We start from the raw sequence: 69,564 nt of genomic DNA, 5'->3' as shown, positions 1-69,564 counted from the left end.
GGGAAACAAGTATACCTTCGACTTGATGATTTCCATTCCTTTGGATATATTCCCAGCAGTGGGATAGCTCGGTCGTATGGTAGATCTATCTTCAGCTGTTTGAGGAACCTCCAAACCATTTTCCATAGGGGTGCTAGCAACATTTTCTAAAGGAATGAGTGAGTCAGTGAGTGAGTGCGGCCAAGCAGGGACAGAAGGTCCAGCTGCTGCACAGTCCTGACCCTGTAAATGCTGCTGGTTGGTGACTGGGCATCCAAACAGGAGAATGTGGGTAGTTTGGGTTGGTCAGACTTGTCTACCTGAGACACCACTCAGCAGGCAAGCCTGCAAAATGCCAACGAAGGGTACCAAATATATGTTCACGGGAAGCACTGAAAACACCGAGTAATTGTGGGCAGTGGTGATTTGGTTATCCAGTGGTTCAGGCAGCATTTTCTCAGAAAAGGACTTGTGCAAGAGGACCTATAAGAACAGAGCCCTGTGGCCAAATTTGTTTGGTAATACCACACATTTCTCTCCTTCTTACAGACCACAGTGTCCCCAGCATGTTAGATTCTCAGAGTTATCCTGCAAAGACAACAGTTTAACCTAATGTGTGTAAGCCTATTTTCTGTTGCTTATAACAGAGTACCTGAAACTGAGCCACTTGTAAAGAAAAGAAATGTATTCTTACAATTTTGGAGACTGGAAAGTCCAAGCAGTGCATCTGGTGATGGCCTTCTTCCTGGTGGGGACCGTCTGCAGAGTCCCCATGTGGTGCAGAGCATCACAAAGTGAGGAGACAAGAGCATATCCTCTCCTTATAAAGCCACCAGTCTATGCCCATGAAAACCCATTAATCCACAAATGGACAATCCATTCATGAGGGCATAGAACTCATGATGTGATCACCTCTTAAAGGCCCCACCTTTCAAATGCCATATTGGGATTAAGCTTTAACATGAACTTTGGAGGGGACACACATTCAACCCACAGCACAGTGCTTCCCACACTTATTTGACAATGTTTTTGTTTTAGTTTTTGTTTGTTTGTTTTTGTTTTAGTAAAACCTATTTATCATCCCAAAGAACTAGTGTTTCACTGGTCACACTTAGAAAATGGGAGGAGCTGGTTATTCAGACATTCTGGCTCTCAAAGAGGTAATTTATGACAGTCTGAGGGGCCTTCCCTTCATCTTCTCTCGGCTCTCCTTCTGTCAAAAAGTATCTATATTTCATAGAAACCACAGCCTTAAGGTGAAAGGACAAAATTCCAATGGTGGACTTTTCGGCACTGGCTGGTAATGTGGAAGGGGAAGGAACACAGCCATGACATCTTCTTTGCCCTGTGTCATTTACTAAAGATATGACCTTCAGCAACCTTTCTTGGCCCCAGGTTTCTGTTATGTAATTGGTTGTGAGGATCAAATGCGTTACCGGACAACCAAGACTTAGACCAGCACCTGGACAATTCGTAGCATCCTAATAAACTTCTTTATTGTTAACAGCTCTTATTATCTGTGTTAATCCATTTTCTGTTGCTGATAACAAAATACCTGAAACTTGGTAATTTATAAAGAAACACAATTTATTTCTTACAGTGTCGAAGGCTGGGAAGTCCACGTTCTGGGGGTGCATCTGTTGAGGGCCTTTTTCTGAGTGGGAACTCTCTACAGGGTCCCGTCATGATGCAGGCAATCACATGGCAAGGATGGCAAGAGCCCTTTAACATGCTCACTCGCTCTCCTTACAAAGCCACAAGTGCTTCTTCCATGACAACCTACTAAACCATTCATCCATTACTCAAGGAATGTATTAATCCATTCACGAGGGCATAGTCATCACGATCCAATCACCTCTTAAAGGCCCCACTTCTCAACACTGCCATAGTGTGATTTCCCACTCTCTTAATGGTGTTACATTAAGCTTTGATGAGCTTTGGGAGTGACATTCAATCTGCAGCATTATCTGATACAATAAAAATTTAGTGATTTCCTTTTCCACTCATATGGTCAGCTTGATGGACTTATAACCTAGGTAATATAGCCCTTAATGTGACATAATTATGGAGCAATACGAATATGTACTAAAGGACAAAAGAGAGACAATAGGTACCAGGAAAATTTAGGAATGGAAGGACTCGTGTGCTGCAGATGATTCAGAAAGGCTTCCTGCAAGAGTGGAAAGGGGATCTGGGCTTGGCATGAGCAGAGAGGATGGCTTAGGCAGTCCTGGGGACGGAGAGCATCAGGCAGCAAAGGCCTGCAGGTGCCAGTGAGCATAGCCTGGGCCTCAGAAACTCAGCTCACTCCGAGAAGGTTGCCACCAATGAGAGACCAAACCAACCTCTAGGAGTTGGCAGATTTGTTGATGCTTTGCCGAGGAATAGAGTCATCTCCCGGTCCTGGAGGTAACAAGAAGTGACAGATGGTCTGTTGAGCAGAATGGAACATTTGCTTCCCCAGCCTGCGACATTTGCTTCCCTGGCAGATCTGTGAGGGCCCCTCCACCAGACCCCCTCCAGCACCAGGCTGGTTGGGAATTGCATCTTTGCAAGAGACAGAAATCCACCAAAGCTCACTCAAGAGTCAAGGTGGATGTTGGGAAGATTTGAGGGTATCTCAGAGAAGGCAAGGGCAGGAAGGTGAGCTGGACCCTGGGAAAAATGGAAAAATACAAAGTGCCAGGGAAGGGTCTCTGTTTCTGTCTCTGACTTTTTCTCTGTCAGTATCTTCTGTCTCTTTGAATCAATTTCTCTTTTTTTCTTTCTCTCTGATCTCTATTCCAGTCTCTCTCTCCCTCTGTGTTTCTGTGTGTGTCTCTCTATGCTTAAATCTCCTTGTCTCTGTCTCTTCGTGTATGTGTTTTCTCTCTCTTTCTCTTTCTCTCTGTCTCACTCTCTGATTTTATTCCAATCTCTTTCTCCATGTCTCTGTTTCTCTCTCTTTCCTATCTTCCTCTCTGTGTATGTTTGTCTGTGTGTTTCTCTCTATGACTTTCTTCCAATCTCTTTCTCCATGTCTCTGTTTCTCTCTCTTTCCTATCTTCCTCTCTGTGTATGTGTGTTTGTCTGTGTGTTTCTCTCTATGACTTTCTGTCTCTGTGTGTGTGTCTTCATCTTTCCATATATGTGTCCTTCTGTGTGTGTGTGTCTCCCTTTGTGTGTCTCTCTGCGTCTTTCTCTCTCTGAATGTGTGTGTGTCCATCTGTCCGTCTCCCTATCTCTCTCCCTCTCTCTCTTTGGACAGTCTTCCACATCTGCTCTGCTTCCCTCCACAGGTCACCTCTCTGCCTGCTCCCCAGCATACATGGTCAAAAAACTGCCACCTCGGGGCTGGCCTGTGGCTCACTCGGGAGAGTGCAGTGCTGATAACACCAAGGCCCCGGGTTCGGATCCCATATAGGGATGGCCGGTTAGCTCGCTGGCTGAGCGTGGTGCTGACAACACCAAGTCAAGGGTTAAGATCCCCTTACCGGTCATCTTTTAAAAAAAAACAAAAAACTGCCACCTCAACCCTGAAGTCTCTTAGCTCCAGTGCCCAACAATAACTCTCTTTCAAGAAAAAATCTTTCTGGCCCAACTCAGAGGTCAGATGACCACTCCTGGTCCAATCAGTCTTAGCCAGGGAGAGTCATGTGACACCCAGATAGCTTCAAGGGTCCTTTCCTTCCACTAATAAGACATCACCCTAAAATGTGACTTTGACAGCAGCACAGAACTGCAGGGTAGAAAGAGCACTCAATCAGAAGTCAGACGATTGGGTCTCATATCAGCGCCAATGCAACAGCTGTGTGACTTGGGGCAAGGCACTCCCTTCTCTGGGTCTCAAATACTCCATATATAAAATGAGGAGTTGGACCAGGTGTTCTGTTAAGAACACTTTTAGCCACCAAATTCTATGATGTTTTATTTACAAAACAGGGATAGAGAATGGGAAAAAATAGAGAAGAACATCAAAAGTGAAAAAGGAGCAGAATACTGAAAAAAGAGAAAAACATATGTCCTGTGAGAAACAGTAGATAGAACTCTCTCCAGGGAGGGGAAGGGGGGGGACTGTTATAAGCAGGATGTCACATAAGTGGATCAATGGTTCCCAAAGTTCAGTGTGCCTCATTTAGGGGGGCTGTTTTAAATGCAGATTACCAGGCCAGGCCCAGATGGTCTGATTCAGCAAGTCACCTCCAGTAACTAACATAAGTGGTCTCAGAACCGCCCTCTAGAAATGCTGAGTGGGACTTTTCAGAGTTAGAGCTGCCTTGCAGGGAACTGGGCTTCCTATGGAAGGCAGTGATCTCCCCGCCATTGGGGGCATTCAAGAAAGATAGGGCTGCCCTGGACAATATAAACTATCCCTTCTCACCCTCTACATCTCCAATACTCTGAAGTTCGAATGAAATCAAGACTGCACTGGGAGCTCAAGACCCAAGCAAGGAAAGGTCTCAGTCTCTACCTTTTCCTCTGGGCCTCACTCTTTAAACTAGCAGCCAGAGATCTTACCTCTAGACAAGGAAAGGCAGGATGCCAGGGCAACCGATCCTCTCCTGTCTCTGCCATTACTGCTCCTGGGCTTTTGTTCGTTTTGGTAGCTGGCCAGTATGGGGATCTGAACCCTTGACCTTGGTGTCATAACATCATGCTCTAACCAACTGAGCTGACCAGCCAGCCCTCCTGGACTTTTAAAGGCTGGATTCAGGATCGATGGCAGTGCCTCTGAGATCCTTTCTGGACTGGAAGTACTACCTCCTCATCGAAGCCTTTTGAATTACACCAGCCCTTCATGCAGCTCCCTGCTGGGGTTCCGTGTGGCTTGGGAAGAATCCAGACACATCTAGAAATTTAATATTTTAATAGAGAGCTCAAGAATTCACAAAGCACCTTCACACCAGTCATCCATTTAATCATCTCATTAATCTCCTGGAGCTGACTGGTTGTGAATCAGATGGGGAAACTAAGGTTCAGAGAGGCTGAGCTGGAAGAGGGCAGAGATGGAGGAGAATCTCCCTCCCTCTTCCTTGCATATCCCCATTCCTCCAGGAAAGCTCCGGCTTGGAGAGGTGGAGGGGGTGGGTCGTCATGGTAGCAAATGGCCGGAGCAGTGCGCTTGTTAAGCAGATGGCACTGTCTCTGGAGGAAGGGGAGAGGAGATCCGCTGAGATAGAAACTTTGGAGAAAGAGGAGGCAGCCAGGAAGAAGGGGGACAGTGTGGATTTAGGTGTCAGGAAACCTGGAACATACATAGGTGACCTGGAGCAAGTCTCTGCTTCCCTGCAGACCTCAGTTTCCCCATCTGTACATTGGGGGAGTTAGACTCCATGGTCTGCAATATCTCTTCCTACTCTGGCATTTGGGGCTTCTCCGTCACTGGCTGCCTCCCTGAGTCTCCACCCAGCCACTAGCCACAGAGGGCTGAATAATAAGCACCAGTGAGACTCAGAGACCACAGCAATTCTCCGGCCTTTCAGGACAACTCTGGTATGGCTCCACCCCACTTCCAACCCTCCACCTCTGGATTCCCTGATAGTCACAAAGGATGGTAACACTGCAAAAAGATGCAGTAATCAGTACTGACCAGAAGATGGAGCCAAATGCCCCAGAATCCTAAACAGTTTTTATTTCTAGAGTTTTTACTTCCAGGGCTACAGGTGCAGAAACTATGCCACAAAGACAGTAAGAGATGTGCTCAAGGTCTCCCATCTGCTCAGCGCAGGGCTGGGAACAAGACCCCATCTTCCCAGTGGACCAGCCAGTATCTCTCTACCCCCTCACCCCCACCCTGCTTGTACCACAGGATTCTAGTCAAGCTGAGTTTGTTCCCAGATGCTTGATCTAGTTATAATTCATTCGTGTTTGATTGATGGGAACTGGGGAGTCACTGGTCAGAGGAGCTAGGTTAGCCAGTGAGAACACCTGGGTTCCTGTAACCAGCTTCCCACGCCCCAAGTCCCTCCTTGGCCCTTTATCTGCAGCTCTGAGACGACAGCTCAAGATCACCTGCCTGCTTTGGATGGCCCTGAGCCAGACACACTGAACCTGTAAGTGAACGGGCTCAGCGCTTTCATGAGTTTGAGGAGGGAATTTCCTGTAACCAGCTTCCCACGCCCCAAGTCCCTCCTTGGCCCTTTATCTGCAGCTCTGAGATGACAGCTCAAGATCACCTGCCTGCTGTGGATGGCCCTGAGCCAGACACACTGAACCTGTAAGTGAACGGGCTCAGCGCTTTCATGAGTTTGAGGAGGGAATGTGGACAGGCAGCATGGTCAGACACCTGTGAGGCTCTCCCTTCCCCTCGGTCACCCCCATGGCTATACTGACTGGGTAAGTCTCTTGACCTCTCTAAACCTGTTGGCTCATCTGTCTGTACTCTAAAGTGATGATGCTATGGACCTATTGGGTTGTTTTGAGGGTTGCATTAAATAATTGAAAATAAAGCTCTAAACATTGTGGCCATTGTATAGTAGATGGTCAATAAATATTAGAGTTTCATTGTTGTGTAACACATGTCAAAAATGATCTAAATGAAATGATAATGATGAACACAAAGGCTTGACTCACATAACTGGACAGTTGTGTAGTGTAACTGTTCCTCCTTCACTCCTTCCCCTGACTGCCCCTTCTCCAGTCCCTCCTATGCTCCAGCAACTGGTTTGGTCAGCCAGTTACTTCAGTTACTTGAAGCATTTCTTCTCCTTCTTTGTGATCACATCCTGTTTCTGTGTGACAAGAAAAGTCAGACCTTGCCAAGGAGATGAGGCAGAAGGAAATGTGCAGAGGCTGCCGGGCCAGGACTTGAACACAGGGGATCCCCCAGGGCATTGTGAGGGTCCTGATCTCCGGCTCGGCTTCTTCACTCCCTGAATGTCACCAGAATTCAGTTTTCATTCCCGCCATCCCTCAGTGCCTCTGACCCTCTCCTGCAGACACTTTGGGACCCAGCTTCAGTTCCCAGACAGAGAACTTTCCGTTTCCCTGCAGCCCACACCATCCCTGCCTTCCCACACTTGATTGTCTGTTTTGCACGTTTAGATGTTTCTCTATAGAGACGCAAAACTTTCTTTAGGAGACAGAGGTTCTGGTACAAGGTCGGGAACTGTGGCTGCTTAGGGCAGTGGAGGGAACACTTGCTGGGAGTCAAAAGGGACCCGGGTCTAAGGTCTGATTCTCCTCTGATGCCCCATGAGACATTGGGCACTCCATCCATCCACTGTGGGGTGACAACAGACTTTTAGCCAGAGCTCATCCTATGCCTCCCTGTTCAGTTTACTTCTGCCCTGGGGCCCAACCCAGCTCTGTTCCAACTCCTTGCATGACCCTGGCAAGTTCCTTTGCCCTTCAGGACTCAGTTTCCCAGTGTGCTGAGTCCAAAACCACAATCGGTACCTCTTACCAGCACTCCAGAGGGCTCCTCGTCACTGCTCTGTCACTCTCACTGCTTTTGTTCCCCTGCCAGGGAGACACCACAAGAGGGCCCTGGGGCTGGGCCGGGGCCTCTCACAGCATCTGGAACCCTCACTGAACTCAGAGGGCCGTCCCCTCTGCAGACCTTCAGCTAGGGCACCAAACAAGAAGATAAGGCATTATGGGGAATTGTGCTGAGGGGCAGTGAAAAGAAATATGACCTGGGGTGGTGAAGAGCACCTTGCAGTGGGGAGACAGAGATGTTAGTCCACACTCTGGCACTAGCTTCTAGAAGTCTATGACCTTTAACTCATCCTAATGCGTAAAGGGCTGCTCTCAGAGTGTGGGAAACATGGAAGGAGGGAGACAGTCCCCGGCACTGAGGAGCTAAAAGAGGAGGGAGGAGGAGGAGGAAGCGACCAGAGACAGGCGGTGGGGGTAGGGGGCAACCTGACTTTTCTGACTTTAGGGTGTCTCCTGAGCGGCCCAAAGCAAAGGCAGTGACATAGATTAATCTGCTTCTTCTCAAGCTTCAAAGAGACGTGTTACTGGAAGGAACATTTCTAAGGTGAAGGAGAATGCGATTTGGGAATGCCACTGCTTAGACACAGCACATAGATAAATGACTCTTTGATGGAGCTGGGACTGTTTCCCCAACCAGCCAAAGTGAAGCTGGAGCAGAATCAGGAGCAGAGTTCCTCAACTCTGGGGACAGGACAGTGTCCTGCAAGTCACCATTGCCCTACAAAGCCCAGAGTTTATTTTCCCAGGTCTCTCAGACCTACTCAATTTCTGTAGGTGGGTTTTGAATCCACCCAGATAGCCATTTAACATTGATTGGTCCATTCACAAAGCACCAAAAGTGACTTCACAGTTGGCAACGGTATTGTTCCTGGGTCCTCTTGTCCCTGAACAGAGCCAGCTCCTCCTCTTCCCAGGACATCTGCCTACCAGGATCAGCTGAAGCTGGACAGCCCAGTCACTCCAGAGAGAGAGTGATCATGTATGGACTGGTGGCTGTGACTCCAGCCAGCCTCACTTCTGACTGTTCTGACCCAGAGGGGTCCAGGGGCCTCGCCATGTGCTGCACCTTCTCTGCTGCTCCTCACATGGCTTGCTCTCCAGCTCCCTTTCTCTTTCTGCTTCTCCTTCTTGACATCATCTTTGCTAAACCCTGGAGGGGGTGGTAAAAAGAAAATAGGCTGGAGAGAGAGGCTGGCTTGATGGTGTGACCTGAACTGCCAGGGTCTTCTTCCTTTTCGTCCTCCTCCCTTCTCCACCCCCCTCCCTCTTGAACATCCCTGCTTTTTTCAGCTTTCTCAAAGCACTCTCACATCTGTTATTCTACTTGAGCCTTACTGCCACATTTCAAGATGGGTAGGGAAGGGATTATGGACCCATTTTACAAAGGAAGAAACTGAGGTCCAGAGAAGGCAAGTGACATCCCCAAAAACATACGAGGAAATCGGTGACAAGGTGGGACTGGAATCTCGAATTTACTCAAGAATATCTTTTAACATTTTAGTCCTTATGGGTCTTTTTCTCCTTAAAGTGCTTCCATACACATCTTAAGAGATGCACAAGATGTCACAAGGCAAACAGAGGTAGATATTATTTTCCCCATCTTATGGGTGAGGAAACTGAGGCTCAGAAAGGAAAGCTAAAGGACTAAAGCAAGAAGCCCAATTGTTCCACTCTCAGCCTCCATGAGATCCATTAAGACAGAAACAAATCTGGCTGGCAGAATATCTTCTCCCTCCTTACAGTTGTAATCATCAGGTGGTACCAGGACTTGAACTGAGGCTGTCTGGCTGCAGAGCTCAGCCTCACTCTTAAACATGCTGTTGTTCTGCCTCTTGAGGGGAAATGAGCAGGGAAGACTTGCCAGCTCAAGTGGATTTTAAGTGTCCACTGACAGCTGATGGATCAACCTACACTAGGTGGCAATGGTCCCTCACCCCAATTCCATTTGAGTGGCCATACCAAGCCCAAAAGTATAGAAGAAGCAAGAACCACTCAAAATGTCTTTCTTAAGTCCCAAGGAACTACGAGATACAGAAAGAAAAAAACCTCAGCAATATTAATTTGTTTTTGTTTGATTGTTTGTGCTAGTTTACATTCTCTCTCCTCTCACTTTGGGCCTTGGCATCTCTTTTTACCTTCCACCTTTAGAACATCTTGTCCTGGTTTTCTTTGTAGGGTTTCTTAAAAACACCAGTTTCTTTTCCAAGTGGGCTCTTTGAGAACTTGAACTAGCACATAGATGTTTTATCTTCCCTCTGCCTGCATTTTAGGTAATCAAAACAGACAGGCTTAACATGCATTAAACCAACAGGACTCTTTAGAGACCTTAACCTCTATTGGAGAGAAAGGGCTTATTTTTTACTTTAAATCAGGATATAACAGGAAGTTCTAAGTCAGTCACATCCCTTCAAAGGGTGACATATAATTCCATTACCCTCTCTGTGCTGGCTGCCTCTACCCCTCAACTTGCCCAAGGTTATCTTCTTCCTTGTAGATCAAGGTTGGCTATTCCTAAATTATTATTTTACTGCAGCCTGTTAAGTTCAGGTCAGAATTAGCTAATTGTCTTGGCATCCATTCAAGCCATGGAGAATCCAAACCCCCTGGCCCAATCTCCTCTTTTTATGGCTGAGAACTGAGAAGTTAGTGCAGTGGTTAGGAACACAGGCAGATTAGGGGTCGAATCAGCCCTACCACCCTCATACCACATGACTTCAATGTCTTAACCTCTGCAGGCCACAAGTGTCCTCATCTGTAGATAGAGGTAAGAACAGTTCTGGCTTTGCAGGGCTGTTGTAGAGATAAATGGGATAATGTATTTAAAACCTTCAGCACAGTGGCCTGGCACATGGTAACTATTCAGTTAATATTAGCTATTATGATTAAGACTAATAAATTGAAAGTGTCTCAGTACAGATCCTGGGAGGTAGAGGCCAAGCCAGAATTAGAACCCAGCTGTTCTGGGTAGCTGCTATCAGAACTTTTGTTTATATATGGCTTTCATTTGTAGAGCTTCCTTCACCTGTTTGATATGGCTTTAATGATGCTGGAAACAATTCCCTAAGCATGTTTTGCACTAAATAGGTAGATTTCAATGAAGAATGATGGATCAGAATCCCCCAGGAAACCTTCCCAAACTACTCCTGCACTCCTCTCATCCCACTTTGAAACCTGCCACAAAAGTACCTGCTTATTGAGAGAAGCCAGATCAAGCTACACTTGCCAACATGCCTGCTTCTGAGTGCCTATAATAGGGATGTTCAGGGACATTCACACAGGCAAGAGGATCCGCTGGGTCTTTGGCGCCATTCCCAAGGAGTGGGCAACATTTCTTGATTCTTTGGCTCTCTTGGCCCAAAGCCCTCCTCCCTTTTTTTTTTTTTCCAATTGAAATACTTATTGAGATAATTGTAGATTCACATGGAGTTATTTGAAACAGAGAGATCCTGTGTACCCTTTACCCAATTTCTTCCCAATGGTAACGTCTTGCAAAATTAAAGTACAATTTCACTACCAGAACATGGACATGGATACAATCCACCAAACTTAATTCAAATTCCTGTTTTCCTTGTATTCATTTGTATGTTCTGTGTGTGTGTGCATTTAGTTCTATACACTTTACATGTGTAAGTTCATGTTTCTACCACCACAGTCAAGATACAATTGTTGCCTTGTTAAAACTACTCTTACATCCTTCTCTCCCTCACCTCTATCCCTAACCCCTGGCAACTATTAATCTGTTCTCCATTTCTATAATGTTGTCATTTTAATGCCAAATAAATGTTATTATGCAGTAGGTAGGTAGCCTTTTGGCATTAGAATTTTTCACTCAGCTAGTTCCCTTGAGAGTCACCCAAGTTCTTGGATCGTTCTCCATTTCTATAATGTTGTCATTTTAATGCCAAATAAATGTTATTATGCAGTAGGTAGCCTTTTGGCATTAGAATTTTTCACTCAGCTAGTTCCCTTGAGAGTCACCCAAGTTCTTGGATGCATCAATAGTTTGTTCCTTTAAATTGCTGAGAGCAATCCATGGTATTGATGTATCACAGCTTGTTTAACCATTCACCTGTTGAAGGACATCTGGGTTGTTTCCAGTTTGGGGCTACTACAAATCAAACTGCTATGAACATTCGTGTACTTCTCTCTCCTTTCTGGTCACTAATTGGTACAGATGCTCCTACTTTGCTGAGGTCTTTGTTCCTGCTGTGGCAAATATGACTTGTCACCACAGTGACCTTTCTATGCCAACTTCTAATGGCTCTGGAAAATCTGTCCAGATGCTCCCCTGCAAATATTTATCACCAGGTAGGCACTTCTGAGCCTTTCCTCTTAAAGAAATAAAATAAAACAAACATGAGTTTGGGAACAAGACAACCTAGGCTCACACTGCAGGCAGGGGCTCTGCCGTGTACACTTGTGAAACCTTGAGCAAGTCATTTAACCCTCTGAATCCATTTCATCATGACAAAGTAAGTCATAGTTGTTAAGGTTACTCTATTGGCACTTATGGTGGCAGTGTGATGAAACAGTTAAAAGCAGAGACTCTGGTACCATGCTGCCTGGGTTTGAATACTGGCTCTAACAATTATTGGCCCTGTGACCTCAGGCAAGTTATTTAACCTCTCTGTGCCTCAGTTTTTCCACCTGTAAATAGGTATGTTGATAGTACCTATCTCATGGGGATGTTGAGAGGATTCAATTAATATATGTAATTACTACACATAATAAATGTTCAGAACAGTGAACATTATCTCTTATTATGTGGTAGGCACTGTTCTAAGCACTTTACACAATTATTTAATCCTATAAATAACTTTATAATACAATTGTTGTTATGAGATTGATTTTACAGATAAAGCTGAATTTAAGTAAGTCACTTGCTCATATGAGGGAGCTGAGATTCCTTTTTGAGCTGGTCTTTGTTCCTAACTTCTACACCATACTGGAGCCATAAACTGGGGTGCCATTGCCTGGTCTCACAGAGCAATTTTGAGTATTACAAAGAAAACTGTATTATGTGGCATTTGGTATTCAAACTGTTCCACACATGTTAGTTTCCTCTTTTAACTACTGGTGATCAATGAGCAGTAGATGATTCTATAGTTCTATGCACAGCAGAAATTGGCCCCTTAAGACAAAACAAAAGTAGCAATTTGAGGGTACCAATGGATGCATCCGCAAACATCTGCAATGCTGACCTGACTCAATCACAACCAGAGTTGGGACAAGTCCATCCAACACAGCCACGACTCATTACAACAGAGCAACTGCCTCACTTCTTTTCTCAGAGGACTTTGCAGCTACATTGTAGAGAATGCTCAGACAGTGGCACCAGTGTGAGCTCCTATGGGACAGGAGTCACACATTCTGCATTTTGTTGCCCCAGCACTTAACCCAGTGTCTGGGAGACACTCGGTAAATGTACAGAACCCCAGTGAGATTCTGGCATAACAAAGAGAGCCCCAGGCCAGGGATCAGAAGACCCGGGTTCAGATCCCAGCTGAGTTCCTACCAACTGTGTGACCTCAAGGGAATTGCTTCCTCTTATGAGGCCTCAATGTTCCTAGCTGTGAAATGAGGGGTTTCAACCATATGCACTCTAGAGTCCCTTCCAGCTCTATATTCTCTGCTGGTAGCAATCCCTTTTCTTTCTGGTTTTCTCTTTCTTTTTTCCCTGCCTCTCTCCTTGTCTTCCTTTTTTTATTTTCAATCAGCCAGCAACAATTTCCTACCATGTGCCACACCCTATTCCAGAAGTTAGGAACTCAATGGTGAGCAAGATAAATACAGAAAAAAGGTACTGAAGTGTTTGCTGATTTACAAAATGCTATAAATACATAAGAATATTCAATTCTTATTTTGAAACTTTTGCTTCAACATACAAGCTAATTATGTAGTTTTTATAACTCTCAATGACATGCATGGGAGAGGTAAAGGAAGATCCAGTTGCACTAAACACTTAAGAGAAGTCCTTTGATTCTGACATGAACAGCTACAATTATGTAGACAATTCCGTTTAAACAGGTTTGGCTGAAATTACCTAGGTCATTGCAACAGTTATCCAGGTGAGATTGGCTGGTAGAAACTCGGTGACAAACTATCTCCATTCCAACTTACAAAGATGTTTTAAAAATTAAGCATATTGGTGCATTCACAGTCAAGTTGGGAAAATGACTTCTACTTTAGAACTAGCTTAAGAGCACAGTAATGGCTAGTGTGTACAGAGACAGATGTGGAGATGACAAGTAGCAACAGATGATGGTTTCAATCTGCCGTTTCTGTACCTGTCCCTTACAAAAGTAGACCAGTCAGAAACTTAAATGCCTGGAAAGTTCAACTTTGGTTTGTAAGAGTGAAGTGATCACTGTAACCATCCTTTGCTTGTAACTCAAAGGACAAGTGAGTTGAGAGAATATTTAGATTTTTTTTTTCTAATTTTCCTGAAGAGTGAATTGGGGAAGTAATAGTTAGACATAAAGAGGCTTTGAGATTTGGCCAAAAGATATAACAAAAAGCAAGGATGGGGCCTCAAGTGAAACAGGGAGAAAAGAGTGGACTGGTACTTGAGGAACATCAGGATGTGGTCAGACAGTCACACTAGTGGGCAAGTTATCAAAGTTCTCATATTCGCCAGAAGCCTTAATGTAAACTAAGAGATTTGTTATTTTTAGAACTTCCTCATTCCTCAAATGCCTCATTTAGAGGGACATCATGCTATGTTGTAAAGATGTAATAAAATATTTTAATCTTTGACATTTGTGAAATTTCACAATTACTGAGTGCCCACTGTGGGCACAATTTTATTCTGGGTTTTCCAACCTGAATTCAGAACACATCTAGAAATACAGAAAAATATCTATTTCTCAAATGGTAACATCAATAGCAACTACCTATAAAATATCTCTCCCTCAAATAGGTCTTTAGTTAAAAGACAAGCACAAAAGAGAGGATGCCCATCCAGCAGAAGAAACCCACAAGATCTTGTTTCCTGATTATAAGAACTGGAAAATTCACATTCGTGCATTAGCACTGATTTCAGATTCATGGTAATGCCACCTATGCATTATTACAATTTCACATTTTAGAGGCCTGTCAACCTGGATACCAATACTTTAAAAAAAAAAAAAAAAAACTATCAAAAGAAAATATAAGTTGTCTTTAACACATTTCTAAGGTAATATATAAAGGAAAACAAGAATTAGTTCATGGAAGTTTCCACTTCTTTCAGATCAAATTAATAAAATCTCTTTTAATCACAGCATTTAAAGATATCAAAAGCAGCATTCACCCCAGCAATAATTGAACATTTTACCTATCAAGGTGTTAGTCTTTAACACATTTCTAAGGTAATATATAAAGGAAAACAAGAATTAGTTCATGGAAGTTTCTACTTCTTTCAGATCAAATTAATAAAGTCTCTTTTAATCACAGCATTTAAAGATATCAAAAGCAGCATTCACCCCAGCAATAATTGAACATTTTACCTATCAAGGTGTTAAAGTGAATTGGAAAGGGGAGTGGCACGTATTAGTAATTAGTTATAAATCTTAGACACCAGAAAATTAAGAAAAATAGTGCCAAAATTATAGGCATCATCAAGGAACTACATTGTGTACCCACCCCAAATGGAATAATGAAGCACATACCTTCCAAAACACATCACCATAATCCAATAGGTTTCCAAGTGATCCATGAGTTTACCTAGCCACCTGTCAATGAATGTTTATGTGGTTATTTCTCTATCTCCACTGAATCAAGGAACTTTAATTATTTTTCATTATATTCTATGTCGAAGGTAAGCAATCGTTACTCAGATTTGGTCCTTTCATCATTTCACTAGTGGTCCCCAACTCCATTAAAAAAAACATTTGGATGGGTGGGGAAAGCTCATTGGGGAGATGTGGAGGAAAAAAGAGACGGTGAGTCACATCCACCTTCTGTGAGGCCTAATCTAAATCTAGCCAAATTCAGAGCTGAAATCTGGATAAGCACATAAAAAGAGTCACTGCTGTCTCCCCTGTATCTATACCCCACTTGATAGAAAAGCCTTAGAGATGTTTGTAGATTAAAGAGTAAAAGCTGCCAATCTACTTTTGCACAAAAGGCTTAACAGGTAACGTGTCCAGTTTCTAAACTTTGCTCAAGGAGGAAGGGTGTTCACACCCAGCAACTGAGCCTGTGGCAACAATTCAGAACTGGGGACACCAGCTTTATTTACAAGGCAACTGTTTTTCTGAGATTTCAGAATTATTCAAGTTGGGAAGGGTGACATTTTTGTCTCTAAAAAAAAATATTTGAAACTTTCTGGTCATATTAAAACAGAATATAAGCACAGTAACATTTTAGTGCTGTTGGTATAGCTTTTTTGTCCACATCTATTTATTTTCCTCTTGCTTACAAATTGTCCCTTACCCCAAGTTAGAAGATTACATAGAAAGAGTCTTGATATCAATCTATGCTATAGCTTCCCTTTGCTATTTTTTTGGTGTGAGAAAGACACTGGGGCTCATGTTAGAAAAGTAAATGAAAGGATCAACTGACACGATTGTTACATTTTATTTTAAAGGTTTTAGAAGATGAGGGGCAGAGCTCGCAAAAGTTACCTGAATCATTAAATACCACAAATTTGGAGAACTTTTTAAAAAAGAGTGGATTCCAAAATAGCTTTTAGGAAGATGACACCTTAATAGTCTCTTAAATTGTTGAAGAGAGCAAGAGAAGGCTTGAGATCCGGAGCATAAGAGTTATATTTTAAAACATGCTAAAGAATACATTGAAACAAAAAGAATGAGGAAAAAACATATTGTGTCTTAAAGGTTAAATCCTATTATAAATGAACACCATTTCTATGTTACAGTCTACTTCAACAATATTGAAGTGGAACAAACAAAACCCCCATTACTAAAAGAGCTTGAACATTCCTTTGGAGTTGACTGCTAAAAAATTTACCCCGCACATGGGGTACACATGAAAAAACATCATGGAGACTCAGAACATCTGCAGACATAAAACTGTCTTTCTACATTGCACTTATTGGTCTTGAACCCAGTTGAATAAGGCTCAGCTACATCGTGAAGCTTGTCATCCTGGTGTGGGGGAGCAATTTGAAGCCAAAGGGCACTTTGTCATAGCTAATTTATGTGGCTACAAGTGTAATATTCTGCCCAATTCCAAGTATCTACTGAGAATTAAAGAGCAGATAAAACTTCCTAACCATTTCCAAGAATTCATTTGATAAAGGGTAATCATCACAGAGTTTATATAGGCTTAGTTTTCTTAAAGCCACAGATTTCATTCTAGAAGGAGAAAGTATATGGCATTAATAGACCAAGCATGCTGTGAATTCTAGAATGCTAAACTAAGTTCTTTTTCTGTTGCTTAACAACCAATTATATCCATAGGCTGTAAATTACATCCATGACAAAACTGTTAATGTTTTACAACATGTCAAAGAAAGACATAATAAAGCCAATATTTTTGCCTAAGTGTCACACTAACCTTTATCTAGAGCTATTATTCTTGGACTTTCTACAAAAGTTTCTTTTCAAATAATTTATTATTTATAACAACTGGGAAAAAGTGTGAGGACCTGGTAAAGGTAACAAACTTCCTTTTTAAAACTTCTCTAATGCCTAACTTTTTATATACTAAAATAACCCTTCTTCTTTTCTGCAGAAGTACCCAGGGAAAAAGTGACATTTCTCTGTTCTTCAATGTTCTGACAGAGGCTTCTCGCCCTGCAACTCATGTCTGGGTGATTCAGTCTTGTTCTCAATGAGAGAGATCTCTAGCACAGGTAAGAGTAGCTGAAAAGCATCCTGAATGTAGGAAGCACTGTTTGACGCCTGCCAGGAATGGAAAAAACAAGAAAAAGAAAACATCAGTCACTTAAAAGAGAAAATATACTGTAAAACAACAAAAGAACATATTAATTTTTGCAATCTAACTGAATGCCCAGCCTGGCAAATAAGAACACATACTTGGCCTTTTGGGTAAACTTTATTATACAGAGAAGAAGAATCTAGCTCTTAAGATGATACAACAGCACCAAAAGAGAATTTAAGCATTTGTGTCCAACATTACCACCAGAAATGGTAGTTGTTCTTTGGCAACAAGGTCAAACTTGACATTCAAAGCTTCTGTATTCCTTGAGTGGGTAGATTCTGTCATAGTACTGAAGTCAATTACTGAAAGAAGGATTCAAAAGGCTATGAATTCTACACCTATAGCATTTCCAATCCATAGTGATAGCTATTCTCCCATAGACTCAATGCAGTCAGTGAACATGAGACAGCTGCTCACAAACATAAACAAAAACCAGTGCTTCCAAAGATGACAAGCTAGCTGATTAGCTGAATTGGTTAGAGTATGGTACTAATAACACCAAGGTCTAGGGTTTGATCCCTGTACTGGCCAGCAATAAATAAATAAATAAAGGGATGAAAGATAGAAAGATAGATAGATAGATAGATAGATAGATAGATAGATAGATAGATAGATAGATAGACAGACAGATAAAAAGTGACACAGTATAAATATATTTCTATCTCTCACAACAGACATATTTATGAGAAGTGTTATGGAATCATTATGCTCAGTTTGCCAGACCTCATTTATATCTGACAAGTTCTCACATTCCAGAAGAATAACAAGAGAGAATTCATTATATTAAGATAAAAATATATAATTTCAAGGACAAGAGTGTTTCAAATCTGTAAGCAAAAACAACTCAAAATAGCAACAGGAAACCCATATCACATGAGATTACGTAACTTTTTTGAATTTATCAGTGGCAAATACTTATTTGAACTTCAGTGTTACATTTGCTACCAAATTTTCCAGCCAAAAGAGACCTCAGATATCATCTAGTTAAATCTCTTACTTTGCACATGAAAATGAGTCTGCCAAGAAGGTAAATGCCGGGTCCACGGTCATAAAGCAAATTAGGGAAGATTCAGGACATGAACTGGCTCCTGGTTTGCAAAGTTCTTTCAACTATACCACTCTGTCATCTACTAAATCACAAACTTATTTTTTAAAAAAGTGAGAAGCTGGTAAAGGGCCACAAAAATTGATTACACTGTGTAATTCTGAATATACTAATTATCCTGATTTGAGCATCATGTATTGTACACAGGTATTGATATTCAAAACTATACCCCACAGATATGTACAATCAATTATGTTTCAATAAAAATAAATAATTGTTTAAATGATCAAGAGTTTCCCTGACTACTTAAGGAAAACTGTGCAGTTAAGGAATTAAAATCACTTCCTTGATGGTAATTTTAAAAGAATTTTAAACTAGAGAATTAATATTCCAGTAGTCAAAAAAAAAACAATTCATATTAAAACCTATTTATCAAATATATTTACTTTCTCTCCCAGATTTACATAAACATGTTTCTAACAGATCATCAAAAGTCTAAATTGTCTGCACAATTCATTTACAAGACAGAGTTCTTAAAACATGGAATCCAGAATGCATCATGGAGGGAGGTAACAGATTCAGATCATGGCACCCTCTTGCACCCCCTCTTCTATGGAGTTAAACCACCCACCTCCTTAAATCTAATGGACTGATGGGGATTAGGTAAACATAGGCAAAACAAAGCAAGATTTCTTGGCATGGGAATGACAAAATGGGGTTTTGTTTTGTTTTGTTTTATAACAAATCTCTGCATAAACCTTAGTCCTTTAGGTAGCAGTGCTTGCCTGTTTGTAATCTCCAGCCCTTCATGTTTACCAGCTGGTCTCTATAAGGTGTTTCATTACTGAGAATTGTCCATTAAGCTGTCAAGGAGTAGTAGTAAGTAATGACAGCCTACCACTTCTTCCATTGCTCTTTACCCTACAGCTTCAACTTTATGCTTTGTAATTAATGGGCAAGGAATACACATCAAATATACACCATTTTGGTCATATCTGCATCAACATGGTTAACCTACCAATCTGATTTAAAAAAAAAAAAAAGCACAAACTAAAGACTTAAGAAGAGTTAATAAATACATAATACATTAGGACTTGAAAACAATTACTAACCTCTAGAAACACCGCAGTGATTAATGGGTTAAGAACGTCTGCCTTTTCTTTGACCTGGAATAAAGGATACAGTGTATACTGAGCACAGCAGATTAAAAAACAATAAGTAGAGTTATGATCCCACTTTGATACATGCACATACCCACACATAAATATAAGCATAGAAAGTTCGGAATGGCTTGCTGACTAGCTCAGTTGCTTAGAGCTCAGTGCTGGTAACACAAGGTCAAAGGCTCAGATCCCCACACCAGCTAGCTGCCAAAAAAAGTTTGGACTGAGAGCAAAATATCATCTCTGGAAGGTAAAATTTTAAGTGCTTTAAGCTTCCCTCTTTATAACTTTCTGTGCTATCCAAATTGAGAGTGTACCACTTTATAGTTTTTTATTGACTTTAAAAAGTATCCTCATTTTGGAAGAAGGGATGGTAAAGATATACTGACCACAAAACTTCAAAACCATTTTAAAACAAAACATGCGGATAAAACATGTGCTTAAAAAACTCAACGGTTTTTACAATGAGCTGTTTGGAAAAGTCTTCATGGAAATAAATAACGCAAATTTAATACCTGCATGTGTTAGCACCTTATAGTCAATTCACTGGCGTAAAGTATCTTTATGGAATATGTGGAAAGACTTGGCCTCATACATAGAGCTCCTCTTTTAAAGGAAATACTAAGAAAAGAGAAGCTATATCATTAGGATATTCTTTATAGGAATAATCTAAATTCAAATTAAGAAAATTTAACTTGGGCATGGTCTTATTAAAATAAATGTAAGAATCCACAGTAAATCTTGCTGCCACACTGACACTGACATACTTACTATAAAGTGATTTTTATTTGCTTGTTTAAAATGCCCTTGGTTTTATATCCTAACTCATGATTACTGGTTTCTCAATCATATTCCAAAGTTCACACATCTTCAGTAAATTTTTACAATTCCAATTAAAAAAAAAAAAACCTTTAGCTTTAACTGCATTTCTCCCACTGGCTGGCAACTGCATAATATGAGCATTGCCATAGCCTAAAATAAAGAACTGCTCTTTAAAACTGGAGTCAAAATTGGGGGATTTTTATTTTATCAAGGTCTACATTTCCATTATAGGCCTGATAGGACAGCACAAAGAACACTAAAGATTTCATAAAAAGAGAGAAAACAAATGAGTTGCAAAGATCAATTATATATACACAAGCTGATCCTAAAATTCATATGAAAATGCACAGGGCCCCAAATAATCAAAAAATCTTGAAAATAAAAACAAAATTGGAGGACTCACACTTCCTGATTCAAAACCTACTACAAAGGCACAATAATCAAGACAATATGGTATTGGCTTAAAGATAAATTTACAGATCAATGGAACAAAAACAAGAGTCCAGAAATATACCCATCTATCTGTGGTCAACTGATTTTCGACAAAGGGGCCAAGACAATTCAATGGCAGAAAGAAGAGCCTTTCCAATAAATGGTGCTGGGACAACCAGAGAGTCACATGCAAAAGAATAAAACTTGACACCTACCTCACTCCACACACAAAAATTAACTCAAAATGGATCACAGACATAAACGTAAGAGCTAAAACAAAACTCTTAGAAGAAAACACAGGAGTAAATCATGATCTTGGGTTAGAGAATGATTTCTCGGATATAACACCAAAAGCACAAATGATAAAAGAGAATACTGACAAGCTGAATTTTGTCAATATTTTAAAACTTATGTGCAAAGGACACTATCAAGAAAGTAAAACCACAACCTATGGACTGGAAGAAAATACATGCACATCATATATCTTAAGAAACTTATATCCAGAAAATATAGAGAACTCCTACAAGTCAATAATAAAAAGACAAGCAATCCAATTTAAAAAATGGGCCAAGTATTTGAACAGACATCTCTCCAAAGAAGCTATACAAATGGTCAACAAGCACATGAAAAGATGCTCAACATCCTTAACCATAAAGAAAATGTAAATCAAAACCACAATGAGATACCACTTCATATCCACCAAGATGACTAAAATAAAAAAGTGGAGAAACTGGAACCCTCGTACACTGCTGGCAAGAATGTAAAATTAAGCAGCCACTTTGGAAAATAGTTTGGTCATTCCTTTTCATATCCACCAAGATGACTAAAATAAAAAAGTGGAGAAACTGGAACCCTCGTACACTGCTGGAAAGAATGTAAAATTAAGCAGCCACTTTGGAAAATAGTTTGGTCATTCCTTTATTTTTTTTTTAAATAAGATGACCGGTAAGGGGATCTTAACACGTGACTTGGTGTTGTCAGCACCATGCTCATTCAGTGAGCTAACCGGCCATCCCTATATAGGATCTGAACCCGTGGCCTTAGTGTTATCAGCACCACACTCTCCCGAGAGAGCCGGGGGCTGGCCCCTGGTCATTCCTTAATGACCCACATCACCCATATGACTCAACAATTCAACTCCTAGGTATCTACTCAAGAGAGATGAAAACATGTTCACACAAAAAATCATATATGCATGTTCAGAGCACCGTTATTCATTACAGCCAAAAAGTAGAAACAATCCAGATGTCTACCAACTAATGAATAGATAAAATATGATATGTATCCATAAAACAGAATATTATTTGGTAATAAAAAGAAAGTACTGATACATGCTATAATGTGAATGAGCCTCAAAAACATTATGCTAAGTGAATAGAACCAGACACAAAATACCACATATTATATAATGCTATTTATATGAAATATCCAGAATAGGCAAATCTATGGAGACAGAAAGTAAATTAGTGTTACTTAGGACTAGGAAGTGTGGAGGGAAAGGGAATGAGAAGTGACTGCTAAAGGTACAAGTTTTGGGGGGAGATTAAAATGTTCTAAAATCTGATTATGATAATAGTTACATAACTCTGTAAATATACTAAAAGCCTTTGAATTGTATACTTGCAGTGGGTGAATTTTATGGTATGTAAACTGCTAAAAAAAATAAAGCTGCTGAAAAAAAATAGACATTAGTATAAATTCTTACCCCCTCAGTTGTTAGGCAGCTGGTGAACTTTTTAGATAGAGAGGACAACTCTTTACACAACACAACTGTCATCCTAGGAAAGAAAGGAGAAGTCAAGATAGTTTTTTCTTTTTCTCTTTTTTTAAATAAGCTATATTTAACACTGTCAGAAGAAAATAAATCACTTCTGGCACTAAATGTGAAAGAAGAACGCTTTTAAAGAGAGTAAATATTCCTAAATCAGCTACCTAATGTATTTGGTGACCCATCTGAGCAGGCATTCATGCTACAGAAAGAGAGGTTCAGTCCTTAGAAAAACATTTTTCTATAAAATCCTCTAGAAAGCACTATACTTTCAAGATGAACCAAAGGAAATAATTAAAATAATTTTAAGGAGACAATATAGTACTTAAAAGACCCTACATTCCATTTAGAAACACAGTTAAAATATTTATTCATTCATTCAGCAAATGTTTACTTAAAGTCTTCTATATGCCAGGCATGGACCTAAACACTGGAGACATATCAATGAATAAGCAAAGTCCCAGTTTTCACAAATTCTAACTTACCTGCTAAGGGGGAGTCTTTATACAAGGGTGCTTTGAAAAGTTTGTGGAAAGATTCATATTATCTTTTAATCCCATTTTTCCACTAAATTTTTGAATCACCCTCGTATATAAGTAGATATATATATACACACACACACATACATATATATGCATGAGGTGCTGATATGAGCTGAGAAAATAAAGCAGAATAAAGGATTAGAGAATGGTCAGAGATGCTATTTTAGACTGTGTGGTGAAGAAAGGGCTCTCTGAGAAGGTGGCATTTGAGTAGAGACCTGAATTCAGTGAGGGAGTGAGCTACATCTCAAAGAACATTACAAGCAGAAGGAATAGCCACTTCCACAGAACAGGCTGCTTTAAGGGTTTTGAGTCTCTCCTCTTAAAGGGTCTTCAAACTAAGCCCCCCTCATGGAATGCCATGGAGGGGCAGTGATGCTGCAGGTAGAGGTAGTCTGGAGAATATCAACAGCTCCTCCCAATCCTAACACACTGGATACCCTCACACATTTTTTTTCCCCCAATGAACATCCTCATTATTTCAATCAGGAGATTTATTTAGAAACTACTGGGCTTTATTTTTTTTTTTCCCTCCTCTAATTATCTACATTCTACTCTTTTTTAATATTTTTGTTCAAAATTGGCAATATGGTGAGAGAAAAGGATGGGTTTGGAACTTAGTCAGATCTGGGTCTAAATCCCAGCCACACAACCTGGGCAAATAACTTAACTTCTGTGTTTCCTCATTTTTAAAGCTGGACTAATCACTTACTTTTAAGATTACATGCAGAAATGATAAATGTAAATCCCTTAGCATGGTGCCTGACATATAATTAATAACTATTATTAAGAACTGAAGTTCTTAGATCTATTTTCTGTTTTTACGTACACCAAATTCAATGATAAATGTAAATCCCTTAGCATGGTGCCTGACATATAATTAATAACTATTATTAAGAATTGAAGTTCTTAGATCTATTTTCTGTTTTTACGTACACCAAATTACATTCCTATTAAGACTAACAATCTGTGAAGAAATAGTTTTCAGAGCATAAGCTGTTTAATAGAAAAGGCAGATTTATAATGTAGACTAATGGCTCAATGAAAAGAAAAAACACCCAGAATGAACAAACCTCTAATACGTGAATTGGTGCAATGTGAATAGCAACTTGTAGAGCGGAAAGTTTCTAAAACTTAGGAAATAAGCTGAAAAAATTCAGCAATTTGAATCATTTAGAGGGATACTCATCACACTTACTGGGAAAGAGTTCGGCTCCTTTCTATAGCTGTCACTTCCTGCTTCCGGCCATGCAGAACCAACGCTGCTGTTTTGTGGAACAGTTCAATTGAGCAGGCAGTCATTTCCGCTAAACTCCGGATTGCAAACGCATGGATATCCTGGATGGAAAAACAAAACAAAGCGTAACAATATGAAGCATAACAAAACAAAACACTGGTCTTTTTTTAACTTGAGTGCAAATGACATTGCCTTGCTTCTCTCACACTAAAGGATTCAATATTTTGAAAGTAGCAGAGACTAATAGCTGCCCTTCAATAAACATTCTCTTCTTCTTCCATGGCAGTGATATAATTTTATAGCTGGGTTCATAGCTACAAAAGTAAAGGCTCCCCTGAAGTCAGGTGTGACCATGTGACTACATTTTTGCCAAAAGATTTAGATAAAAAGTGCCCGGTGGCAGCTTCTAGGAACCTTCCTCAAGACAGTACATGTGCAACCTTTCTCTTTTTCTTTACTCCTCCTTTAATCTTATAGTCTGGATCTAAAATACTGCAATCTTGGATCACAAGGTTGAAATTATAGATAGTAGTGAAACAAAATAGAAGGAGCCTGGGTCCCTATGACACTCACATCTCAAATCTATTAAAAAAAATAAAGAAGAAGAAAAAAGCTTTAGTTGCTTTGGCTACCTCTATTGAATTTTTATTGGCTTGCTCTGTATTTTCTGCTTCCAACTGTTCTTCTCCTCCTCCTTTCTCTGCTAATGGCTTGGTCAGAGATGTCCTAATCCATTCATAGGCAGTATTTCTTGCCTAAATAAAAAAAAGATTATTATCCATCAACAATTCAACTCACCAAGATTACTGTATACCTACCAGGAACACATTTTCATCCTGGAAGTCATGTTCTTGTTCTCACCTGAACATACCATCTAGTTTTTCAGTCCTTATCCTACTAGACCTCTCAATAGTCCTTAACACTGCTGACCACACATTCCTTTTTGAAATTCTCTAATCCTTTGGCTTTAAAAAAAAAAAAAAAAAAAAAAAAAAAAGGGAAAAAATAAAAAAAAAGGAGGGGACAAAAATTTAAAAAAAAAAAAAAAAACATTTTTAAAAAAAAAAAAAAAAACATTTTTAAAAAAAAAAAAAAAAACATTTTTAAAAAAAAAAAAAAAAACATTTTTAAAAAAAAAAAAAAAAACATTTTTAAAAAAAAAAAAAAAAAAAAAAAAAAAAGAGGTACAACTTACATAAAGTGAAGGGCACAAATATCTAGAGTACAACTCAAGAAACGTTCACATGTGTATATGCTGAAACTATGACCCAGATCAAAATATAGAACATCCCCATCACCCCCAGAAGGTCCCTTCAGGCCCCTTCCTAGTTAATACTGCTCAAACCACATCCCCCTCCTCCTGCCCAAAGACAATCACTCTTTTGTTCAGTATAAATTAATTTTATCTGTTCTTAAAATCCATAAAAATGGAACTATACATTCATTCTAATTTGTGTCTGGCTTCTTACACACAACATAACATCTGCTAGATTTATCCTGTTGTTTCATGTATTAGTAGTTCATTTTTATTAATTATTGTGTAGTACAGTAGTTCCCCTTATCCACGGTTTCACTTCCCATAGTTCGCGTTACCCGCAGTCAACTGTGGTATAAAAATATTAAATGGAAAATTCCAGATATAAACAATTTATAAGTTTTAAATTGCACACCATCCTGAGTAGTGTGAAGAAATCTCACACCATCCCACTCGGGCCATGAATCATCTCTTTGTCCAGGTATCCATGTTGTATATACTACCCACCTGTTAGTCACTTAGTAGCCCTCTTGGTTATCAAATTGAAAAATATAATGTATACAGTTCAGGACTATTTACAGTTTCAGGCATCCTCTGGGGGTCTTGGAACGTATCCCTCATGGATAAGGGAGAACTGCTGTATTTAATTTTATAGATACACCATAATTCATCCATTGTCCCAATAAAGAACCTTTGGGTTGTTTCTAGTTTTATTTGGCTTTTGTAACACAACTATCTTCTGCTTCTCTCCCTACCTTTATGATCATTCCTCCTTAACCTCTTGTATGTATTGGGTCCTACTTGGCCAGTCCCTCAAACATCAGTATTATTTGGAGTTCTAGCCTTGACTCTCCACTTGTCTCACCTTACTCCCTCTCCTTGAGCACCTTCATCCATCCTATTCCAGTGATTTTTAACCTATCCCAGCCTTGCTGCTGACTCTTAGATCCTTGTGTCTAGCCCTGACATCTCCTAAAAACAACTTATTCCAGACACCTGCTGGACACATGTACCATGACATTCTGCAGGTACTGCACACAGAACATGTAAAAACTTTGAACTCATCTTTCTATTGCTACCCCCAAAGTTTTCATCCTCTTTTGTCTCCCAGAGTTGTAGAGGTGCTATCACATAGCAGTCACTTGAACCAAAATAAAAAACCCATCTTAGATTTTTTCCTCTCCACTCAATACCAGTATGCTCTGATTTTACCCAAATCGTCTTCCTCTTCCTACCCCTCTTCTTCCTCCCTGGTATTACCTCTTGAGTTCAGAGCCACTTCATGACTGGTCTCCCTGCTTCTGATCTGACTCACCTTAAATCCTTCTTTCATAATATTACCAGTGCTCAGTGTCAAGCTCAGAGCTGACCATTTCTCTTTCCTTCAATGGCTCCTCATCAACTAGATCATGCTCCTTCACATGATGTAACAAGTCCCCATGACCTACACCCTACGTACTTCTCCAGCCTCATCTCTTAACACTTTCCACTTAATGGTCTGGTAGTAATGACCAATACTGTGCCTGTTCTTTAATAATCCACCCAGACATTGTCTCCTCCAGGTAACTTAAATTTCATACTTACCAAATTTACTGGCCACCTCTTAAATTTAGAACTTACCAAAATATATTGAATTTAACTATGCATCTGTTTCCAAACTAAACTACGTATTATAAGATAGCTGTAGAGTGTTTTAATTGGCTTTGCACACCCAGTGTCTGGCACATTGTAGAGAACATCTACTGTTTCTACCTGGCCAGCATCCATATCTCCTCTTCTCAGTTCATATGGTTTAGATGGGGCTACCTCTATCCCACAAAAAATCTTCAGAACAATCCAGCTCTGATCTTACTTAAATATTAACCTCTCAAATTAACAAAAAAACAAACAAAATGAACTACATAAAGTATTGAAAGGAGGAAAATACAAAGTGTGTTGAGCAAACTGTGAGATATCTAGTAAGACCTGACTACAGGCTACGGGCATTTATGAATTAACGCATTTATTGTAAATATGTACGTATACTGTGCTAGGTGCCGGGGTTTCAGTGGTAAACAATACAAACTGGGGGCCTTCTCTATTCTAGCGAGGAAAGACAATCAACAAGCAAACGAACACACCTGTGAAGAAAATAAAATGGGATGATGGAAAGTGTGGACTGGGCAGGTAGAGGACAGCTTGAGTTTGGGTGGTCAAGAAGGGTCTGTGAGGAGATATTTAAGCTAAAATCTGAAGGACAACAAGGAGATAACCATACAAATATTTAGACAAAGAGAGTTGTAAGCACAAGGAAATGAGCTTGGTGTATTTGAGGAACAAAAGCCAGTATGGGAAGAATACAGAGGATGGGGGAGCAGGATAGGATTGGTAATACTTATAGAAGAGAAAAGTGAGAGATGAGACAGTTGACTAACAGTCCAAACAGTATGTGAAATGGCGATTTATTTGAAGAGATAAAATGAGAGAAAAAAACCAGGGATTGATTTATTTGAGATTAAAAAAGAAAGACAGCTGGCTGATTAGCTCAGTTTTTTAAGAGTGTGGTGTTAAAACAACAAGGTCAAGGGTTTGGATCCCCTTACCTGCCAGCATCAAAAAAAGTAAAATAAATAAAAAAATTAAAAAGAAAGAAAAATGGAGAGTGATAAATCCACATAAAAGAAAACTTTTTATTTATTAAAACATGAATTTAATATACTTGAAGGAGATATTTTAGTAGGCATATTGCATACCCAAAGTAACCTCTCTTGTAATAATACATTAAGTGAAGTCATCATGAACTACTCTGCCAACTCAAGGTAACTATTGCTTTCTAAAATTATTAATGTCACCCACCCCCACGATTCAGTCTGGAACTTGCCATTGGTGAAATCTGGAGACTTAGAAATTAAAAGCACCTTTGAGCTTAGCTTCTCCAACCACTTATTTTTCTTTCAGATAAAAAATAATGAGGCCTGGAGAAGGAATGGGATTTGCCCAAGGTTATACTACATATGTGTGTCAGAATAAGAATCAAGGTTCAGAACCCATACTGGCCACAGAATCATATTCCTACACTCTTTACTTCAGTGCTCTTTCCCCTAGCATCACACAGCCTCCCATATGAGTTCTTTAGGATCAGTGGTTAGGCCTTGATCCTTAGCCATTCTACATCTTAATTCTTAATGCCTAAAGTTTAAACAAGCTGAAGACTGCTTGCAGAGTATGGCTAGAACTACCAGACATATAAGGAGTTACTGGTCTATTAAAAATATTTATTAATGTGACCTCCTTTAGCATGGAAACTATGTCTTTTTCACTATTATTTCCCTAGCACTTAGCAAATTACCTCAAATAATAAAGGCTTATTGAACATATGCATATTTATTGAACACCTGAATGTACAAAACATCAGGTTAACTTCTATGGGGCCATCAACAATGATCATTTATTTACCATGAGCCAGGCACTTTGGCTTTTTTTTTTTGGTGGCTGGCCAGTATGGGGATCTAAACCCTTGACCTTGGTGTTAGCAACACTGCTCTAACCAGCTGAGCTAACTGGCCAGCCTACTTTGTAAGATCTTTGTGTGAATGAATGCATTTAATCCTCACAGGAGCCCTACATTATTCCCACCTCACACATAGAGGAACAGAGGCACAGAGAGGTTAAGCACCTTGCTCAAGGCCACAAAGATAGTAAGAGATAGAAGAGCTGGGATTTTGAGGACCAATTATGCACAGACAATTATGCAATTACGCCTATAAGAAACTTAAGATTTAGGGTGGGAGGTAATATACATGCATTAAAAAGCCTCCATGATAAATTTATGAAAATATATATGCACAGGTTAAGTGAAAAAAGCAGAGTGGTAAAGAACGTATATGAGGGGTCTTCAAAGATTCATATCATCTTTTAATTCCATCTTTCCACGGACTTTTTGAAGTACCCTTCCATAGTTCTGTAGTATGCTAACTTTTCTGTAAGAAGGAGATAAAATATATTTGCTTATCTTTACTAAAAGAAACACAGGAAGGATAAGCGAGAAAACAAGCAAGTTTAATACGTAAAAGGAGAGAGGAAAATGAGTGGAAAGGAATTGGGAGGGAATGACACTTACTTTGAGTATATTTTTTGTACAGTTTGGACTTTTGGAAGCATGTTAATACTCTACATATTCAAAAATTAAATTAAATTAACATAGAGAGACAGCAAATAAACCATAAATTCTTTTTACAGCATTATAGGCAAAGCAATGAAACTATTTCAGATGTATTATGTAATCAAGGAAATGTGCTAATGTTGTTGGGAGGCAAGGTTCCTACTGTGGAAGATGGGAGATAGACACAAATGTGTAATAGGGAAAGGCAAGGAAGAAACCAACAGAGATGGATTAAAATTGAAGTTATGAGTGTGAACTCATAATTTCTAAAATATGTATATGTGTACATGTATGCATATTATGCACCTACATATATATACACATACATGTATACATATGCGTATGCATGTATTTATGGTATCTATATATATGTTATACACATGTGTGTATGTGTACCTGAGTATACGTCCTAGCTCTACAGAGAGGGCCTAGGAGCAAAGACACTCCACCAGCAAGTACTCAGGTCTTGGTCTATAATACTAAAAAGGAACCACAGCTTCTTGAAGAAATGGCTGACTCCAGGTCTGGGGCATAGAAAATATGTTATGACAGAAAATAAAGTACCCCCAAAATGATGGTGGCATGTCACATGTGAGCCAGCTTAAAGGACAATTTGAAGATCAAAATAATTAAGGACAGTGATGAATTACAAACCAACAGTGAAAAAGGAGAAATCCATTAAACCATACTGACAACAAATATACAAAGAAAGAACAAAATGTGGGAGAAGGGAGAGCTCTTGACTACAGTAGAATGCTGAGAACCGACTGGTAAGTGTAGAGGGAATAGTGCTGAGGCTGGAAAAAACCATCATTCTGCAACCTTTACAGTAAATATTGGTACGACAAGAATCATGAATAGATGCTAAATTTAGGAGAGAAATTATGATGAGTAGGATATTTGTATGGTCTTACAGTGTCTCCCCACAGAAAGCTTATTAGTGGCATAGAAAAATAAATCATAACATAATGAGAGAAATCAGACAACACATCACCAATAAGGGGCAGATGGACATCATGTGCCTTCAGATGGGCAGGACAATCACTTATGGAGTATTTTGGTCATAAATGCATAACCTGAGTTTAGTCATGGGAAAACATTAGACAAACCACAAATGAATATACCCTCAATTTTGGTGACATCCCTGCCAGTAATTTAAAATCTTAAGCTCTTTATCCACTAAATTCTTACAAGTAAAATAGTGAAATCACCAAGACATAACAACTTACCCTGGCAAGTTTCTCTGGCTTGGAGGAGACATGCAGCTGTGAAAACAGCTCTGTTATCTCTTTGGTGAAATCTTCATCCCCTATAAAACATATAGAACATATAAAACACTCCAGAAAACCTGCTCAGAATCATGAGGAGGGGGGCGAGGAGGGAGAAGAGTGGCAGTAGCAGCGGCAGTAGCAGTAATAACTAATAGCAGCAGCAGCAGCACTTTAGATGAGCATGGTGCCTCAGTGCTTACAGAATCCTTTTATGTATATTATATCAATGAATGCTTTCAATGGGCTTGTAAAAAATGCCATTATCCCACTGTAGAGATGAAAAAATGAAGGCTTGAAGAGGTTATGTGATTTCCCAAGATTTCACAGCAAAAGTTAGGAGTCAAACCTTGGCCCTCCCCATCCCAGTCCAAATCCTGAGCTCTTTGCATTACAACCCAGAAGCATGAATGGAGAAGTGGTGAAGGCAGAGTGCTAAGCAGGTACTGTGCATGTGCTTCCAAGGAAGCAGAATTTAAGCTGAGACTGAAAACTGAGCACAAGTTAGCCACAAGAACAGGAAGAGTTTCAGGCAGAGAAAACAAGTGCAAATATCCAGAAGTGAAAGAAAGAAAGCATGGCAAGAAGTTTAATATGGTTGATAGTGTCTACGTAAGGGGGAGAAGAGGGGTGAAATGAAGCTAGAAAGGTGACTAAGATCCAAATAAAGGACCTTATAAACCATAGCGAGGAATTCAAACTATAAACTGAATGAGGAACCACTGAATGATTTTAAACAGAGATAGAAATTATCAAATTTAGGGCCGGCCCGGTGGCGCACTGCTACAGTGCGTCGCTTGGGAAGCGCAGCGGCGCTCCTGCCGAGGGTTTGGATCCCACATACAGACCGATTCCCGCTCACTGGCTGAGCGAGCGTCGCTTGGGAAGCGCAGCGGCGCTCCTGCCGAGGGTTCGGATCGCACATACAGACCGATTCCCGCTCACTGGCTGAGCGAGGCGCAGGGAGCAACACCGAGGGTTGCGATCCCGTTGCCGGTCCCGGGCCAGTACGGGCGCGACACTGAGGGTTGCGATCCGTTGCCGGTCATGAAAAAAGACAAAAAGGAAAAAAAAAAAATTCTATTTTAGGTATATTTTAGAATGTAAATAATATATGGCAATACATGTATATAATTTAAAAACACTCAAATATACATATATTACATCTGAGTGCTCAAAAAACTTTTACCGCTAAGAGCTGTGATCAAAAAATGTTTGGAGATCATTGTCACGTACTCTCCCAGAACTGAGTATAAAAAGTAGTTGTTACATTAAAATAAAAGTATATAAGCATGGAAAGGAGACAGGGCTAGTGCTTTGGAGAGACTCTGGAGAGAGAAAGGAGTCTTGCCAAGCACAAAGACACCTGAAAGTAAAAGGATCAGGTGTGTAAGACAGAGGGGCAAAGGCTATGGATGCTGATAGAAAAAGAAAATAACCAGATAGATAAATGAACATCACCAGAACCAGGATCTATGGTTTTCTCTCCCCTCTGCTACAACCAATTTTTAAAACTTTTTTTTATTTTTAAAAAACAGCTTCACCAAGATATAACTAAATACCAAGGTCACTGTTGCATTCTCAACCAAAATCACTGAGGAGGGGTTGGGGCAGGTTGGGAGGTAGGGGAAATCAACTGCGATCTTTTCAATCTCTGATGAACAGGTAGGGGGAAAAAATACCATAAACACAAATCCATCTGTTTAGAAAGTCCTAAGAGTCCTCTGAATGGTACTTAAAGATCAGTATTTCTGATTCTATGCAAAGCCAGATGTTCAAAAATACTGTTAATGGCACCATGTACAAATAAATTAAGTTTATAAATAACTGGGGATTGTCACACCAGGGCTTGATTAGTAACAATGGAGAAACCTAAGCAAATCAAAATTAATTTATAGATTTCCTGCTAAGGGAAACTTTTAAAATGTGGAAATGTGGATTCTTGTTGAATGCTTACTGTGTGCCACACATTAAATATTTTATTAAGTCCTTATAACAACCTGAGAGGAATTAGCATACTCTTCTTACTGATGAGGAAACAGAAGCTCAATATTAAGTAACTTCCCAAAGTTGCACAGCTTAGTAAATGGCAGATCTTGATTTTGAACCCAGGTCTAATTTCCAAACCCATTCTTTTATTCATCATGCTATAATGGCTTCTCAATACCTCAGGATGGAACTTCCCAAAGTTGCACAGCTTAGTAAATGGCAGATCTTGATTTTGAACCCAGGACTAATTTCCAAACCCATTCTTTTATTCATCATGCTATAATGGCTTCTCAATACCTCAGGATGCTTTAAAACCTTATATTCAAGAGCATTTAAAGCTTTATTTAAAACTTTAGAAACTTATGTTCAAGAACCAGTCTAATCATGACCAGTACCTTTACATAGAATAAGATATCATTTAGTGAGATGTTATATAACCAACCAGTCTGACTTATTAGAACACAATGCAGAACACAAATGAAAACAAAATAAGAAAAAGTCCCTTATCTGTGCAGAATCCACACACTCAACTTTACAACCTTCTCTCACAGGAAAGACCCTAAGACCCTCACTCAGAGCTCCTTGCTCTTAATAGACAACTGGAATAAGACTAGTTATGTGGTTTCCCACCCACAGTAGATTAGAAATAGAAAACCAAATGAGATTCAGGGAAGCAAGCTTAGTGATAGTGAAGAGAAGTAAAAGATGTACAGATAAATACACAAATGGAAATAAAGATTTGCAATTCTAAAAAGTAATTGGAGACTTTTAAAAGCACTGAAGTTTAGGATAATTTAATCAAGCAGTTCTCAAATATTATGGTTTCAGGACCTCTTTATATTCCTAAAACTTTTTGAAAATCCCAAAGAACTTGTTTTATGTAAGTTATCAACGGGTAGATATTGATATATATAAATATTTATGTTAAAAATTAAAACTGAAATGTTTAAAGTATTAGTTAACAATCATTAAAAACAATAATAAACACCCTGCTTGTTAACATAAACAGCATACTTTTTAAGAAAAATAACTATATTTTCCAAAAAAGAAAAATTTTAATGAGAACAGTGCCATTGTTTTACATCTTTGTTAAATCTCTTTAATTCTAGCTCAAGAGAAGATAGCTGGATTCTCTTATCTATTTTGGCATGCAGTCTGTTATGATATACTGCTTTGTTTAAGTATATGAGTAAACTCGTTGCTTACAAAGACACATAGCTGAAAAGGGAAGAAATATTTTAATAGTTTTTTCAGATAATTGTGGATATTGTTTAACACTACATCAAAATTCAACAAGTGGTCATTTGTTAGAGGTTAGTTGCAATTAACTACATTGCAATAAACCTAAATGCATATCATAAAATTTTGTACTGTTACATTAAATTAAAATCCATTAGTCTATCTTTTGCCCATGCATAATTTTATAACATCCTGCATTAGTCATTTAGAAAATATTGGTTCTCTGAGTTATGCAGATCTTCCAAATGCTGACACATTTCACTGTAAAATACCCAAAAATGATCACATTTGTTATTATAACCACGGATTTCAACAGAAAAATCTGTAAGCACTGGAAAGGTGCCAAGCTCATCATAGTAGCAAATGTATTTTACAAAATTCTTACTTTCAGTTAGTTTGAATTTTTATCATGAGTCACAAATACAGTTAGTTGTTTTCCTTGCAGTAAAGGATCATTTCATTTTCAAGAAAACGTATACCAAATATCCTGGTCTGAATAGTCTTTAAAAGTTATCCTTTTAGGTAAAAATGGTGTTCCATGAAAAAAAAGTAAGTAGTTCAGCTCACAACTCCAATAAAACAAGTGCTTTTCCTTAAGACAACCATCATACTTTAGTATACTTCAAACAGAATATTAAAAAGAAGTATACTCAAAGGTCAAGATTTAATAAAATAATAATTTTTACTGCTTCATCAAGGACAAGGTTAAATTAAACTGGAACTTTTTTCTTTTTTTTTTACTGTGAGTACATGGCAGTGTAAATACAATGATACTAGTATATTTTGGTGCTACTGTCTTCATCTGTGTTAACATACCAGCAATTTTACCTATCATTGCTTTTCACCATTAGTGCAAATGTTAAAACAGTAAAAAAAAAAAAAAAAAAAAATTTAATTTAGAAAATATAAATAACACCTTGGTATTATTATACAGAGTTTTGATTCAAGGACTCCTTGAAAGGGTCTTGAGGACTCAAGGATCTGCAGACCACACTTTGTGAACCACTGATTTAATCTACCACATGGGTGATTGGCCCTATATGTCTTGATGAAGCCTGAGGACATTTTTCTATTCATTTTTAATCTTTATAACTGATTGTTTCATTAAGAAAGGCAAAATTGTATTAATTAAAATGTACTTTCTGGGCCAAGCCCGTGGCGCACTCGGGAGAATGCGGCGCTGGGAGCGCAGCAGCGCTCCAGCCGCGGGTTCGGATCCTATATAGGGATGACCGGTGCATTCACAGCGCTCACTGGCTGAGCGCGGTGTGGCTGGTCTCAAAAAGGACAAAAAAAAAAAATGTACTTTCTAAAATGTCCAGTTAGTATATATCTTAGAAATGTTTCCAGCTAAAATGTTAAAATAAAACAACCCTTCAAGCTTAAAATTCAGTTGTCCAAAAATTATGCTTTATGTAAAACACCTCATTTCCTGACAATTCTGCAAAAATGAGTAGTTTGCACATTTATATTTTCTGAGAGATGCAGATATTAAAATACAGAATAAAAGAACTTTTGAAAATTAAAAAGATAAACTATCGCCCACATTTTGGGTAACAGCCACCCTGCATGCCTCAATTCAAGATAGGGTCAGGAATCACAGGAGTCAGAGAGGCATGGATGAAGTATCCAGGGATATAAAAGTTCACAGGGAAGAAAAGTCAAACTGAGGCAAGAATCTGACAAAAAGCAGCTCCCTAACTGCAAAAACAGGCAGAAATGTGAGTTGCAAGATTAGGCTGAGAAAAGCTACAAAAAGTTTGGCAGGGAAGAAGTAGGAAGACATGGGCACAGACTGACTGCCCACATCAATGTCTAGTCAGAGGCAAGGCTGCAGAGAACTATGCATAAAAATTCTCACTGAAAAAAGTAAAATTAGGCTAGTATAATTAGAGAGCAAATAATTTATCTCAAGGGCAATGCACTGCATACAAACACTGCATCCTTCCCACTCAGACACTGAATATTCATATTACCTTCTTTCTCTTCTTCCTCTTCCTCACAAAGCTCGCCCAGGGAAAAAGCTTCTTTGAGTTCCTCTAATTCAAGTTTTAGAGTCTCTAATTCTTCTCCACTCAGAGAATTAAGGATAGATTTCACCTGAATGGATATAAGATAATAATAAAAAGTTGTGGGAGTTTGAAAGAAAAGAAATACATTCTCAATTGAAGAGGCTTTAAATCACATTCAAGTCAAAATTATGAGCTCATCAGCCAACACAAACTATTACTTAAGGATCTTAATACAAAGGCCAGTTATTACAGAAAGGCAAGGAGAATTTGTACTTCCAAAAATAATACAAACCAGAAATGTCTGGAAATTATTAGTGTGTAACAATGGCTAAGCAATCATGGGGAAAAGCTGGACAATTAGTTTAGCTGGTTAGAGCATGGTGTTGATAACACCAAGGTCAAAGGTTCAGATCCCTGTACTGGCTACCCACTTTAAAAAAAAAAAAAAAAAAAAAAAAATTGGGGAAATAAAATAGTCTTGAATCAATTCAAAGCTAACAGGTAATTGTATACAAATTAGCAGCTTAAGTCAACAGGTTTCTTGGCGGCTTAAGTCAAAAATTTAAAACCAAGATGAAGGAAAAATAGCAAATGTGCTATTAAGACCTCTTTGTTAATCTGTCTTTTTTTGTTTAAATTTAGAGAAATAACACTTGACTCATTCTATCTCTAGCAATTAGTTCAAATATTAGTTTTGTTTGTTTTGGTGTAGTATTTCCAGAGTCTCAAGCCTCCATAAGAAATACATTTCATCTTCCAACTATACAAAGAGAAATTATGCAGCAGTAGGGAAAGGGAGATAGGGAGGGAGGTCAGGGATAACTGGAGGACATGGGATACAATCACAATTTGTGGTAATGGGCACGCTGCCATTATGGATCTGGACATCATCTCTTGGGCACCAGCGGTGACAATTAGCTTTGTACCATGAATATTCATAACAAAAAAAAAAAGTCTAATTCTCTTCCAAAGAAAGAATATTTCCAGTTAAGATTTTTGGTTTAGAATTACCTTTATTTCACTTTCTCGGGAAAGCATCTCCAAAGCTTCTAGATGTGAAAGGCCTTGAAATTCATCAAAGAGTAGCCCATAATGAGTTTTCTTATCTGTTTCCATAGTAATCTCACTGGAAGTCCATAGCTCTTCTTTTTCCTTAGCCTCTCGCAAAACCTAAAAAGAGATAGGGCATCACACTGAAGTAAGTAATGAGAGCTCAAGGGTGAGTTTTGAGAGTTGAGAAAAGCAAAGCTGAGACGGGTTACAGTACAAAGCACTGCCCTTTCATTCTTGGCATTACAATTCAATCTGATAGGCTCAGGAGCTGCAGGAAAAAAATGATCACACATAATTTGATCCTAGACAGTGTACATAACACCCAAGGAACCAGGTGTTTCTCTGAAAGAGATTTAAACACCAATCTAATAAACAACTCTGACAAGGGTTAGCATCGTGTGCTGCACTGACAGGAGGCTCCTGCAGAAAGGAAAGAGGAGGAAAAAAAAGAGCTGGGCATTTTTCTAAGCATTAAAGCTTTCATTGCCAAAAAAAAAAAAAAGCCTTAGTAAAATAATCATTGAAAATTCTTCAAAAGAAAACACTAACAAGGTCCCAGGTTAACAGATGCAAAAATACAAACCAAAATAGAAACAAATAAGCTGGTAAAGACATTACCTGAGACAATGTAGCATTCCGGTTCATCAGATCCTTGGTTCTTTTAAATCCAGGATCTCCTTCTGCTATTACATCCATTGTCTTTTTCCCAATGAATTCTAAGGCATCCAAACCCCCAGTGATAACACTCTTTCCCTAGAAAACACATGCAACCTCATTACAACAATACTGAGAAAATACATTTGCATGTTTTGATTACATAAAAGCAGTGACTAACAATACCAAGCACTGACCAGAATGTGGAGCAACTGAAGCAACCATACACTGCTATGGAAATGTAAACAGGTATAACCGCTTTGGAAAACTGTCAATATCTACTACAGCTGTGTGACGCAGCAATTCCATTCACGGTTACATGCCCAAAAGAAATGAGTACAGAGGTTCATCAGAAGACATATACAAGAATGTTCACAGTGACATTATTTGTAATAGCTATAAACTAGAAACTAACCCAACGCTCGCAAACTGTGGAATGAATAAATAAAATGTGACACAGTCACACAACGAAATACAGAAAGAAAATAGAACACACCACACAAACTGCACCATGGATCAACTGTACAAACACAATGTTGCGTGGGAAAAAAAGATACAAAAAAAAATACTCTGATTCATTTATATAAAGCTTAAAAGCTGGCAAAATTAATCTATAATGGTAGGGGTCAGGACTGTGAGTACCTTGGGGAAGAAGACAAAAGTTGCACGGGGGAGAGACTGGGGGAGGAGACATCTGAGTAACTGTAATGTTATTTCTTAACCTGGGTGTATTCACACCGTGAAAATTCAGACCAAACACTTATAATTTCACTTTTTCATTTTTCTGTTCAAACTGAACACTTAAGATTTCATTTTTTCATTTTTCTGTATGTATGTTATACTTCAATAAAAAGTTAAAATAAAAAAGTACTAGCTATTTATCCTCATGTAGGAAAGACATTAAACTTCCTTTATTATCCTTTTAAAAATGTTTCTAATCATAGTTTTATAAGAAAGATCACATTTCCTCTTTGTCTAAAAGATACAATTATGAGAAAAATATTTTTGTAAAGCAGAGACATTTTCTAGGGCCACCAAACTAAGAATTTCTGGTCCATAAATTATTATGTAAATTATATCTCTGTAACTCATCCCCTACTCCCTTCTTTACCTCTTTAAAGAAAGATGTCAAATAGCTCTCACTCTGCCCATAAGATCAAAGTGATTGAACTTTAGCAATTTAGCCTCCCTTAAGAATAATCAGTCCCCATGGCTTTTCAAGGAAAAGAGGGAGAAAATTATGCAAACCCATAATAAATATGTAAGGGAGCAGACCACCTTGCACTTTTTTACTCACTGTGCTCTGAACAGCAGTAGAGATGGTCGAGAATACACCAAAAGGTCCAGCAATTGGGGAGGAGTTTTCACTCTCTTTGGCATTTGTCTCTCCTACAAGAGGGAGGGGATATGTAAACATGAAGGGAAGGTTCGTTAATTGTTTTGCTTTATTAGCAGCTATGCGAATTTTTTTAAATTAGACCCTGCATCCTACACACAAGGCCTTAAGCCTTTTTGTTTTATTATTTTAAACCATTTGCTTATTTTTAAATGAAAGCTAATTAGGCAGCTTTTTTCATTTTCATTTCATTTCAAAAAATAAAATCCAGTCTTTTGAATAAACTATTGATATATACAAGAACAAACTATATACTATATGATTCCAGTTATACAATCTTCTAGACAAGGTAAAACTATAGGGTCAGAAAACAGATCAGTGGTTGCCAACAGCTACAAGTAGGTGGAAGAGAGTGAATACAAAGGGGCATGAAAAAACTTTTTTGGATAATGAAAGTATTCTTATATCTCAACTAATTATCTATATAGATATAGGAAATATTCTATATTTGTATAATCACAATGTACTATACAATATAAATAGATCTGCATATATTTGTCAAAACACTTAAAACTGTATACCTAAAGAGTAAATTTTTCTGTATGTATGTAAATTATAATTCAATTTTATCCTAGAAAATTATGTCTATTTGTAGGAGTCAGACAAGCATTAATTACAAAAATGGGTATGTTTCAAAAAAATGTGTTCTATTTTATTAATTTTGAAAATCTCTTATAGAAGGTCAATTATTATATCAAGTAATCTAACTATGTTATATCAAATACTCCATTATAGGGAAGACTTCTACTTCCAGCTATGATGAATTTAACTGATATTGGACTTGCCCTCCTACCACAGTAACTAGAAAACTGGACAAAATACAAGAAACAACTGTCTTCAGACACTGGACGATGGGCAGTACAAGACAGTCCATGAGAAAAGAGAAACAAAGTGACCCTATGACTGGCTTGGTTTTCTATCTAGAAGAATGTTCTAAACCATAATACAGGGAGGGGAAACCCAAGCAGAAAACGACAATCATGATGAGAGGAGGAGACAGAGACTGGAGTTTGAAAAGGCTGAAGAAACTGGAATTTTCGCGTTAGAAAAATGGAGAGGAAAAAGCTACATAGGTAAAGAGTTTCGAGAATCTAAAAGGCAAACCCTTGTGTCTCTGGCTGAATACTACACTGCTCAGGCACTGGAAGACTCTACAAGACTGGCTAAAGAACTACCATGGAGCTGTAAGCTAAACAATCCCCAGAACTCATGCTAGGCTAACAGACATTTGATTTCCAACCAACCAAAGCAGTGAGACCTGATTAAACACCTGGAAATTAGGTAGAGACCTCAGAAGAGAAAGGACTTAGTAATAGAGACAAACAAGTTCTTAGAATAAAGGCTATTCTAGATTCATCCTAAACAAACTTAAAAACAAGCCTTAAAAAGATCAATCTAAGCTATACATATCATAATCACCTGCCAACAAAAGGCAAGCTGAAGACAACACCCTTTAAAGGAAGACAACGAAATCCCTAAAGATGATCAAATGATCTCCTCAGTGGTGTCTGCTTATCTCAAGGTTCTGAAAACACACAACTTGGTTACAAATATTCTTGGCAGAGGAATTAATCTCCCTCCTCAGAAACTTTAGAAGATGGGAGGGACTTATTATCAAAAGGCAGTTCATTCTAATTTTGGAAGTTTTTCACTATTAAACTCTTTATCAAGCTAAAGTCTAGGTCCACTTCCCTTCATGTTTACACAACCCCTCCCTCTTGGAGAGACAAATGCCAAAGAGAATGAAAACTCCTCCCCGGTTGCTGGATCTTTTGGTATATTCTCGACCATCTCTACTGCTGTTCAGAGCACAGTGAGTAAAAAAGTGCAAGGTAGCCTGCTCCCTTACATATTTATTATGGGTTTGCATAATTTTCTCCCTCTTCTTGAAAAGCCATGGGAATTGATTACTCCCCTTAAGGGGAGGCCAAATTGCTGAAGATCAATCACTTTGATCTTATCAAAGCAGAGTGAAAGCTATTTAACATCTTTCTTTAAAGAAGTAAAGAAGGGAGTAGGGGATGAGTTACAGAAATATAACGTACATAATAATTTATTGACTAGGAATTCTTAGTTTGGTGGCCCTAGAAAATGTCTCTGCTTTACAACAATATTTTTCTCATAATTGTATCTTTTAGACAAAGAGGAAATGTGATCTTTTTTATAAAACTATAGATGATCAGAAACCAGGATCCAATATGAAGCTGGAGCTGGGCAAGATAAACAGAGAAAGCTAGTCTGCTTTGAGAGAAAAATGATAAAGATGAACAGAGAGAAGCAGGGGTAAGAGATAATAAAGCCCCTGAGAAATGGAGAGAGCAAACCCAGGCCCTAACATGCTGTCTACTTTCTGGTCCCAAACCCTCTTGAACCCTGGTTATAATCTTTCCTTTATGGTTTAAGTGAGAGGTTTCCGTTTGATCAAGGCAGTCTCCAGAATTAAACTTCACCTTCATAAAAATCCAAATGCAAAAATACACCCCCCCAAACTAACACATTAAAATATTTTCTCATCCCTGTACTGGTCAGCTGCCAAAAAATAAATAAGTAAAATATTTTGCTCATATCACAATAGATTCAAATTCAAGTAACTCTTATTGATAACTTACTCAATTATGCCAAGCAAAATGTCATGCAATTTTTATGTTCTACGTTCATGGCCTTATTTATTTAATGTTTGTAACAGTCCTTTGAAATATAAAATATCATCCCATTTCATAGATGTAGAAAATGAAGATTCACATGAGTGGATACAGGACACAGATCTCTTAACAGCACTAAAGATTCCAAATCCCCTTTCTCACCACAGTCCTGTGATATCTTGAGTATCAGATGTTCAATAGATATCTACACAAAAATTAGCTCAACTGTTCCATTTCAATCCATAATTCCAGATCTTAATGTTTCTATATACTGACCTGCTGCACATTTGACTTCAGTTGAAATTTCACTGGGACTAGGGATTCCAAGGGAAGTCTCTGCCTTTTCAATGACATTTGAAATACCTTGTCCTTATGGAAAAAATGATAATATTTTTTGCTATTAGTCACCAAAACTGAAGAAACAAACCAAAAGTCAAAACTACAGATTTTTAATATCATTTGTGGCCACGAGTTACATTATCTTGACAATACATAACTAATCCTTAGGACTACCTCCTCACAAAAAAAAAAAAAAAACAAAATTGATTCATTATCACCAAAGAACAGGCTTACATTAACAATTCCTAGACTTCAACCTTCTCATGAGGAAATGCTGCAAACTCTATGGCCCATTATTATCAATGCATCCTCAAACTATAAAGCCTTTGAGTAGACATGGAAGGAAGATTAAGAAGTCATTTGTAACACAGACCTGTAGTAAAAGTACACAAAAAAATAACAAAATGACCAACGATCTTACCTACTGTGGCTACTGTAGCTGAGGCTGAGGAGAGTAAGGACTTTCCCCAGCTGCCCCAATAGCCCCATCCGGTCTGGGGTACATCTTTAGAAACAGTCTCCTATTTTTCCCATTAAGTGGAAAAACAAAAGGCAAAGAAAAATGGAAAAATCAGAGGAGAATCAAAATGTATAGACATCTAATTATTAGCCAAAGTATGGGTGAACAAATACATGTCATATGGCTAAAGAAATGTATTACTTGAATAACAGATGTTGTCAGCGTGTAAACACCATGCAGCAAAAGCAACTACTCAAAAAGACATTTATAGAACTGAGAAAATTGTATTTTATGGTTGTAAAAAGAAAGACATACAATCCTACATTGGTATTGATTCCAATTCCTTTTACCTCCAACATTTTTTAGTCCCAATATTTTAACAGATACTCTACTTTGCCTGCAGCCTATGATACCTCAACAGGGAGAACTTCTGAAGTCTCAAGGTCACTGGAAGGTTTGGCCTCTGGTCTTTTCCTAGTGGAAGGTATAGGTTCTGATTTACTCTCTGGTTTGGCACTTTGGTCAACAGAATCAGAATTCTTGGCTGGCTCACAGTTTCCATCTTCAAGGATAGGGGCTGCTTCAGTTATCACTGGAGTCTCAATACCATCTTTATATGACATGATTAGAACATGGCCTGGTAAAATAAACACCCAAGAAAAAATTTATTTATATATCCTTTTTTTGTATAAATTATTTGTTATAACTTTTTATTCTGAGATTATCGTAAATTCACATACAGGTATAAGAAATACTAGAGAGATCCCCATACACCTTCACCCAGTTTTCCTTCAATGGTAACAACTTGCATAACAATAGTACAACAGCATAACCAGGAAACTGACATTGACACAATCCATTGATTTTATTCAGATTTCACCAGTTTTACATGTACTCATTTATGTGTATTTAGTTCTATAAAATTTTATTTTATGTGACCATCACCACAGTCAAGATACAAAACAGATTCAATCACAAGGATCCTTTGTGCTATCCTTTTTAGTAACAGCCACTTCCCACACTCCTTCCAACCCACAGCAACTACTGATCTCTCCGATGGAGATATGTTCTCCATCTCCATAATTTTGTTATTTCAAGATGTTACATAAATGGAATCATACAATGTGTTAGCTTTTGAGATTGACTTTTTTCACTCAGTGTAAGTCGCTCAAGATTCATTTACATTTGTGTATCCATAGTTCCTTCCTTTTTTACTTCTGAGTAGTATTCCAAGGTATGAATGTAATACAATTTTACTACATACCCACTGAAGGATATCTGGGTTGTTTCCAGTTTGGGACTATTATGAATAAAACAGCCAAGAAAGTTCACATACAAGCTTTTTCAGGAATGTAAGATTTCATTTCTCTGTGATAAGTGACAAAGAGTGCAATTGCTGGGTCATATAAGTGCATCTTTAGTTTTATAACATATAACATATTGCCATACTCTTTGTCCAGAGTAGCTATACCACTTTAAATTCCCACCAGCAATGCATGAGCGGCCAAGTTTCTTTGCATTCTTGCCAGCATTTGGTGTTGTCACTATTTTTTATTTGAGCCATTCCTACAGGTGTGTGGTAGCATCTCATTATGGCTTTAAGTTGTATTTCTCTAATAGCTAATGATGTTGAACATCTTTTCATATGCTTATTTGCCATCTGTATACCTTCTTCAGCGAAATATCTATTTGTATCTTTTGCTCATTTTCTAATTATATTTTTTTAACTGTTAAGTTTTGAGAACTCTTTATACATTTTAGATTCAGGTCCTCTGTCGGATATGTGGTTTGCAAATATTTTATCCCAGTATGTAGCTTATTTTTTCATTATCTTCATAAAGTCTTTCACAGAGCAAAAGATTTTAATTTTGATGAGGTCTAACTTATCAATTTTTCCTTTTATTGATTGTCCTTTAAAAATCTTAATTATTAACCACTCCTACCTCAATTTTACCAGGGAGATTATGAAATTTAAGCCATTAAACAGGATTTATGTCAAATCAGCTTTTCGAATAGCAATGCTACCCAATGCAATTCCTTCCAGAAGTAGAGCTCTTTGGCAATTAAAGCCAAGATATATTGGAGTTGCTACAAAGAACAGATACTAGTTACCAGGATATCACCTGGGGAGAAATGTATCTTACACATACAAACATTTATACATACAAAGACACACACACGTCTTAGGTATGTATAAATACATACATTATACTGATATATACTAAGTGCAAAATGAGACCCAATCCATGCCATTAAAACATTTCTACATGAAATGAGAGACTAGAAAAGAGAGACATTAACAACTAAGGCAGACTGAACACAGCAGTATAATTGAGGAACACACAAAATGTCAAAAGAACAGAAAAGAAGTCATCCATTAGAATCAGGGAATATGATTCATGAACAAAATACCTAAAATAAGCCTAGAGCAGTGATCGCAAACTGGGAATCTGAGTGCCAAATACAGCCAACAGATGTTTTTATTTGGCCTGCAGAGTGTTTAAACTTCTTTTTAATTAGTTGCTAACATTTAAAAATCATACTTCATATAAAAGTATGAAATCATACATATAAAAGTTCCAACTTACCTTGTAAAATTGAAAGAAAGATCTTGCAACACTGGGACCACATTCGACTTGGTAATAACCAGTTCATGCCAAATAGCTGCTGGGCAGTGCTCTCCAGTTCCCCACAATGCCCACCCAAATCCACTTCACTTATTTATGTTGCCTGATTAGCCCCTGTAGGCATCTGAGTTTGCAACACTTGCCTTAAAAGATGGTTAGGATTTTGACAGATGAAAATTCCAAAAAGAGAATTAAAGGCTATGGAAACAACACATGGGAGTGCTCAAAGGCCTGAGCTATGACAGTATGGGATGTAGACAGTTGCTAGAAGCAGTAAATATGGAAGAGAGAAGAACAATTAGGAGGCATAAGGCTAGAAAGGTAGATTAAGACAACATCATGGAGCCTAGATTATATGGGTATATGGTGTACATACATTATACATTCCCAAAAACACAGAGAAAAAATGCAGATATAACTACCCACTGACATACAAACCAACTTTGTTAGAGGTATTCATTCACTCACTTGCAAACATTTTTTTGAGTACTACCTACTATGTATCAAGCTGTAGAGATAAAGAACTAACATAAGACACATTTCTGCCTCACTAATGTCAAGATCCTATCCAATGGAAAAGACTAAACAGTTCTTGCACAAAGTTCAATGTTTCATGTAGATGAATAAACATGTATTTCCTTTCCTTACTCTCTCTCCAGGTTACAACATATCATCATCATCATAAATATTACATATGTAACAGGAAGAACTCCCATATTTGATCATATTTGATCCTTTTTCCTAGGGCTAGAGCAGGCCTCAGCCTTGGAGGAAGTCTGCAAGGCAAACTTGACGGCTGAATCTCCAGAAGTAGAAACACACTTGTCTAACAGAATATAAGATAAACATAAAATCTAGTTTAGCATGCATTCCTCTGAGTTCCCTCTTTTCCCATGGTTATTTGATATCTGGAACATTGGTTATTGGGCAGGATGATATCATTTACATTAAGTATAGAGCTGTTTTCCAGACAACCTGGAGATGCAAACTTGCTATGAGGCACATACTATCCAGACCCTGAGAAACCGAGGAAGACATCAATAAAGTTATGCTGATTCCACCCCAAAGCAATCAAAATCCTACAGGACCCTAAGATAATGACAAGGATGTACCTGGTACCTTACAAGTCCCCCTCCAGCTTGTTTTTCACTCCCTCAACATCCTCCTTAAAAAAATCATCAGTTAGGAACGGGTAAAGGGTCACAAAAATCGACTACAATGTATTCTGAGAAGTTAAAATAAAACAAAAGAGGACAGAAAAAAAACCCTCAGTTAGCTTGAGAATATTGGATGGTTTAGCCTACCATCTCCTCAGGCTTGAATAAAGCTGCCTTCCCTTTTCACCAACACTGGACTTTTGAGTCGTTTGTTTCTGTTTGGTGGAGGCAGCTGGACTTGGGTTCAGTAACATATATAGTATACTACATGTAGTGTGTGTGCATATATAACAAGTGTGTGTATATATATATATATTATATAAACTCACATAATTTTATAAAAGACTGGAAGGACATATTTCAAAATACTAAACAGTGGTAATCTCTAGTCTTTGATTTGTGCAATACAGGTTTAATGAGCATCTAAAATGTGTCAGACAATTGAGTTAGGGCAGAAGAGAGTTTTGGAGGGTTGATAGTTTATACCATCATTACCATATTAACATTATTAGAATGGCAGTACCATCCCTGTTCTCAACAGATTCAGAATCTAGCAATAAAGGCAAAAAAAAAAAAAAGAAGAAGAAGAAGAAAGAAAAGAAAAAGAAAAATGTAATAAATATCAAGTACATGGAATTGTACTATTTAACATTTTTGTAAGTTTTCCAGGTATTCTGTAGCAATTGTGTTATTTTTCATAATTGGAAAAGCAAGATTCCAATATCTGAAACATTAAAAGTAAAACCAAATGGCTGAGCCAAATTTTTAAGGAATAAAAACGCACACACATAAACGAGTATACCCTTCCTCCCACTTACCAGAATGGAGAGCGGTATAGTTCAGTAGCTAAGAGCACGGGCTCTGGAGTTACACTTTCTTCCACCCCTGTACTGCAGCGATTGTGGGGAAGCTAGTCCACCTACCTGCGTCTCTGTTTCCTCATCTGTCCAAAGGGGCCACGGGTTCCTAAAAAGATTAAATGACGCGATGTGTGCGAGGGGCTCGGAACAGTGACTAGCACATAGCCGCTCACAGATCAACAGCTGCTATTAGTATTCGTGCTGATGGTGGTTGTTTATATCCTGACTATCGGTATTAAAACAGCTGTCTCTAGATGGGCAAACGACCGCTCCCACTTCCTCCCACATCCAAGAACAGTTCCCGAATGGGAGGTCTGTTGTAAACATGCACTCCTAAGTTCCACTGACGCTGACAACGACGAGTATTCCTTACACAAACGGAGCGCTTCAACAACCAAAGCGCTTTCACAGTCCTCGCACCTTGCCGTTGGGTGTCGTCCGTCCCCCCTCAGGCCGCCGCCTACCCCTCCCCAGAGGCCTCGGCCGCCGGGTCCGGCCCTGAGACCTCACAGCTCGCCTGCTTTGTCCCAAGAAGCCCCGCACCTAACCGACCACTCTCCTCACCACAGCCTCCGCCGCCAACTCGCTGCTCCTACTGCCCCGGAAGTGCTACATCAGCGCGGAGGCGGGCTCGTCTGTCCGAGAACACTTCCGGGTCAAACAGCCCTCCTCGAGCCGGAAAAGGCTCATCACGGGTCCAGTGATGAGAGCTGTATTGGAGTCGCTGCGAGGAAGGTACTGAGGGGTAACCAGGCGTGGGTCGAGGTCGGACGTGAAAGAGGCTAGGTTGTTCGCCATCCCTATGAAGCCTGCCCTGGGTGGAGGAATTCGGTCGTTGAACCTTCACTGAGCACAAATATCTGCCAGGCACTACCCTGGGCGCCGTGGACACACCGGTAAACGAGCAGACAAGGGCCCTGCTCTCAAGTAGCTGATAGTCTAGTGGGCGAAGCAGACTATAAACAAGTAAGCAAACCGGATTATCTAAGGTAGTATTAAGTGCTTTAAAGAAATTTAGACAGGATAGTGGGACGGGACGGAGTGAGGGGGTAATAAGCCTTATGAAGATTTGGAGTAGAGCATTACTGGCAAAGGGAATAGCAAGTGCCAAGGCCATCCAGTGGGAACAAACTTAGCAAGGTCAAAGGGGAAAAAAGCCACCGTGGCTGGAGCAAAAAGGGCAAAATAAGAATGGAGGGAGATGAGGCCAGGCTCTTAGGCTCCAAATCATGTAAGGCATAAGAGCCAGGATAAGAACGATTGAAGGTTTCTAAGCAGAAGAGTAACATGCTCTAATTTATGACTTTAAGATTACTCCTGACCCTTCATCAGAAAGATGCATCTGATCTTCATTTGCCATTGGGAGTGGGAGTGCGTGAAACCCAGACTGACAGAGCCAGAAAGGGATTAAGACAACCTTATTGTATGGATATGAAAAATTGAATCCCAGAGAGGTGAAGGGACTTGGCCTTCTAAGAACCCAGGTCTTCCAACTCCATTTAATGCCTTCAGAATTATCATAATGTCCAGATGTAATAATTGTCACTTCCTAAAACCATTCAGAAATTTCCCTTTGCTTTTGATGGTGGTTCTCTAAACTCAGATGCATCAGTAGCAGCTGGGAGCTTGTTAAAAATGCCTATTCCAAAAAAAATATTGTGTAAGTATAAAATAGATAATTTCCTGATTTTCCATTGTAATGGAAAATACATAGAATTTGAGGCTTACGTATGGAGTCTTGGTAAGCCACTTAACTGTTTCTTTATATTCTTATCTTTGAAATGCTGCTGATAATAATTATAGCAGCAGTTCTAAAACCTTTTGGTCTTAGAATTCTTTTATGCTTTTGGGGGGGGGCAGGTAAGCGGATTTGAACCCTTGACCTTGATGTTATAACACCATGCTCTAACCAACTGAGAACGTCAAAGAATGTTTGTTATGTGGATTATATCTATCGATATTTACCATTTTAGAAATCAAAACAGAAGTTTCGAGAAAGTTATTAATTCATTTTAAAATAATGCACTTACTACATGTTAACATAAATAGCATTTCTGTTTAATAATAGAAATTATTGGAATGTCACTGTCTGACATTTTCAAAAATCTCTTTAATGTCTGGCTTAATAAAAAACAGCTAGATTCTCATATCTCCTGCATTCATTCTCTTATTGTATATCTTATCATGTACTCACCGTACTGTGTGAGAATGAGTGCAAAATACAAATGTCTTAGTATTTTGAAAATAATTTTGAAAAAGTCTCTGGAACACGAAGGAGTCCCTTCTCCACTCTTTGAGAATCAGTGAATTTGGATATTGTCATGATAATCAAAAAAATATGGACTTGATTTGTAAACCAGTGAAACTGTATGCACATCAAAAATGTAGGTGCTCAGGCTCTCCCCAGAGATGTCCAGTCAGTAAGTCTGAGTGGGACCAAGAAATCTGCATCTTCAACAAGCACCACAAATTAATTCGATGTAAGCAATCTAAAAATTGCAGTTTGAGAAAACCAGTTACAGATGATTTCTGCCTTCTAAAATCAAAAAAAGCTGTGTTTTCTTATCTTCAAATCTCTTCATTAACATTTTCCAGAACCTGAGACTGGAAAGTTAGTAAGAAGTTTGTAGCAGACACCTTTCTGACTACCAAGGTGATGAGTGTCTGAACTCAAAATGTTGAGCATTTGCAAAGGACTGAAGTTTTTAGACTTTTATTATTAAACTTACAGTCTTTTGAACAGATAGATAACTGGTAAAATAGGTAAACTGATAAGTCTTACAGTAGAGTACTCTCAGTGTGCTAGGGAACTGACAGAGCAAAAGAAACTTGTCTGAAATTAAGAGGGTGGGGGTGAGAGTTTAGGGGAAAGGCTTCTTAAATAAGGTGAAATTAGAGTTGGATATATAGGGAGGATAGAATTTCTTCAGGAAAATGTTTGATGGGGAGGAACAGTTTTAAGCAGAAGAACAACTAGAGCCAGAACTTTAAGATGAAGAGTTAATTGGCAAGAATAGAGAGTAAAACAAGCATGGTTGAAACTTTAAGCCATGACAGGAAAGCTGGGAAAACTACAGGATTTAAGCAAAAAAAAGGGATGATAATAATAATCAGCCTCCGGATGAGAAAACTGAGACCACGAGAGCACATCGTAACTAATTAGTGATATAGATACAACTAAATACCAAACATAACTTCTAAATCCATTCATTCCTTCAGCAAGCAATTATTGTACATACAGGCACTGCTGGGCTTCTTTTTATGCTATCTGTCCTGCCACCTGAATCTTTTCCTAAAGAATTATGAATGCCAGATTAGAATTTTAAGCTTTTCTCATGGGCAGTGGAAAATCAAGAATAGATTTAAAAATCACCTTAACTTGCTTGGATTTGTGTTTAGGACCAATTCTGAAAAGGGCAGTGTTTAGATACATTAAAGGGATATGATTGGCATTAAGGATACCCACTTAGAAATTTAAATGATAGTGTGGTTCCCAGGTGAGATAAAAGGACTGTTACCTAGGGAAGGGATAGTAGGATTTAACTGAAAAACACCTCAGAGGTGGAATAATAGTAACAATAGCATGTATTTATAATTTACCCACATTAGTTCCTCTAATCCTCACAACTATCTTATCAGGTGGTTACTGTTAATAACCTTATTCAATAGATGTGAAAAATAAGACCTCATTAGCCCATTACTTCACCCAGGGATAGTCAGGCACTGTAACTCCAGAGCCCATGCTCCTAACCACCAAGCCATGATAATCCTATAATTTTGATATTGCAAAACTGGAAAAATTGTGTGGCTATCTTCCAAGCTATGCATATGCTAGACAAGTAGATCTGAGGATGACTGAGCAGTTCTGTTTTAGTTATGCTGAGTTTAAGATATTTGGGGGTGTTTTAGAATATAGAGGAAAAAAATTGGGGTGGGGAGATCATAAATCTAAGCCTGTTTCATCAATGTTTTTGTCATTTGCATCCAGTAGCTATTCAGCAAATTGTTTATGGGAAAAGATAAAAGTTACAAGTATAACTGAAATAATCCTGGGTTTGAAGCAAAGCTCCAATAAAGATAAGTAAAGATGTTTCTCAGTGTGCCAAAAAATATGTTGACGTTTGAGCTGCAACTGCCCAAATATCAGTTATGACATGTGATGGCCCGAGGATACAACTGGGAGCATAAGGGCTATTTTAATTAGAAACTTTTAAGTAAATGTCCCTCAGAATGGTTATTGAATATTTCTAAACTTTTTTTCGTTACAGAACCGTATAGTAATGCTTGAGTGTAAGCAGAACAACTTTGTTCTTTACAAAGGATAGAGTACTGCTAAAAATCTGCTCTTCCTTTGCTTTTTCAGAGTACTGTTTTGTCAATGGGCGTGCCACGGATGTAGGAACTCCTCCATTTTCCAAGTGTGACAGTGCAGGCAGAGAAGAGTGGATGAGATGAAAATACAGCTTAGAACACATTTAATTATGGAGAATGAAACATTAATATCCCAGTATATTTGGAGCAACAACAAAAAAATACCATCTGGGCATCAGTGTTTTTCCCCTTTTGAGTTATCCCAGAACTATTTCTGCAAACAACGGTTTCCTCAGCCAACTTAATATTGAGCCACCAGAACGGAAATCAGTCACATTACTTCCTTATTTACTCATGTTGAGAATTGGAGCAGAATAGAAATACTTTTTCTCTCAGAAGTTGGCAGGAACAGCAAGAAGGCAATCTGTTAGGGATGACAGCTATAGACTCTTTTCTCTCTTTTTTATAATAATATAGTCAATATTCAGAATGATTTTCTAGGGTAAAATCATCTACCTTTCTGCTTATTCATGATCCTAGCAAAGCTTACTTTCTATATACTACCTAAAAAGGAGAAAAAGAAGTTGGATTAAACTTGAATATCATGCTTATCTGTTTCATTCTCATTAGTGCTGAGGAAAGGTAATACTTTGCCAGTGTTTTCTCTCACAACTGCTCAACAACCTTTTATCTACAAGTGGCTTGTATCTCTTTGTAGCTCTAATCAGAAGTCCTTTGTGTTCAGGATGCCATGGTATGAGTATGAAGTACCCAGTATTGACTGGACATAGAAAGCTATTAAGAGACCTGTTTCTCTCCTGGCATGAAATCAGTGTTATTAGGCTACTTCTGCCACCTTGGGCCTAAAAGCACTTTAGGGTGTTCATAGTGTTTTTCCAGACCCTGTCTTGTAGGTTTCTCTAAACTTCTAGTAGAGGCAAATGGCTGTGTCTGTACAAAACAGGAACTACAAATCTTGGCCACATAGACAGTTTGCTTGCCACATGCCAGTGTGTCAGGAGAAGAATAGAGATCAAAGATGGGGATTGCCCAGTAGCCACAGCCACAGTTCAGGCATTTTTAGTAAACTTAATCTTATTTCCCCTATCTAACCATTTCCCCACTCCCTTCCTTGTTTTCACGTTGTCTTCTTTTTTGTGATTTTAATTTTGAATATAATTGAAGATGTGTATTTCTTTTTTAAAAAAAACAAACAAAAAGTTGTATTAGAGCCAGGACGTAGAATTCTGTCAGGAGCAGAGCAGAGTCAGTCTCTCTTTCTTTCCCCTGCTCCCTGCCTCATGCAGTCTCTGTCCTCTTACTGCTCTTTCCCTTCTCCATTCCTGTTGTCCTTTCTCTCAGCTTCTCTTTGTATGTGGCCCATACTTGACTGCCTTAGCCCCATGTATGCTTTCTCTTCCTCAAATGGCGCTAACCCACAAGTGTCTCGATTTCAAATTCTAAAACAAAGATTCTGATTAGCTTAGCTGATGGATTGACTTCCCCCTGGGCCCAAAAAAGATAGACGCAGGTCTCAAAAAAGGGAGCCATAGGCTGAGTAGATCACAACAAAGATTCTCAACCACAAACACAGGACACATAAAAACAGTGTAACATATCATGGTTGGGATCCAAGCTCAGTTTACAGTGCCTGTTTGATCTGTATTGTTGTAAAATATTTATTTGCAGTAAGAAAAAGAAAAATGTGAAATTTTAAGTTAAAGATTAAAATTGCATAATGCCCCTCCCCCAAGTTTTTAAATAGTTGAATGATATTCTGAATAAAAGTGTTTTATAATGGTTTAACTGTCAGTAGTACATTTTAGTGCAGTTATCTAGAAGAAGTATCTGAAGAATCTTCAACAATAACAATAACTTGAGCTTATTTAGTGATTACTATTGCCAGACTCTGTTTTGCATATACTATCTCATTCACATTTCTCAATAATCATATGAGAATAGGTACTATTATTTTCCCCATTTTAAAGATGAGGAGATTGAGGCACACAAATTAAGTAATTTACAAAAGTTCCAAGGCTTGTCAGAGTCAGAACCAGGATTAAAAAGGAAATCTGGCTCCAGAGTAATCTAAATCCAGAATAGAATGTGAATGATTAGTTCTCTCATATTGAAAGTGTTCAGTCTGTAGCACCGTTAGGCAGGATTGTTGTAAAGGAAATAACAAGCTATGTTAGTGGCCCCTTGATGCCAGTCCATGGACCCACTGCCTCAGAATCAGCCAGGGAAGTAATTAAAAACCTCAGATTCCAAGGCCCAAACCCAGAGATTCTTACTACATCTGGGGTGGGACCCAGGAATTTACATTTTTAACAAGCTCTAGGTGATTGTGATATTCAACTTGGTTTGGAAACTCTGGACTTGGTGATCTTTTATTCTCATCATTATCTTCTGGGACAAGATGATAAATGAAGACTTTAGGGGTTGGGAGTCAATTTGAAGAGTGCCTTTAGGTAGGTACCTTTAAAGTCTTTTGAGATTGTTACCATTGGCTGTTCTTGTCTCAGAATATAATAGGTGCTAGTAAATGTATGTCAGTTTAAGTAATTATGTTCATTGTTGTATAACATTATTCAATTTATAAAGATCCATTGCATACTTTATCAAATTTAAACTAATCTCCATCAGTATTTATTGAGCGTATGCTAGTTATGATGTATAGCAATAAAAAATATAGTCCCTGTGGTTAAGGGGCTCATAAGTGAGATGGGGGTAGACTGCTTAGAGTACAGAGCAGCATATGCCAGAGCCAGATGAGTAGTGTGGGTAGTGAAGGTTTTGGTGGGTCAGGGAGAAGCTATCCTTTATCTGGGTATACTCTGGAAGCCTTGTGTTCATGAGGACACTGCTTGCCCTGCAGCCCTCCTTTGTGGAGGTTGTTCATTCTCCCAAAGCTCCTGAATCTCAGCTCAGGGAGAGTAGGTTCATTACCACTATTTCTAGTTTCTTCTCCACTAGCTGCCTTGATCTTGGGAGGACATGGCCATTCCCATAGGTGGTCTACCAAACTCCAGAGCCTCTCAATTCTTTGACCTCTTCATCTTGACAAGTGTCTCCTTCACTCACTTCAGCCACTGCAGTTCCCAAAGTCCATCTCCAATTTTGCCATTGGCCCTGTCTCTTCCCCTCTAGAATCCAGAGTGAAACCCAACATTTTCTGGTCACCACCTCTTATTACCACAACTTGTAGCTCTTTTTTCTGAACACTTCCCGACCAGTGACCCTCTGCTTTTTCTCAATCCTCTGTCCATCTACCTGGAGCACTTCCATTTTTGATTCCTGTTTATCCCTCAGGTCCTGCTGCACACCTTACTTTCTCAGAACGTTTTCTGTGATGAGGATAGCCACCCATGTTGGGTCCTCCTGTAGCATCCTGTATTTTCCCTTGGGTGGTATTGAACATATTTTGTATATGTTTAGTTATTGTCTATATCCTCTGCCAGATTGAGATCTGTGAAAGGAGAGACGATGTCCGTAGGACAGTAGGTTGGCACATAGGTGCTTAATAGATACTATTGAAAAGATGAAAATATATACCTCTAGTCTAAAACTCAGTAGTAGGAAAGGATGGGGAGGAGGGAGATGGCAGGATAAAAAATGATGTGGTATTAGAATAAACTGGAGTGGGGGGGGTTGTTTGTTTTTGTTTTTCCTACAAAGAGAGCAAGACTCCAGCTCATAGCCTTAAGCAGATGGCAGTATCTCTGGAAGTTAATAACGCTACTCTGCTTTCATTGTACTTGTGTGTGTATTTAGTTTTATCCACAGAAGTGATAATAGGATTTCCTTTTTAAATAAATGAATGAAAATAAAATAATGAGTTGATTCAAAGGAAAAGTATAAATGATGGTAATTTAGTACTTGAATATACACACACACACACACACACACACACAAATCATGACAGTAGAAGGAGTGGGTGAAGTTTAGAAAATGCTGACTTGAATGAAGCCACAGGAGCTCTTTATAAAAGTCTGAGGAAAGTCTGGAGCACTTTTCAGCACATTCATAGCCTATCACCATTAATGACAATCATGTCTGCCAATTGTTGTATATCTTGTAGTGAAAAAGAATTTGGGAGATTGCATGTCAAGCCGCAAGCACACTTCCTGGCTTATGGCCATCATTCATTATAATTTCCATTGTTTTCGACTATTGCCACCTCCTAAAAAAAAGGAGACCAGGTTTTAATCTGGGTTTTCCTACTAACTTCTAGCATAGTCTTACGAAGCAAGTCACTGTGAATAGATTTGGTTAGAATAGATTTTGGTTAAATCCCCTCCAATGCCCAAGTTTTTGTTTCCTTCACTGTCATTTTAGTGGGGTTTTAGAAAGAAATGGAAATAAACATGTGTTCAATCTATTATGTATTGCCAAAGTCTGAAATTTTTTGTTTTACTCTAAATAGTCAATCCTTAAATTTTAAAGATTTAGAAAATTATTTATTGTCATTATATTCAATCATCCTTTCAAGGGCTAATGAAAATTAAATGACATTTACAACTTATAGTAATTCAGACTTTGAGGAGTTTAATGGCAAAATACAATGATCCATTGCTTTTTATGTTCTGTGATCAAGCAGCCTTCATGTAAGTATGAAAGAGAGTAAGTGTCATTTCTAAAACTAATTATCTTGGGCCTTTACAAGAAATAAAGCTAGGCATTTCATCCCATATTTTATAGAAGTAGAAGTTGAAATTTTTCTTTAAGAGTCCGTGGTTTTAGGGCCGGCCCGGTGGCGCACTGCTACAGTGCACCGCTTGGGAGCGGGGTGGCGCTCCCGCCGAGGGTTCGGATCCCACATACAAACCGGCCGCTCACTGGCTGAGCGAGGTGCGGGTGCAACACCGAAGGTTGCAATCCCGTTGCTGGTCACGAAAAAAGACAAAAAGGAAAAAAAAAAAAGAGTCAGTGGTTTTAAAGGGGAATCAGGGCTGGCTGGTTATAAAGCTTAGTTGGTTAAAGCATGGCGCTGAAAAAAGCCAGGTCCAGGGTTCAATCCCTGTACTGGCCAGCTGCCAAATAAATTAAAGGGAATCAAATTACCGGGAAGATGATCATACTATGGGATGTTACTTTGCTTTTTATTCATAATATCTTGCTCTTCTTTTAAATTTGCCTAACAATCTTTCCATGTAGTTTTATATTTACATTTCTACCAGCTAGACACTTAAGATGTCAGTTCTCCCTTTAGCTAATTTTATAGACTTTTTTTTTTTTTTTTAAAGATGGCCAGTAAGGGGATCTTAACCCTTGACTTGGTGTTGTCAGCACCATGCTCACCCAGTTCGCTAACTGGCCATCCCTATATGGGATCCGAACCCGTGGCCTTGGTGTTATCAGCACCACACTCTCCCGAGTGAACCACGGGCCGGCCCTAATTTTATAGACTTTGAGCTAGAAATTTGGTATTTTTATAAACTGTTAAATATGCTCTATTTTGTCTCTTGATAATGAAGAAACTATTAAAGGAAAATTCTTTTATCTAACATTCTTTCCTGAGAGAGGTTTTATAGCCTCAGAAGTCAATATCTCTATTTATGTATATGCAATAAGTATAATTTTCTTTGTAATATTAAAACAAAAAAACCACCTCAAGTGTCCCTGCATTATTTATATCTAATATATCTATGTACTTGAATTACTCAAAATTTGAGCTTCATGGTTATGATTATGATGTACCAGTTGATTTACATTATTGATATAACAACAGATGGTAATGATGCAGGTTGAAATAAAAGATCATTGAGCTAAATATTTTAGCATTCATTGGCTCCCTGTTGCATAGAATTTGTCAGAGTGAAATAGAATCATAGCATTTCAGAACTGGAAGTGTCCTTAGAGATTATCTCATCCAGTCCCTCATTTGACAGATGAGAAAACAGAAGCCCAGAGAGAATGCTATTTGCCAAGGTCGTACAGCTAGTTAATAGCAAAGCTGGGACCAGAATCTAAGTCTGCTGTTTCCTAATTCATTGCTTTTTTTACTGTCTCTGTGTGAGATTTTTAGGTGGTTGGTCTCTCTAATCACTCTCTGTCAGCCCCAGTTATTTAATCAGTTTCACATATATGTATGGAACATACAAAGTTTTACCCCATTATAAGTCTCAGTTGGTTAAACTTTGTATCTGACTTTCTTTTAGGTTGGTCTCCGCTCATGTCTTTTAATCTTGAAGACTTCAAAATACACCTGGATCTACCACTCTTTTGGACAACATCTCTACCAAGCAATAAATTACCCACTGTACTCTTATATTATAGAAGTTTTTGAGTTCTCCAAATCTAATCAAGATTTCCTTCCATTTTCCCATGAAGCCACATTATTGCTTATTCACTTTAGTGGTGAGTGTTATTGTGCCAGCTGCTTTTGTTTTGGAAGATGTGGACTTCAACCAAATGTCCCCACTGGGAGCAAATCATAGTTCTTACAATGCTTCATTTCCCCTAAGCTTTGAACTCTCAGCAAATTCCCACTCAGGTGATGATGTCATCATAGCCAAAGAGGGAACTAGCGTTTCAATCGAGTGTCTTCTCACAGTTGGTCACAATGAAGATGTCCATTGGTACAACTCAAAAGGACAACAGCTGGATGGCAGAGGCAGAGGTAATGTTTCAGGGTGTAAATAATCAAGTTTACGTGTTTCCTGTTTTGCCTTCATGGTTTTATCATACATTAACAAGAAATCTCAAAGATGAGGTGCCAGGGTGAATAGTTTAAAACTTTTGGAAGGCCTGGAGTGCTATACCTATCAGAAAAAGCAAAGTAATTATAATTATTTAACCAGAAAAAGAAGAAAAAAAAAATTGTTATAAGTAAATAAAGGTATTCGCATGATGACAATGAGCTATTTTCTTTCCTCTTGATGTGTTTATTTCTTTCTTCATTGAAAGTGACTAAATCAGGACTGCTGCATATAGTTGTGCAAGCGGTGCTCTGAACAACTCCAAAGGCACCATTCATCTAGACTGCAATGTGAATAGTACAGTGTGGTTGCCCTGTTTGAACATGCATCAAGAAGGATTTTAGCTGGTCTTAAGGAAATTTGTCATAAATAATTTTTTGCTGTGAAATGAGTTACTATAAATGTTAAAGGAAATGTAGAATGTTTTTAAATATGAGTATAAATCTGTGTATAAAACTTTTTGAGTCCCTCTGAGAATTAGACACCATGGAACTCTATAAGGCCTTCCAGTTCATTTTTTTCTATTTTTTATCTTAATTTACTTGAAAACAGGGAAGTTTCTCTTGCTTTTTTCCTCAGTCTTAAAAATCACACAAACATAACAATAATGTGACCAAAGTCTGTGTTTTGACTAGTTTTTATTTAATTTTGCTATTTGTGGGCCTATGAACACATCTTAATCCAGACTACTATTTCTTTAACCAGTGTTCTGTTAGAAAGATCTTTTTGGTGGGTACTTGAATTATAAAGTACCTCAAAAAGAAATCGCCATGGAAATCCAAAAGGATGAAGATTAAATTCTGGGATCCCTACAAGCTACACTTTCAGAAAAAGCCATCTTATCTTTTCTGCAAGAAAGATAGTCTAACTTCTTGAAAAATAAAGAATAGTGGTTATTCACGTTATGGTGGAAAATAGAAAAGGAGACAAGTGGTATTTCCTTCAGAAGTATATGCTAAGCATTTTAACCTACACACTGAGTAACTGGTCACCAAGGATTGAAGAGTTTGAATTGTTAGAACAGAGTATTTCTAATCAGCTTGTTAAAAATAACTATTGAATCAGAATCTCTAGAGTAGTATCCGGAATGTGTATTTTGAACATGATTTGGGGTTCTGCATGTGGACTCACTGGCCTAGACTCCTATCTCCTTTAGGCTCTAAGAAATCCTGACCAAACACACCTGTGATTTTGAATTATTCAGTAGGTATCATTATAGATTGACTGTATAAACAAAGCCTTAGGTTAGGACAAGACCAGCCAGGTGGAATGGCAGTTTCATCCTGTTTTGCCTTTACTTTGAAAACCACTAACATCTATCATTGAAACACACCTGTGATTTTGAATTATTCAGTAGGTATCATTATAGATTGACTGTATAAACAAAGCCTTAGGTTAGGACAAGACCAGCCAAGTGGAATGGCAGTTTCATCCTGTTTTGCCTTTACTTTGAAAACCACTAACATCTATCATTGATGCTTTCAGCAGCAGCTCTGGAAAATTGTATTAAATTTTATGAATCTCAAGTGAGAGGAGTTTAAAGAGCATGTCAGTCTAGTATAAGGTTCATAAATCTTGAGGTATTATCAGCAAGTGAGCTAGAGAGTTTAGATTGTGGCTGTAGTAGAGTGGTTGATGAATGGAGTCTATGTAGTTTATCATACTTTGAATTCAGACTGTCCTTTCCATAGCTCCAAGTTCATAGAACAGAACCTTATGGAAGAATGTCTGTATTCATAACTACATGTTTTCCTCCTCTTTTTGTATTAGTGAAGCAATGGCTCTTAAAAATAAATATAGCTATAGAATTTAGATACGTTTTGATGATGATAAAAATGGGCACAATCCAGAGTGCTTACTAATTTATATGCTACTAAAATAATTCAGAACCATACAATCTTGGGGGTGAAAGAAATTTTGAGGATTAGGCAATCAGGTGATACTTAACAAGCAGTCACCCACCCTAGAGATGGGACAGCTCCACTAGTCATTGGGATGCATATCTGCACCCCAGGTTATTCCATCCATCCCACTATTGAATGGCTTTTGTAATTAAAGCACAGAGTATTGTGGGAATTTACCACAAAGGTGGAAATGTGCAGGCAGAGCCAAGTTATTGAAGGATGTTGAATCAAGGTATGTGGTCAATATGTTCTGCTTTTCATATACTTGTGTACTTTTTTTTTTTTTTTGGCGGCTGGCCAATAGAGGGATCCCAACCCTTGACCTTGGTGCTACAAGGCTGTGTTCTCACCAACTGAGCTAACCAGCCAGCCCCACTTGTAGACTTTTGTATATGCGTCCCCTGAGTGAAGATACCTTCATGTATGAAAGAGAGGCAGCATCTTATAGGTTTAAAACAGAAGCATAAGCATCTTAAGGGCAACTGTATTCTCTTTGCCAAGTTGTTCGTTTACCCTGACTTGTGAGATGTATCTTGGCTTGTGCTTCATTTACTTTTGCCAGAAGTCAAGATATCATCATCAACAAACCTTTCCTAATAAAAATTAATATGTACAAGGCATATCAGATTAGTTGGTTAGTAATTGAACAAATGCATTAAACTGCTAGGTTTTTTTAAAAAGTAACTTTTATTTCTTGTTATAAAAGTTCATTATGGAAAGTGAGCAAACAGTTAAATAAAAGGAAGAAAGTTTAAATTATAACAATTTAAAATGTCATTATTTTAAACCATTGTTTTATACTTCTGAGGCATTTCCTTCTAGTATATGAAAATGTATAGGTAGAGATTGTGTGTAGACATACACACATATATAAACATTTTTTTATGATTATTCATTTAGCATTATGTAGAAATACTTGTCTACCTGAAAGACTTTTTATTTCTAGCAGTGAAAAGGAAGCTATGGTAATTATTACTGTCAGGAAAGATGATCTTGATTTTCTTTTTAAGTTCCAGGCTAATTAAATTCTGACTGTGGACACAGTAATCTGCCCTTGTTTATTTGATTTAAACAAACAGTAGATTCTAACAGATGAGTTAAAGTGCTTTCATGAAGAGGTGGAGTAAGGCAGCTGTTATATTTAGTAATAATATTCTCTATGCTGTGATTTTTTCATTTCTGTTGGATTATCAGGTGGAAAATGGTTGGTTTCTGATAACTTCCTAAACATCACCAACGTAGCCTTTGATGACCGTGGGCTCTATACATGTTTCGTCACCTCTCCAATTCGTGCCTCCTACTCTGTCACCCTACGAGTCATCTTCACCTCAGGAGACATGAGTGTCTACTATATGATTGTTTGCCTGATTGCCTTTACAATCACTCTTATCTTGAATGTCACACGGCTGTGCATGATGAGCAGCCATCTTCGCAAGACTGAGAAGGCCATCAATGAATTCTTCAGAACTGAAGGGGCTGAGAAACTTCAGAAGGCCTTTGAGATTGCAAAACGCATCCCCATCATCACCTCAGCCAAGACTCTGGAGCTCGCCAAAGTCACACAATTTAAGACCATGGAGTTTGCTCGTTATATTGAAGAACTGGCAAGAAGCGTTCCTCTTCCACCCCTTATTCTAAACTGTCGGGCCTTTGTTGAGGAGATGTTTGAGGCTGTGCGAGTGGATGACCCTGATGACCTGGGAGAAAGAATTAAAGAGAGACCTGCCTTGAATGCTCAAGGTGGCATCTATGTCATTAACCCAGAGATGGGGCGGAGTAATTCACCAGGAGGAGATTCAGATGATGGTTCTCTGAATGAACAGGGCCAGGAGATAGCAGTTCAGGTTTCTGTCCACCTTCAGTCAGAGACCAAAAGTATTGACACAGATTCTCAAGACAGCAGTCATTTCAGCCCGCCTGATGATACAGGATCAGCCGAATCTAACTACAAAGGTGGGGCATATGAAAACTGTTAGCTATGAGCTATCACTATAACTATAATAACAGTTCTCAGAAAAGGAACCTATTTCTTGGAGGAAATTACATTTTTACCAAAAGGTGATCGGGTTTTCCCTTTGTTAATATTAAGCACATCAGAACATGAATTGCCAAAATCTTTGTGAAAATGCAGTGTTTTCCTATATAATATTTCTCAGTCATTTTCCTTGAGCTTGATTAAGTGATGCATGTTAGGATTTAAAGGAGCCTAAGAGCTAAACATGATTGGTAAAGTACTGAACTAAGAGTCTCATGGTTTCTCTTCTGGTCGCAGATCTTCCATTGGTTAGATCTGACACTTATCTTGAGGCCTCAGTGTTCCCATCAATAAAATAAGGGATTTGCATTAAATAAGATCTAAAGTTGTTTCTAGCCCAATAACTACTTACCCATCAGCTTTAAACTACCAAAATTTTTAGCACATCTCTAAGAGAACCTTTCCCTAGACTTTTAGTCCCTTATTTTAGAGAAGACCAACCTGAAATTTTTAGCACATCTCTAAGAGAACCTTAGTCCCTTATTTTGGAGAAGACCAACCTGGACTTTATTTTGTAATCCAGATTTCTACACCAGTGTACAGAGGTGTGGACTTTTAGTCCCTTATTTTAGAGAAGACCAACCTGGACTTTATTTTGTAATCCAGATTTCTACACCAGTGTACAGAGGTGTGGGTGTTTTTCAGATATTTCACCTTGTGGAGCATGTAATTATATGTGTGAGGTTGGACCTTTTTGATGTAGAACATGTCTGTATTATACAGATAGCAAGACGCTAACTGCTCATTAGTAAACTATTTTGCGTGAGTAAATTGGTCCTTCTTGGGGTATATCATGTCTTTTTAATTTACTGAGACATCACTTAGTTTATTGAGACTGGCAGTGATTTCTCAACTGATATCCCAAAGTGAGGAATTTGTTCCTAAGGAATAATGTCTTTGATGCTTTTAGAATAAGATCAATGAAAAATCATGTTTGGCAAATCATGGATTTTGATAATTCTGTTAATAAAATTCCTCAGGCTTTCCTTTTCTGAAAGAACTGGACTCTGTAAGTAGGGTCTATGTTTGGGATCCCATTCTAAGAAAACCCAGAGCTGGATTCCTCATTCAGACCTCTGTCAACACTCTCGCACTCTGTGGTCTTAAGTATGGTGCTAAAGGTTTAGCCTCCTTATCTTGTTTGTTTTGTTTATATTTTATTGTAGAAGTGTTTATTTTTTGTACTTCAGATACATAATTCTAAGCTAGGGCTGCATTTGTGGCCTTTCTGAGAAGCACTAACCTGAAATAAAATTAGATAATTATGTGTGATGTGTTACTATATTAAAATACACACACACAAATAATGTAGACATAAAGAGGGGGAAAAATGATGGATGATGCCACCTGGTTCAGCTGTGTATAATAAACACTTAAGATGTCATTTCTTGCCTGGCTGAGATCTGATATAATGGAATTGTAAATACTCTTCAGAGCAATTTCTTCAGCTCCGGGAAGCTTGGTGCCATATAATTTTAAGAACATAGCTGTGGAGCTCCATTTGGTGCTTCACGTTTCTTCATTTGGCTTCTGATTATTGAAGCATTACTTAAACTAGAGGCTCCTGAGGGAAACGTACAGAGGAGGTATTATCAGGATTTTAATTTAAGGTTTCAGAGGAGGACAGGAAATTCAAAGCATGACCAGACAGAATTCATGTCTCCCTTTGTCCAGGCTTATCAGAAGTAATACATCTGCTCTGGATAACATAAATGAATCAATGCGCAGTTTTATCAGGTGGCATTATGTATAAAGATAATGCTGCCTTTTCTGTCTCAGGCTGTTTCCATGGAAACCTCCAGAGCCAAACAAAAGCTACCAATCATTTAGCCAAAGCTTGCTTTGGCTCATAGACCTGTGTTTCTTTAAGGAAAACTACTTTCATATATTTGGTAATGAGAGCAAGGGCTCTTGAGCATATCCTAGATTATAGACTACTTTTTCCATTCCAACAATGTTTCTCTTGAAAAATTAATAAATGTTCAAATCCTTTGGGGTCAGTCCCCTGAATATCCCTCAGATCTTCAGACTGTACCTCCAACACTGTCCCAACATAGCAGGTTTAGGATCATTTCTTAGAAGGTAGCTTGTCACATTAAAGAGAATGGTGTTACCCAACAAGTTCTCATAAGGGACATTAGTGTTTGGAATCCTGAAGTAGACATATTTAATGATTAAAGTCCTGGGAAACAGAACTTTTGAAAAATTGGGAAATATTTTTTAAATCTGTAGGTTTGCACAATATTACATAATAATTAAATACAGGCTACTCCATTGTGTCCTTGATAAATTATTTTAGAAACATAACTGTGACCTAATTTGGTGGCCAAAGTAACTGGTTTACTCTGAATGTTCCAGGTTATGGTTCCATTGATGAAGAATTAAAGTAGGTCAGAATTAAATCAGAGTTGGTATTTGTAAAGCTAGTTTTCAAGAGGAAGAAAACCACACTTACTAATATTTTCTGTATCTAATCAAATACTCTTCATATATAATTAACACTTCTTAAGTTATCCTTTTGTAAAATCCTTAACCTTTTGAACTTAAACTACAGTCTAAAATCTTTTGACAATAACAGTACTGTAATTATCTTTTTGTCTCACTGGATTTTATAGTTAGTGAAAAATGCTTTTACCCAACAAAATGTATTTAAAATAGTTCTGTCATCTCATTTGTAAATTTTGTCTTGGATTGTGACTTAATGAATCTTATTGTCCTTATGAAATGGTAGCTTAGTGAAATAAATTTACCAAAAACTGGCATTTAACCATCTTTATAGATTCCTTACCAGCCAAAACCAGATAGACAAGTATCTTTTGAGCTGATACCCCACCTGAGTTTATAGGTAATTCGATAACCACCTATCCTCAAAATTGGGTCTGTTATGATAGTTTAATTCGAGTCAGGGCCAGTGAGCATTTATATTTTCTACCAACTACCTTGATATAAATATCATGGGAGTTGCTGACCTCGAGGGTTGTGAAAAGGCTCCTGGCTTTCTTGCCTCACTTAACATCTGTTAGTCAGAGCAGTATCTGCACACTGCTTTTCCTTCGTTCCTCTAGCCACAGTGAGCCCCTTGGTCCAGTCCTCTCCATACCCTGCATGTCATTTCACCCTAGATCAGACGTTTGTCTCGGGTCCCAGAGCAGCACAGCAGGAGTACTTCATGCCTGTTTTCTAGAGCCCAACCAGTCATGGGTGCTACCCTTGTCTCTATACACCAGCAGTTGTAATGCAAGTGTGCTTTATTTCCTGAGTCACCACTAAGAGAATGCAGTCTTCTCATGTAGGCCAGGAATGTTGAAAATCCTCAGCCTTATATAAAAACTGGATTCTCATTAATACATTTCACAAAGGTACATGAGTATTATTTGATATGGTTCAGATAAGATTTAAATGGTCAGCATTTTAGTAAATATTTGCATTATAATTTTGTCCTTTTTTAAAAAAAAAGTTGTACTTGGATGTAATTTATTAAATGTTCAACAGTGTATTTCATTTGTCTGAAGTCTTCTATAGAGTATATTTCATTTTTATGTGTGATTGATTTTAAAAAGGAGTAAATTTGGATTCAACTTGCATTCCATCATGGTTAGCCACTTTAACCTTACAAATACTTACTAAGCATCTCTATGTTTTTGGTGCTATGAGCCTTAGTGAGATATGTATCCTGCCCACAACAAGCCTGCAGATACCAGACTGTCCTCCTTGGGCCCGAATATAGCAATTTCCCACTTCTGCAGTATAGCATTCCTGGCAAAGGCAAGAGCTTGAGCAAAGGCCTATAGATAAAAGGATTTAGTACATGTTTTGGAAAGCATGTGATTAGTGTGTAAAGTTTATAATGAGATTTGGCAGCCAGGAGGGGTAGTTCTGGTAGATGCAAATCTGCAGTCCCATAGGAGTGAAGGGTGGTGCTGAGAAATGGACATGGAAAAGCACAGGGTCTCAGAAGGCAGGTAAAAAGAACAGGTGGGTGGTGTGACTCGTGACTTAAATGCAACAGACTTAGAATAAAAACCTAGCCCCTCTCTCCCTATGGCAAAAGTTCCTGATTTCACCACTAGCCTTTGTAACCACGAGCAAGTGACTCAGCCTCTCTGGGCTTCAGTAAAATGGAAATGATAATACCTGCCTCACAGAAGTAACATGGTATTAAATACAGCAACATGTAAGCAAATGACATGCTAACTGTAACATGCCATATAGTGTAAGGAACTACTAATGCAGCCAGAGTGTTAGCTTCATTAGCAGCCATGTCCAACTGATGATTATGGTTGCATTTGCAGTCAACTAAAAGTTCCTCCACACCTCTCAGAATTGCATATGGCTGCATGCTGTAGAAACCTGATTATGGTGGCTTACCCAAATAAGAGATTTATTTTTCTCAAATAAGTCCAGTGATAGGCAGTCCAAGGCTAGGGCAGGGGCTCAAGTCTGGCATCAAGGACTTGAGCTACTTCTAGACTCCTCTCCATTCTTAGCAAGGGGCTTTTATCCTCACAGTCACAAGATGTCTTGGGTTGGGTTCCCCCGAAGGACTTCCTGTGACAAAGATGGGTGCATGTAATTTATTTAGTAGGTGATCCTAGGATGGTAGGGAAGTGAGAAGTGAGACAGAGAAGAGAAGAAAGCCAAGACGATGTGTTAATGAGTGGGTTACTGCTATGAGCAACTGGTGTTCAGTCTTGGCTGGGGACCTCAGAGAGCTCTCTGTCCCTAGTGTATGTGGCTCACGCTCAGAGTTGTTCCACCAGGCCAAGGAGCTGGGAGGGATATTTATCTATCAACTCTCATCTGTCATTAGTTAGCTGCTGCCAGGGTCATGAACACCCTGGCGCTTCTAGCTTGCCATATATGAGCTAAGTATGATCCTGTCACCAGTGAAAGCCCTCAGGTAAAGAATCGCAGGAGCTTCCAGCAGGAAACCTGTGGTGAATATAGGAATGGGTGTGTCAAGGAGTTATGGGGAGAGTGCTGACAGCACCAGCTACACAGAACAACTTCACCTCTGGTATCATGTCTACATTCCAGGCAGGGAGAAAGGTAGAAGATCAAAGGGCAGAAGACACATAGCAGCTGAGTCTACCTCTATCAAGATAGCTTTCCCAAAGCCTCCTGCAACTTCTGCTACTTAGCAGATGGAATTGGGTTATGTGGCAACTTGCTGTAGCTATAGGAAAGACTGAAAAGATGAGTGTGTATATTTTTAACTGGACACATTGTCCCAAAATTTGGGTTTCTGTTACTAGAAAGGAGGGAAGAATGGAAGTTGTAGGTAACAGGTAAGGTCATCTTCACATGAATTACAGGAGCAAAATGTGATTTGGTGGATAAAACTGCAAACCATGTTTCTTGAAGATAATCACATGCATGAACAAAACAAGAATCGGAAGCAATAAATATTAGGCTAAATCTTCAAGCCTTCACTTATGTTGTCTCCAATACAGACAGCTTAAACTGCAGACACTCAAGTTACAGGATTCTGCTGGGGCATTGTTAGCTTATCTTAACCTATTTATTTATTAGCAAATAGTTACTGACCACCTGCTATGTGCCAAGTGCTCTTCCATGAGCCGGGGACTCCAGAGTGATAAAGACTGGCAGGGTGTATCTATAATTGAGGGATCAGAAAAGCCTCTCCAAAGAGGACATTATGCTGAGACCCAAATGATGAGGAGCCAAGCATTCAAAGATTAGGGGGAGGGTACTACAGACGGAGGAAAGAGCAATGATAAGCTTGGCCAGCTGGAAAAATAGAAGAAGTAGGCCTATGTGGCTGGTTAGGGGAGACAGAAGCAGGCAGGGGCCAGAAATATGGCTGGAAGATTCTAAAGCTCTTTTTTCTGGCTCCAGAAATTCATTTCTTAGAAGAAATGCCAGAAGTACCTAAATTGGAAAAGGAGATTTACATATTTAAAGGAGAAAATTTGATCATTCAGTAGTACTATTGATTTTTTTCCTGAAGTCATCTGCAGCTAAAAAACAATTGCACTAATTTTCTTTAAGGAATTAAACTTCAGGGCCCCTTAAATTCCAGTCATGTTCTTGGGTTTTCATGTTTTTGCTGGAACCTATTGATTAGGAAATATGTATATGTAAATACACATATGTCACTCCATCTGCTTGGAGGATCTGTGGCTGCTGCCAGCATGCTTATTCTTCCTTACAGTTGGAAACACTCTGCCTCCAAATCAGCTGTGCAAAAGGGAGGTATCAAGTGTCCTAAGTGATGATAAAGCATCTTTCAAGGGGCCTCCTTTGGATACAACAGCCACCCTTTGGGAAAGGGTGGCTTAGTTTGTCTCTAAGCAGAAGGGAAGTTCATCAGAAGAACTCCCTCTGTGGGGTAGTTTTGCAATGTGAAATACGTTGCTCTTTCAGAAACTGCAAGCAGACAGACCATTCCTGAGGCTACCCCGCTCACAGCCCCCTGATACCATGAACACCTAAGGCCATGCCAATTCATTTAACTTTTCAGCAAATGTTGGTTGCACACAAACTGGGGACACTACCACAAGCAAAACCAAAGATAGTCTTTGCTCTTTGGGAACTTACAGCCTGTGAAAGACAGATCCAATTCAGTTACACATAGCGTGTATAGTTAAAAACTAAGGTGTGCTGGAGAAAATGATTCTACTAGAGCCTGGAACAATGGTACAAGCAAAACCAAAGATAGTCTTTGCTCTTTGGGAACTTACAGCCTGTGAAAGACAGATCCAATTCAGTTACACATAGTGTGTATAGTTAAAAACTAAGGTGTGCTGGAGAAAATGATTCTACTAGAGCCTGGAACAATGGAGCCTGGTCTAATTAGAGGTCAAAAAAGACTTCCTGGAAGAGGTGATACTTGAATCAACAGGCATTGCTTGAGAGCTTATTATGTTCCTAGCCCTGAACCAGGGGATATGGATTTAAATCATGGATCCTGCCTAGAGGGAATTGAAAGACAAGCTCAAAAAATAAGATGTTTCTATGATAAACCATCTGAAAGAAATACTGTATCAAGTGCTAAATGGATTAACACTAGATAAATACAGAAGGACTTAAAGATGAAAAGTGAGTGTGTAAGCAGAGGACGGGCAATGCTTTGTGGACTGGGTGAGATTTGAGCTGGACATAGAAGAATGAATAAGCCATGGATAGGGAAGGAAAGGTGTTAATCTGGTCATGAAACTCAGAAATCTTCAGTGGTGCCCTGTTGCCTGAGTAGGAAAAAAAAA

General features: G+C 38.6%; 2 protein-coding genes across 6 annotated transcripts; one reads left to right on the top strand and one right to left on the bottom strand.

Moving 5' to 3' along the window:
• Positions 1-15,938: 15,938 nt before the first annotated feature.
• FAM114A2 (family with sequence similarity 114, member A2) lies at positions 15,939-47,992 on the bottom strand. 4 transcript variants are annotated; one of them, XM_008576813.1, is made up of 15 exons: positions 47,952-47,992; positions 47,346-47,493; positions 43,157-43,380; positions 42,705-42,804; positions 42,221-42,313; positions 39,204-39,295; positions 37,871-38,005; positions 37,211-37,369; positions 36,164-36,287; positions 30,921-31,000; positions 24,928-25,050; positions 24,257-24,396; positions 22,454-22,526; positions 19,444-19,497; positions 15,939-17,246 (listed from the first exon to the last, which is right to left on the bottom strand). In XM_008576813.1, exons 3-15 carry the CDS (start codon positions 43,364-43,366, stop codon positions 17,112-17,114), a joined length of 1,518 nt encoding a protein of 505 aa, XP_008575035.1. In that variant the 5' UTR covers positions 43,367-43,380; positions 47,346-47,493; positions 47,952-47,992; the 3' UTR covers positions 15,939-17,111. The 4 variants fall into 4 exon arrangements, with proteins under 4 accessions (XP_008575035.1, XP_008575038.1, XP_008575036.1 ...); XM_008576816.1 differs by having other exon boundaries at positions 47,451-47,493; positions 47,952-47,971; XM_008576814.1 differs by lacking the exon at positions 47,952-47,992 and adding an exon at positions 47,852-47,867.
• Positions 47,993-48,084: 92 nt separating this feature from the next.
• Positions 48,085-62,757, top strand: MFAP3 (microfibrillar-associated protein 3). Of its 2 annotated transcripts, none has more exons than XM_008576812.1 (3): positions 48,085-48,122; positions 57,860-58,320; positions 61,498-62,757. In XM_008576812.1, exons 2-3 carry the CDS (start codon positions 58,026-58,028, stop codon positions 62,277-62,279), a joined length of 1,077 nt encoding a protein of 358 aa, XP_008575034.1. In that variant the 5' UTR covers positions 48,085-48,122; positions 57,860-58,025; the 3' UTR covers positions 62,280-62,757. The 2 variants fall into 2 exon arrangements, with proteins under 2 accessions (XP_008575034.1, XP_008575032.1); XM_008576810.1 differs by lacking the exon at positions 48,085-48,122 and adding an exon at positions 48,187-48,353.
• The last annotated feature ends 6,807 nt before the right edge of the window (positions 62,758-69,564 follow it).

This window comes from Galeopterus variegatus, unplaced genomic scaffold (assembly GCF_000696425.1).
Source record: "Galeopterus variegatus unplaced genomic scaffold, G_variegatus-3.0.2 Scaffold1409, whole genome shotgun sequence".
NCBI lineage: Eukaryota > Metazoa > Chordata > Mammalia > Dermoptera > Cynocephalidae > Galeopterus > Galeopterus variegatus.
The sequence above is the reverse complement of the archived record's forward strand: the minus strand, read 5'-3'. Positions and strand labels throughout refer to the sequence as shown.

Coding starts and splice junctions, on each gene's coding strand:
- FAM114A2 (XM_008576813.1), bottom strand. CDS start 43,366: ATGTCATATAAAGATGGTATTGAGACTCCAGTGATAACTGAAGCAGCC. Junction 38,006..39,203: donor CTACTGCTGTTCAGAGCACA/GTGAGTAAAAAA, acceptor TGTGTTTTCTAG/GGAAAGAGTGTTATCACTGG. Junction 37,370..37,870: donor GGAATGCTACATTGTCTCAG/GTAATGTCTTTA, acceptor ATCTCTTTTTAG/GTTTTGCGAGAGGCTAAGGA.
- MFAP3 (XM_008576812.1), top strand. CDS start 58,026: ATGAAGCCACATTATTGCTTATTCACTTTAGTGGTGAGTGTTATTGTG. Junction 58,321..61,497: donor GCTGGATGGCAGAGGCAGAG/GTAATGTTTCAG, acceptor TTGGATTATCAG/GTGGAAAATGGTTGGTTTCT.